Here is a 72089-nt window from a genome sequence, read left to right as displayed (position 1 = left end):
TAATGGTGCTGATGAGAGCGATCATTTGGCCAATGCTAGCCGAGACTAACAGAGTGTTTTCGGAGAGAGTGCTAAAAGACTCATGCCTGTTTCACATTGCAAGCATGAGCAGAGCATGTTTTTTGGCGTCCATGTTACCAGATTAGAGCTTTAATACTGCACGCAGAAGCAGTGCATCATCGAAGCAGCAGTGGCGCGATAGTTTTGCCGCTGAGTCTATTTTTGCTGGTGCATTGATATTGACAATGACCAAAAACACATTGAATGAGCAATTTGACCTATTAACTGCATCAATAATATCCAAAGATTTTTATATACTCAATGAACTTAAACAATTAAAACGACAACGAATATTTAGTTGGGTCCGAACTACAAAACGAAATTTAAAAAATTTTAAACTAGCTTTAAACTAGTGGGCTTTTGAAATCAATGAATGCAAATAATCGTGATAACCGCGATTATTTCTTAAGACTAATCGAACAACAAAAATTTCTAATCGTTGCATCCCTAATTTGGACCATTATTTTAGGCCTTTAACAGGAGATTTTGTAAAAGAAAATACTTAGATCTTAACTTTTAAGCATTATAATGGTGTTTATGTTCAAACAGCAACATTACAGGTTGACTAAACTTAAAAGGAAACCAATGACCCCTTTAAAGCTTGTAAAGCTTTCATTTTTACTACAATCACAGTCCGAATTAAACTATAAATTCATTTTTCAGTCTTTCATCATTAATAACACTTACTTCTCACTTTACATCTATCTATTTGCTGTCTAGCGTGTTGGTGTTAAAACTAATTCTCAATGTTTTAACTCATAGTTTTATACTGTAGATGGTTTATCTTATAGGGAAATTATACTAATTCTACAGCTTTATTTATTCAATTGTAGTACTTTGTTTGAAAAGCAAACACTGTTTTGTCGCAGGCTGTTTCTTTAATCCTTCTTTAGGTCGCGGTTCCTGTGGAACGACTGCGCGTATTCTCTATCTTCGCTGTCACTGGCAAAACCTGGAAATGGGAGCAGTGGATATTTATACCTCCCGCTTCTGCCGGCTGATACCAACTTAAAGCAATATTACAGGGGAGGACCGATGTAGTAAAGCTTATTCGTTACTTGTTTTATTTACCTATGCTATTGATAATTACTCTTTTACGTTTGTTATGGCATTTATATTATAAATGTATTCATTTTTATTTGTTCAGTTGTAAATGTTTGTTTGTAAAAATGTTCATTTGTATGTTTATCCCCTATGTCGCGTAAATTAGTAGTTAGGCTCAGCCTGCTTCGACGTGTTGTTTATATCTGAAAATATTTAACGTTAGATAATATAAAACCAGATTTTATTAACCAAATATTCTTTATTTTTTTATTTAAAATGTAAACTATTTAAATAACTATATGTTATTTATTTTTGATAATTTAATTTGATCTGTCCTATGCTCTTCTCACACCTGCAGCTTCTCCACGATGCAGGTCCAGCTTTTCCAGCCTCCGGCGCTTACACTGAGGCTCCCACAAAGGAAGTTTAGCCAGAAGAATTAATGGTAGTGTCCAACACAGCCTTGTTTCTCTCGAGGTTATTTACCCTTCATCTCCCGTCAATTGGTGTTTTTTTCCTCGCCACTGGCTTTCTCGGATCGGGACCTGCGGAGCTGCGCTTCGGTGGATTTGCTCTTCAGTGTTTGGACCTCTGAACTGAACTAACGGTTAACTGAACTTCAGCTTTGAAAACTGGACTTTACCAGAACTTCTACGTGAAGCTGCTTTGACACAATCTACATTGTAAAAAGTGCTCAATAAATAAACATGAATTGAATTATAAAGTCGTATATTTCATAAATACACACAAATGGTGAAATATCAATCTTTTGAATGATTGTTTATTTATTAAGATATTACTTTTAATATTTATTTATTACGTTAAATATTTATATTTCAATCATAGACAATGATGTACATATTGTATTACAATTAATAATTAAATACTGTAAATATATTGATTTTATTTTACGTTTACCTTTTCAATTCAATTCAGCTTTATTTGTATAGCGCTTTTACAATGTAGATTGTGTCAAAGCAGCTTCACATAAATGGTCAGAGTAACTGGAACAGTTTATCAAGTTTTTAACAAGTTTACCTTTTGTTCCACTAGATGTCGCTCAGTGGTAAGCGAATAAAGTGCTTTCAGAATAAATTTCTTTCACAAACTTTGCTGATATTTCTATCAATCGATAAAACTACAGTCTACTTATTCTATTGATATCTACAGTTATATATATATATATATATATATATATATATATATATATATATATATATATATATATATATATATATATATATATATAATTTATTTATTTTTTTGGATTAAATCTTTTCATAAATATTTAATAAACTTTTTGAGATATATAATTGTATTATTACTATTTTTTATTAGTTTTCATTATTAATAATAATAAATAATTGAATTAATCTATTTATTACTATTATTATAAAATTAAAATATTTCAATTAAAATGAAAATGTCAAGCGATGCAGGGGTGCACTACGTAGTGCTGTCGCCTAACAGCAGGAAGGTTGCTGGTTTGAGCCTCGGCTGGGTCAGTTGCTGTTTCCATGTGAAGTTTGCATGCTCTCCTGGCGTTCGCGCGGCTGGAAGGGCATCCGCTGCGTAAAAATGTGCTGGATAAGTTGGCGGTTCATTCAGCTGTGGTGACCCCAGATTAATAAAGGGACTAAGCCAAAAAGAAAATAAATGATTGAATGAAAATGTCAAATAAAAACTAACTAAAAATATAGTAACAATACAATTTTATATCTTAAAAATAAATTAAATATTTATGATATAATAATAATAATAGCTTTAAATTTGATTTGTGTTTTACTATATAAGTTTTTAATATATAAGTTTTTTCCTGCCATTTATTTTAAATTAATTAGTTAAAAATTGTATTATTTTGCTTTTTTTTTTACAAAACTTATTGTTAACTTATAAAATTACACATTAAATAATTATTTTATTTATTTACACATTGTGTGTATGTGCGTGTGTTTGCGCATGCTTTGTGTCTGCGTGTGTGTGTGAGACAGAGAGTATATTTGCATATATAAATCCAAACACATGCGCTATAGGTGAATTAAATAAGCTAAATCATCCATAGTGTGTGTGTGTGTGTGTGTGTGTGTGTGTGTGTGTGTGTGTGTGTGTGTGTGTGTGTGTGTGTGTGTGTGAATAAAAGCGTATGAGTGTTTCCCAGTGTTGAGTGGCAGCTGGAAGTCTTCCGCTGTATATTACATATGCTGGATAAGTTGGCAGTTCATTCCGCTGTGGTGAGAAAGGGACTGAGCCGATATATATATATATATATATATATACATACATATATATATATATATATATATATATATATATATATATATATATATATATATATATATATATATATATATATATATATATATATATATATACTTTGTGTGTGTGTGTGTGTGTGACTGAGATTTAGATAAGTATCTATGTACGTGTGTGTGTGAGAGAGAGACTGACCGAGAGTATGTATGTATGAATGTGTGTGTGTGTGTGTGTCCATATGTTTTACATACCATCAGAGTCTCTGACGTCAGATCTGCATTTATGAGACCCGCAGCTTCACAACACACACACGCACACACACACGCACACACACACATACAAGTGAACTATGAGATGCAGATGCCTCTTTTTAAGTGTGTAAAGGTGAAGAGGAGCAGCAGATCCTCCAGAGACATGAAGACTGATGTGAAATGAAGATCAGCCCTGTGTGGTGAAATCCTGCAATAAAGCCTCCCTCATATTCTGACACAATCACTGTCTTACATTTCAGCACACAATCACACACATTCACATCACTGCAATACAGCCGTAATTACTCTACACTTCATTAACATCAAAAAATCAATATTAATATAAACACACTTATATTTTACACTCATTCATTCATTTTACGTTGGCTTATTCCCTTTTTTCATTAGCGGTCACCACAGCGGAATGAACCGATAACTACTCCAGCATATGTTTTACACAGCTGCAACCCAGTACTGATAAACACCCATACACACTCATCGACACACACACACCCTTAATACGGACAATTTAGTTAATCAATTCCCCATACAGCGCATGTGTTTGGACTTTGGGGGGAAACCGGAGCACCCGAAGGAAACCCACGCCAACACGGGGAGAACAAGCAAACTCCACACAGAAATGGCAATCGGCCCAGCCGGGGCTCAAACCAGCGACCTTCTTGCTGTGAGGTGACCGTTCTAACCACTGAGCCACCATCCCGCCCCTATATTTGACATTTTTGCTTCATTGTATAAATCATTTCAATCCAACAGTTGGGTTAAAAAATGAAAAAATAAAATGACCCAACATTAGTTCTTGTCTATTTTTTGACCCAGAATTTATTTAGAATGTATTGTTATATTATAGGTGGCACTGTGGCTCAGTGGTTAGCACTGTTGCCTCACAGCAAGAAGGTCGCTGGTTTGAGTCCCGGCTGGATCAGTTGGCATTTCTGTGTTGAGTTCACATGTTGGCGTGGGTTTCCTCCTGCTGCTCCGGTTTCCCCCACAGTCCAAACACATGCACTATAGGTGAATTAAATAAACTAAATTGTCCTAAGTGTATGACTGTGTGTGAATGAATGTGTATGGATGTTTCCCAGTACTGGGTTGCAGCTGGAAGGGCATCCGCTGAGTAGAACATGCTGGAATAGTTGGCAGTTCATTCCGCTGTGGCAACCTCTTAAGTACAGACTAAGCCGAAGAAAAATGAATGAATGATCTAGTTTGTATTGGTATTTTCAATCGGCCTCTCATGTAACTGCTTTTCATTTCAATATTATTTTTTTTATTTTTTATTTAATTCAATTCAATTCAATTCAGCTTTATTTGTATAGCGCTTTTACAATGTAGATTGTTACAAAGCAGCTTCACATAAATGGTCATAGTAACTGGAACAGTGTGGTTCAGGTTTTAGTGTTTAAGTTCAGTTCAGTTCAGTTTAGCTCAGTTCAGTGTGATTTAATCATTACTGAGAGTCCAAACACTGAAGAGCAAATTCATAGATGCGTAGCTCTACCAATCCTGAACCATGTGAACCAGTGGCGACAGCGGAGAGGGAAAAAAAAACTTCACCTGATGGGAGTGAAGAAAAAAAACCTTGAGAGAACCGGACTCAGTCAAGTGGTGCTCGCTGCAGAGCCATTTGAGGAGAGGTGAGCTCCAGAGAGGGGGAGCTTAAGCTTGAGCTCCACCTTTTTTGCACTTCTTCTACGAGTGATGTCACTGGGGGTAGGGTTAGGGGTGGGGTTGGTGTACGCATTAAAACAGCTTACAGGAGGAGGAGCGACAGCTCATGCTCCCCCTCTCTGGAGCTCACCTCTCCTCAAATGGCTCTGCAGCGAGCACCCTCTCGACCATTTTGATTTCTCCACTGGCCAAAAGTCTTGTGCAGAGCTTCAGTCGCCGTGGTGGTTAATAGTGTTTTATTTATACATTGTGAAACATTACAAAAATATACAAAGACATAAACATGTAACATTAAGCAAATACACTGAGGAGTATTTTAAGCAAATAATAATAATAATAATAATAATAATAATAAATAAATAATAATGATAATGAAAAATAAATAAATAAATAAATAGATAAATAAATAAAAAACCACAACACTAGTGCAATCTTATATACAGAAAAAACAAATCTACAATGTGTTGACCAGAAATAGTTTCCCGTAAAAGCTGGGTCATTTCATTAGTTTTAAACTAATATTAAAGATTAATTATTATTTCCCAGTACTGGTTTGCAGCTGGAAGGGCATCCGCTGCCTAAAACAAGTGCTGGATAAGTTGGCGGTTCATTCTGCTGTGGCGACCCCAGATTAATAAAAGTACTAAGCTGAAAAAAAATGAATGAATGAATGTTAATACTATTATAAATTGTATTACTGTAGTGAAGGACGAAGCAGTGGCGCAGTAGGTAGTGCTGTTGCCTCACAGCAAGAAGGTTGCTGGTTCGATCCTTGGCTCAGTTGGCGTTTCTGTGTGGAGTTGCTGTAACTAAGCCGACAAGAAAATGAATGAATGAATTACTGTGGTGGGTTGACTTTTTATACCTTTTGTTTTGTCCCTCACATTTTTTAAATCATATTTTTAATATCAACATATTTTTAAAAAATCTAAACATTTATTGAAAATGGTAATACTATTAGAATTGTTTTATTACTGTGTTTGGTTCACTCTTTATACCTTTCATGTTTTCATCCCATTTTGAATGTCATCATATTTAACTTTTTAACTATTTAACTTTTAACATATAATACTTTTATTCATTCATTCATTTTCTTGTCGGCTTAGTCACTTTATTAATCCGGGGTCTGGACTGTGGGGGAAACCGGAGCACCCGGAGGAAACCCACGCGAAGGCAGGGAGAACATGCAAACTCCACACAGAAATGCCAACTGAGCCGAGGCTCGAACCAGCGACCCAGCAACATTCTTGCTGTGAGTAATACTTTTTGAATCATATTAAAAACTAATATTATTAACGTTTCTACTTTAGCATAATAGGAAGTTTCTATATGTTAAGATTCTTCATGAAATGGCAGATGCAGTTTTACATGTGGGTTTTCCTCCAGGTGCTCCACAGTCCAAAGGTGAATTGGATGAACTAAACTGTGTGTAGTGTATGAGTGTGTGTAAATGCAAGAGTGTATAGGTGATTCCCAGTGCTGGTTTGTGACTGCAAAGGGCATCCGCTGTGTAAAACATATGCTAGAATAGTTGCCAGTTCATTCCACTGGGGGGACCCCTGATAAATAAGCGACTACGCTAAGGGTGGCCAATCCTGTTCCTGGAGTTCTACCTTCCTGCAGATTTCAGTTGCAGCCCTTATCAAACACACCTGCCTGTAATTATCACGTGGTGTTCAGGTCCTGTTTAATTGGTTCAGGTGTGTTTGATATGGGTAGCAACTGAAATCTGCAGGAAGGTAGATCTCCAGGAACAGGGTTGGCCACTCCTGGACTAACCTGAAGGAAAATGAGTGAATGTTAATGGCGCCTTATTGTGCAGTGTTCATACATAACATAATGTCATAGAAATCAGCAAAAGAACAAGTGAATACGAGCTGGAGGAGGACGTTTTATAACTTTAATAAAGGAGATTTTACATGCTAAAACAGGTATAAACATCAGTCCGATGACAGAAGGGATGTAACGGACTGTAATAGTCTGATTGTTGTTTTCAGCAACGCTCACATTTCAACACGAAACAGACGCCAAAAAAAAACAAGTCCTGCTCGTCGCACCAGTTTCATTTACAACTGAACAGATGGAAACTTTCGATAACAAGATTTCAAAGTGAGAACAAAGACTTGATTGTAATCTGTGCTCATTTTCCGCACTGTAATCTCATTTTACATGAGAAAGAGGATAAAGCCGCTGTATTGAACTGTTATATGGCCACAAATAATTATTAGTAATTATTTATTTTAAAGAAAAAGTCATGTACAACTTGGATTGTTGTAGAGTTTGCAAATGTAAGCAAAGTTTGATCTATATACACTACCTGACTAAAGTCTTGTCGCCTATCCAAGTTTTAGGATAACTTGACTTCTAGTTGATCATTTGGTGTCAGAAGGGGCTCATATGAAAGGCAAAGGCTTCTAGATGACGCTTATTTGAGAAAATAAAATATGATCATGCCTTGATTTTGAATGATTTCATTAGGACAGTAAGGTCCGACTTTGCTTAGAAAAAAGTCTTGTCACTGAACAAAAATAATGTCCAGTATAGAATATAAAGTCCTGCTGCAGTGGAAACAGAATGAATATTGTGTCTGACTCCATCATGAGCTTGGAGGACTGCATCCATACATCTCTGACATGACTCAAATCACTGATTAATAAAGTCATCTGGAATGGCAAAGAAAGCGTTCAGCAGGACTCTCAGAGCTCATCAAGATTTTTGGATTCATCTTCAATGCCTCCTTCTTCTTACCCCAGACATGCTCAATAATGTTCATGTCTGGTGACTGGGCTGGCCAATCCTGGAGCACCTTCACCTTCTTTGCTTTCAGGAGTTTTGATGTGGAGGCTGAAGTATGAGAAGGAGCGCTATCCTGCTGGAGAATTGTCCCTCTCCTGTGGTTTGTAATGTAACGGGCAGCACAAATGTCTCGATACCTCAGGCTGTTGATGTTGCATCCACTCTGCAGATCTCTCGCACGCCCCCATACTGAATGTAACCCCAAACCATGATTTTTCCTTCACCAAACTTGACAGATTTGTGTGAGAATCTTGGGTTCATGCGAGTTCCAGTAGGTCTTCAGCAGTATTGGTGATGATTGGGATGCAGCTCAACAGATCATTCATCTGAAAAATCCCTTTGTCAGGTAGTGTATGTACGGAGTCGCCAGCAGTCGCACTTTTTTTCATTGATTGATTTATTTGACCATATCCTCACTCTTTTTATCCATTATTTTGCCACAGCTCAGCTCTTCTTATTTATGGTCTCGCAGCCCCAAAATAAAAAATGAAATAAAAAAGATCCTCATCTGAGTAAATCTTTTTTTTATTACAGTTTCATCCAGTTTCTAATGACACCATCACGTCTTTTTCAAGAAAACAGCTGCTTTAGAGCTTCAAATGTTCAACAACCCTAACAGTTTTATATGTCTTAACAGTAAAAATGAAAAAAATAAAAAAGATTTACTCAGGTAAGGATCGAACTCGGGTCATAGGGCATCATAGTGTATTGTGCTAACCGCTGGACCACAACAGCGCTACTATGTTTGTAAAGCTGGAATGATACTTAATCCTCATCATCATCCTGCAGGCTACATTTTACTCATGGGGCTGCAAAACAATAAATAAGAAGAGCGGAACTGCGGCAAAATAATGGATAAAAAGTGAGGCTATGGTCAAATAAATAAATAAATGAAAAAAAGTGCGACTGCTGGCGACTCCGTTCGCCATGCTGGAGAGGAACAGTCTGTGCAAAAGGAGCGTAGAGTGGGTGTCATCGACTACAGCTCTCATCTGATTGGCTGAAAGCAGGGGCGGACTGGGACTAAAACCAGCCCTGGCACTGTAGCCACTTTACCACACCGACACAGCCCCATCCACGGACACGCACATTCACTATTTATTTTGGTGTACAGATGGTAAAAATAATATAAGCTGTACCATATGTAATAGATATTTAAACATTTAATTATGTGACTGGAAAAAAAACAACCCATTTCTAACAAATTTATCCATACAGTCATTTTATTCATTCATTTTCTTTTTGGCTTAGTCTCTTTATTAATCAGGGGTCGCCACAGCGGAATAACCGCCAACTTATTTAACATGTTTTATGCAGCCGATGGCCTCCAAGATGCAACCCATCACTGGGAAACCCCTACACATACATTCACAAACATGAACTATGGACAATTAGGCCTATCCAATTCACCTATAGCACATTTGTTTGGACATGTGAGGGAAACCGGGAGGAAACCCACGCGAACATGCAAACTCCACACAGAAACACCAACTTTCAAGACTATTTCAGTGAATTTTCTGCATTTAGCAAACTTTTAGAGCAATTTTTTGCTTTCTCTGAATTTTTCGGCACCGGCTTTCATTTTTACCGTCTATCTCTGACAATAAGCTTGTGTTGCACTTACTGTTTGTTTGACATTCTTGCCAGATTTTGATTACGTCCGCATAACCTCTAATTTGGGTCAGCTCATCTCGAACCAGCCGGCCATTGCCGATTGGGCCAATGCTTAACATTTAATATTATTATTACTATCATCATCATCATCATCATCATAATATTCACATCTTGCAAGAGATAAAAGCTGCCTGCATGTAAAAACAATACATACAAAAAATAATAATAATTAAAAAATAGCATACCGGCTCACATTTGAAAAATGGTCCGGCCCTTCTGGCATTTGCTAGAATTGCCAGATGGCCAGTCCGCCGCTGGCTGAAAGGTATGAGTTGCCCTGCCTGTGGCAGGAAAGTCTCAAAAATGCATACACACTTATCCAGTGGGAGTCGTACGTGAAAGAGGATTTGCACATTCTCATTCAGGATGAACTCGCAAGTTTTAAACATTCAAAACTTTTTGTACACTCTTGTCACACAACCAGCGATCGCTTTCCAAAGATCGCTGGTTCTCACACAAACTCTCAGGACTACACTTCCGCATTCCCCAGGACTACACATTCATACATGCACTTCTCCCAGACACGCACGCCTGCTCATTCATCTACCCTGATTACAATCACCAGCTGCACCTTGTCAGAGACTGATACAAACCATTCATAAGCCACTCTTTCAGCCTTCCAGTTTGCCGAGTCTTGTTTGCATTTTGTGACGCGTGTCCCTGTCTTGTTTCTCCGTGTTAGACCTTAGCCTTGTTTACCCCTGTTCTCTAGTTTAGCCGCCTGCCTTATGACCAATTACCTGAATGTCGATTACGATTATGGATTTGCCTGCATATTTTTTAGATTAGATTCAACTTTATTGTCATTACACATGTGCAAGTACAATGCAACGAAATGCAGTTTAGGTCTAACCAGCAGTGCAATAGCAGCAAGTGCAGGATACAGGAATAAGTTATAAAGTGCAGTTATAGAAAAACTATGGTGATATTTACAGATGGATGTACTGTGAACATTATATACAGGTTGGATAAGCTATGAGCAGATTTACAATATATGAATATATGTGCAGGTTGCTATTAATAATCAGTAGTGTGCATATAGATAAACATGATTACAAGTGTATATGTAACAATATATGAATATATGTACAGGGATAGATAAACATGACCTGTTATACCTGTTAACACCTGATTTGACCACTGCTTGTCTGACGCTGAATAAACCTGCATATTGGATCTTACCTCCAGTTGTCTTTGTCACTCCACCCAGTCGTTACACTTATACTTTTGCAAATGGTGTTTTGTATTTGTGAAACGTATTTTATGTTAAATGTATTTTTATTTTGTGCATGTGAAATTTTTTTGTGAATATAATTAAATATTTTTCGGACGTGAATTTGATTTTATGCACGTGAATTTGGCTACGCATGTGTACATCGCGCTTTTGCGTGAATTTCTTTTGAGTCTTTTCTGACTCCATACAGTTTAGCTCATCAATTCACCTATAGCGCATGAGTTTGGACTGTGGGGAAACCGGAGCACCCGGAGGAAACCAACACCAACACGGGGAGAACTCCACACAGAAATGCCAACTGACCCAGCTGGGACTTGAACCAGCGACCTTCTTGCTGTGAGGCTGTGGCCACCGTGTTGCCAAAGCATTAGATCAATGTGTTTTAAAACTCTTTGATTATTACATTATTATATAAATACTGTAAACCTAAGACCCTCTACAGTTGATTTGCTGGATTTTAACACTTGATTGTTACAGATGAGGGTTTAGTCAGGTTTAGTTGAGGTCCGGCTGGGGGAGTGTACAGTACATTTGCCCCCCAGACTGCAGTCTTCCAAGAAAACTGGAACCAAAATAAATCTTTCCGTGATGTGCAGACATATTTCATAAATGCTGAACACGCCGACGGTCTAGATGAACCCAGAGCTGTCCTTCAAAATATGGGAGAAAGTTCATGAGAGTACTGTGCGTGTGTGTCTATGTGAGTGTTTGTGTGTGTGTGAACAGGATTATGTGGTTTACAGGGACACAATGTTGTATAATGACATGGCGATGAGTAAGTTTTTAGAATTTTATTGCAGTAAGATGGTTTACAAGGACACACCTGAACTAAAAAGCTGTGTGTGAGTGTGTGTCTGTGTGAAAAAGAGTGTGCATGTGAAAGAGTATGAGTGTGTGTGTATTTCTGTCTGAGAGAGTTTGTGCCCTATCATACACCCGGCGCAATAAGGCACAAGACGTGTTTTGCTATTTGTTTTGCGCGATTTGTTGCTATTTTCAGACCAGCGCAACTGTAATTTTCACGTTTTGCGCCACGTTGTTTAAATGGTAAATCATTTGCACTGCTTTGTGGACTCATGAGTGTGCTGGTCTATAAAGGAGGTGTGTTAAAGAGCCCATATTATGGGTTTTTGAAAATTCCCCTCCATGTAGTGTGTAACACAGCTCTAAGTGAAGCGAAGTATCCAGCTAAGGCTTAAATCTGTAAGAATACAGTGTTTAAAACGGTTGATTCATCTATAAAAGAGTCGACTCATAGTGCTTCAAACGAGTCGCCTTGATACCGACTCATTAGGTGTTTCGCCATGACGTACGAACGAAACCAAGTTATTCACGTGCACGCGCAAACCCGGGAGATTTCAAACCTGAGGCCCCGCCCTCTGACGCAGAAACCCAGACACACACCCACAAACACACACACACCCACAAACACACGCACACAAACATGCCGGTCGATTGAAGTAACACTGCAGATGGACATTATATTGAGTCTCTACCCAAAGATGAAACCTCAGCATTATAACCAAGCAGTTGGAAACTTCTGGAAGCTACATGCTACAAAGAATACTTCATCTGAGTTTGTTAAAGGAAGGATCAGTAAAGAGTAACTGATGGACGTCAGGATGGGTTTCTTCCATTTCTCAAGTGTAAGTACGTGCGGTTAAAGTTGTTGCCTCGTTTACTCTAGCTTGCAAATGTATTTAGTTGTGATTTGTTACTTGTAACCGCGTGTACTGTATCAGGTTAACTGGATATTTGATCTTATCGCGTGCAAAGTCACGTTAAAAACGCGACGCGTGCTGTTTGTTTATGGAGCTCCGTGCTAGAGTTCTGCTCCCGCGATTTATTCGGAAATTTATTCCCGCGCCGCAGAAATCTGGCGTGGGGACAGCCGCGGGAATAAATTTCCGAATAAATCGCGGGAGCGGTCGGTAACGGGTTTAATTTGGGACGGGAGCGGGCTGTCTAGCAATATCACGGATATTGCTATGCGAATTAGAAAGAGAGAGTCTGCGTGGTGCTTGTGTGTGTGTTAGTGCGCACGCGCGCGTATGAGAGAGAGAGAGAGAGAGAGAGAGAGAGAGAGAGAGAGAGAGAGAGAGAGAGAGAGAGAGAGAGAGAGAGAGAGAGAGAGAGAGAGAGAGAGAGAGAGAGAGAGAGAGAGAGAGAGAGAGAGAGCGAACGAACGAACGAACGACAGCTTGGCTGTCTGGACTGTATACTGGGTGATTTTTGGTTGTGTTCTCCGCTCTAGCGGGACCGGGCGCGGCGGGCAGAAAACGGAGCGGGTTCTCAGGCTAAAACCTGGCGGGTGCGGGCGGAAGCGGGAGCGTTGTCATCCGGAGGTGTGTGTGTGTTTTTGTGTGTGTGTGGTATGGCGAGTACACGACTGTCTCCTTCGTTCGGTTATCCGTGGCACTATCCACTCGCCATAGTGTGGCAGCTAAAATCCACGTCTACACTATCGAGCGTGTATGAACTGTGATTACTTTTTAAATTGCTGATTAGCTATTGGCCATTTCCCTCTCTGACTGAAGGCAGTCGACCAATCGCGACAGACTGTCATCGGTCCAATCAGCGCAGATTAGCTCCGTGCTAAGGAGGGGTTTGGGAACAAATGAATCACTGGACGATTCATACAGGAGTCGCTGGGATAATTAGGTAAAAATAAATGCAGATTATAAGACCATGAAAGTGTTTTTTGACCTTGCATGCATATTAGACTGTTGTTGGAGACCCTTACAACCAAGATATGACCCTATTTCATGTATAATATGGGCTCTTTAAGGTGCATTGTTGGTAGTGATGGGTCGTTCATGAACGATTCGTTCATGACTCGGGAACTACGAGTCCTCTGAGGGCGTGATTCGTTCATTCGCGCGTGCGCACATTTGTGCAGGCAGTATCGTTAATTTCAAGTCTTCATCACATTGGCAGAAGCCAATCATGCGCGTTTAGAGCCGGAAAAAGAATTGATCCGTTCACCTCTCGAGTCCTCAATCAGGTCTGAATCACTCGTTCATCACGAGCCAATCATATGTGTTAAGAGCCAGAAAAAGAATTGATCGACTCACCTCTCGAGTCCTCTATCGGGTCTGAATCACTCGTTCATCACAGGCCAATCATACTCGTTTAGAGCCGGAAAAAGAATTGATTCGTTCACCTCTTAAGTCTTTTATCGGGTCTGAATCACTCGTTCATTACAGGCCAATCATATGTGTTTAGAGCCGGAAAAAGAATTTATCCACTCACCTCTCGAGTCCTCTATCGGGTCTGAGTCATTCGTTCCTCACGAGCCAATCATACGCGTTTAGAGCCGGAAAAAGAATTGAACCATTCATCTCTCGAGTCCTCGGGTTTGAGTCATTCTGTCACGTGACGAACGAACGATCATGGCTCCTATCGGCTTAGACTGTGCATTGATTAAGATTATATGTGACTGTCAGTGTAACGTGAATTAACCACTGACATTTGAAGATATGAAGAGGTGAGCTGAGCAAAGAGACAACAATACCTTCATACACAAAAGAGCAGGTAAACATTAAATTATTATTTTCTCCTTCTTATATTCTATTTGTGACTTATTTGTCGTGCAATCAACATTTTGGGCTAGCTGTAGATGTGTTTGGAAGCAATTCGTAACATTTGAATAATATTTTGGCAAATTGAACCAGATGAACGAAATGACTCGAAAAAAAGATTCGTTCATCTTGATGAACGAGACTCAAAGATCCGAGTCAGTAAAATACTCTGAACTTCCCATAACTAATTCTTGGAGTGTTGCTATTTTGAGGAACTAAAATAGACCGCACCCTTAAAGGGCCATGAAACCCCTTGTTTCACGTTTTTTTCACACCTCTGCTTTGGAAAAAGTCAGGAAAGCAGGCGTGTCCAGCTCTGTTTAGGGGGGAGTGTTGGAGGAGGAAAAAAAAAGGCATGGTCTGTAAAGATTTGCATTAAAAAGGGAGTGTCAATTAAGATTTGAAGACAGAGGCTGTTTCTCAATTCCAAGAACGCAGAGAACGGACTTGTGTTCTTGTGGAGACCGGTCTTGCCAGGTGTCCTCGGAAGAACGAACTCAGGAAACCGCGAGGGCAGAGAACGCGTCCTGTGAGAATTGAGATGCTGCAGTCTTCCTGATGGTCACATGACCTTCACGTGTTTTAAATGGTAAATTATTTAAACAATACAGCATTCATACAACGATTTATTGTTTTTCCCCTTTTTAAAATATATACTTTGCATAAAAACATTAGAAATATACTCTGCACAATATAAATAAAACAAGATTTTAATACGAATTTCAGCAAACAAACACCCTTAATGTGTTTATTCCTTTATTAAGATGTCCATGGTAATGTTTACTTTCACCGTTTCATTTAGGGAAACTCCTGAGGTAAATAAGTTTCATCTCTGAACTTAAATAATAAATCTAGATAAAATGCAGCGCTTCCCACCTCCAGTCGCAATGACTTCTGGGACTTCCAGAGCGAGTTCGGTGCTCAAGTCTGCATCAGTGCGTCCTCGATATCAAGATCACATCCGGGAAGTTTCACGCGTCCTCCGTACTTGCGGTCTGGAGTATTGGAACTGAACTTAGGCAGCTGATGATGACGTTGCACGAGAACACGAGGACGCAAGACCGCTGAAGAACGCATATTGAGAAACAGCCAGAGACATGGACATCAGTAATCGAATTATTTACCAAATTATTAAATGGTGGACTTTTACTGCAGTTTGGCTCTTTCATTCAGGAGTTTCATTCATGCCCCTCATGACAAACGAGATATTTAATTCGAGATATTTAAATAGGAAGGGCGCCTGATTAGGGGGCCCCACGTTGTCGCGATTTTCACTCTTGGGAACAACTGTGGTCGGAACCAAAGTTCACAGGTCTGTGTTCTCTGAACACCTCTCAAGCGGTGGACTACTTTATTCTGATTGCTTGCCACCGAACCGCATCATAGTTCATACCATAAAGTTGACTTGATTTCAACTCTTCTCGAAGCCCACACAGGAGAATACGCGCCGTTCCTCGCCGCCGGTTCTCGTTAAAAATGAATGACTTCTGGCTACTTTGACGCTTTAGCCGCTTTCGGTTTGGGATCGCTCCTCAGTTTGTGATGGCTTTCCCGCGTTGTCGCTCCACCCCGCCTCCCTTCCCCACTCCTCAATTTGTGATCGCTCCCCCGCGTAGTCCAGCTGCACTCTCATAGAGGGAAAATGAAAACAAAACCTTCACTGCAGCACATTATAAAAGCAACACTGATGACCCGTATATCCAGTTCTCTCTCACGGGCTCATTGTGGTAACGTAGCCCCGCGGACGTTTCTGCGGACCGCGAAATACGTCCCGGGTGGTACGTATTCGAGCGTTTTTTGTTTTCGCGGATCCGCGAGAGGCCGCTGTGCGCACTTTTTCGCGTATTGAGAGCCTCTCGGACCCGCACGAAAAGCTGCCGGAGGCCGCTGTGGAGCGACCATCCGTCCGACAGGCCGACCAGGCCGCCCTCCTCCTCCTTCCCTAAACCCAAGCGACGGTTTGCAAAAGCAGTCCAAAAAAAAGCAAAAGCCCTCGTTTTCGACTTCGTCCGTGTTTTTGGATCCCGTCGCATTCTCGCCCATATTTTTCGCATTCTGTTTTTCATCGAACCTGATTTCTGGAATCGCTCTTCCCCGGACCCGATCGTCCCCGCGGCCATCTCCTCCTCCTCCGGGCCTCCGCTCCGCCGACGTAACGCTGCAAGCTAAGCTGACAAACTGGTAGCAGCAGGAAAGTCCTCCACTCGGAGGCGAGCTGTCGGCCGCCGAGCGCAAAGAGGAGGAGTGGCCCGCACCGCCCCGCAGCGTTTGCTCGAGAAAAACTAAACCTCCGGCCACGTAAATCGTAGTCTCCAAAAACGTCCACGGGGTTACGTTTCCAGAATGAGCTTGAGTTACAATTCTTCTTCTCCCGCTTGGCAATACAACGCGGCTTCTCTGAACACTGCCATCTGAACACTGTTACTATCATGCATATTAATGAAGTTGCACAATAAAGTGCGCTGATTGTTTTGAACTTAGTCTTACTCATGCATTAATGCAGCACACTCAGAGACATAATAAGGCACAAACAGGTACAGACGTCCAGTCTACATGCTGGAATACACGCTAAGATCTCATGGCCGTGACGCAGCTTCAAAAATTCATTTCAGACCGGAAGTACGAATTTGCTCAAAATAACACAAAAACAACCAATTTACACTTTTTAGTGAAATATAGGTGTCCTGATAGTGTTTTTAGCAGTGTGGGACACATATACGACTCAACAGCTCAAAAAATGTGTTTTGGTGTTTCATGACCCTTTAACCAACAAGTCCAGCACAGAGGGTGTTAGTTATGCACCTTAAACGCGTACACATTGCTTAGTACACACAGGAAGTACAGCAATACACAAATATCTTTAGAAATGAAAAAAAAATAAAGGATTAAAATGTTTTAAAAAAAAATTTTAATAATTTAATTTTATTAGAAAATAAAAAGAATATTTAAATTTATTATAATTTAAGGTCCCACTTTATATAGTGGCCATAACTAATATGTACTTACAGAGGAATTAATAGTTTGTTACAATGTACTTATTGTGTAAATACATGTATTTACTGTGTACTTATGCTTGATTAAATACATGTATGTAATAACATCTGTAATTAACTTTTGTAATTACATTTGTAAATACACTGTTGACCATCCCTTACACCTTAACCCACCCTTAAACCTACCCATACCACCAAACCTGTCCATAACCCAACCTCTATCCCAACTCAAAAGCACCACAAGTGTTCTCAAATACATTATAAACACAGTAAGTACATTGCATTTATTTTTTGATGTAAGTGCATAGTAGTTAAGGACACTTAATATAAAGTGGGACCAAATTTAATTTTAATTATTAATAGTGCCAAGCCAGTAGAGTGTGTAATTTACACAAGGGGACGCTAAAACGTCTGTTAAATGGCTTATTCAGTTCTGATGCTGATAAAATCAGGGAGTGATAGGGAATGCAGGGAGAACATGCAAACTCCACACAGAAACGCCAACTGAGCCGAGGCTCGAACCAGTGACCCAGCGACCTTCTTGTTGTGAGGCGACAGCACTACTTACTGCGCCACTGCATCGCCTAACTCGACTACTTTAACGCATGATTCCGACTAACTGTAAATGCATCGCTTCAATTTTAGTAAAACAAACCACAGAACACTATTTAAAAAGAAGCGTTTTTATTGCTTGAATCATTTTTCTGTGCTACTTATTAAAAGCAATTCTTAGTACTTCTAAAATTCATATTAATCCACGTTACATATAATATGCGTGTGATCAGATGCACAATAAGTCTAGTTATGATAATTAACAAACTCTATATGCATTTAATAAGTCATCCGCTTGTTAAGTGGTGACGTGTTTGTGACGTATGTAATACTGTTTCCGGGTCCAAGCCGCCACTCATTTGAGTGGAGAAATCATTCGTTTATGATCACGTTTTATTCCTATCACACATTAAAGTTAATTTTATATAAAATCATAGTGTACACAACAATCTCTGGGCTTGCTGCATCACAAATACCAAAATTTTAACAATTTATAAAAAAATAATCACTTTCTGGCCATCGGATATTAGGCATGGACATTTATACTGCGATCGTGATTGTCGAAAGCCTTAAATTGTTTTGTAAATGTTTATTATTACCATTTCATGAGTCTCCCCATTCAGTTGAATAGAGCGCTTGGACCCGGAAGCCGCTTCGCGTGACGTCACACTTAACAAGCGGATACATTCAGCATGTTACATGAAAAAACAATTCTTTCAGTCTTTTGTTAGGTGAAACAGTGAATAAAAAATATGTACGTCACTAAAGAGGAGAGTTCGGCTATACACACATTTGTTTGTGCACTATAAAAATATCATACACATTTTTATTTAATGTAATTTGTAATTTCATTGGGCAGACTAAATAGAGGATGGAAATTGTGCAATGCGGAAACAAGTTCATTCATTAATTTTCCTTCGGGTTAGTTCCTTATTTATCAGGGGTTGCCACAGTGGAATGAACCACCAACTATCCCAGCATATGTTTTACACAGCGGATGCCCTTCCAGCTACAACCCAGTACTGGGAAACATCCATACACACTCATTCACACACACACACTACGGCCAATTTAGTTGATCCAATTGATCTATAGAGCATGTGTTTGGACTGTGGGGGAACCAGAGCTCCCGGTGGAAACACACGCCAACACGGGGAGAACATGCAAACTCCACACTGAAATGCCATCTGACCCAGACTTGAACCAGCGACCTTCTTTCTGTGAGGCGACAATGGTAACCACTGAGCCACCATGTCGCCCGAGCAAAACAAATAGCTTTACAAGAAAATATGTTTTGTATTCTTTCTCATTCAAAATGAGGTTTAATTCACTGTTACTTGTCATTAATTGTGAAATTTACACACAATATCTAAGTGCTAACTGTTTCTATACAATTTTTTTTAGCATTTGCCACAATAAAAACATAATAAAACACACACCAAAACTATTCACTTGAAATTAAGCAAAATAAAATAAACTTCAACTTTCAATTTCAATTAAATTTGAATTTACTAAGGTTACTTATATATATTAAACAATATTATACTATATACACTCCCCGTCCACTTTATTAGGTAAACCTGTCCAACTGCTTGTTACCGCAAATTTCTAATCAGCCAATCACATGGCAGCAACTCAATGTTCAGTCCATGATGATATTTCCTTGGCACACTTTGGGCCAATTATTACCAATTGAGTGTCAACCCCACAGCCTACCTGAGTATTGTTGCTGACCATGTCCATCCCTTTATGACCACAGTGTTCTCATCTTCTGATGGCTACTTCCAGCAGGATAACGCACAATGTCATAAAGCGTGAATCATCACAGACTGGTTTTTCTTGAACATGACAATGAGTTCACTGTACTCAAATGGCCTCCACAGGCACCTTTAGGATGTAGTGGAACGGGAGATTTGTATTATGGATGTGCAGCCGACAAATCTGCAGCAACTGCGTGATGCTATCATGTCAATATGGAGCAAAAATCTATGAGGAATATTTCCAGTACCTTGTTGAATCCATGACACAAAAAATTAAGGCAGTTCAGAGGACAAAAGGGGATCCAACCTGGTACTAGTAAGGTGTACTTAATAAAGTGGCCAGTGAGTGTTTTATATATATATATATATATATATATATATATATATATATATATATATATATATATATATATATATATATATATGTATGTTTTTTCCCTCATTCATCTACAGTGTCTGGGCAAATCTTACAAAAATTGTCAAGAGCATAATTATATTTGAGCTCAAATTCAAAATACTAAAAAAATGGCTAAAAATTTAACATTTTACTATTGAATGAAACAAAAAGAGTTTATACTTTAACGAATAAAGCAGAAATGAGAGTATCACAGAACGTGAATCACAGTGAGGGTAAAGAAAATCTGAATGCCTTACACAAGATTTCTCTTTTCTTTTGATTTTTGGGGGGGATTAAATGCAAGCTGGAAGTTTGTGGAATTCACAAGTAAACCAAAATACATCAAGATAAAAACATTCAATGCTAAGAGCACACAGAAGTGGACAAAACTGTTGGTCTCCTTCAAGTGTGTTCAGGCCAGTTTTATTAGTTTGCCTTTTTATTGCTTCTGTTCAACCACAATTCACGAGAAAAATCTGATTTGCATTTTATTATCAGGAGTGTTACGACTAAAGTTTGTTTATTTATTTTTTATTGCGTGTTGCATGTGTCTTTTTCTTTGTCCCGCCTTCTTGTGTTGTTTTTTGTTTTTCCACAGGCTCCCATTCTAACGTGATTCGTGCTCTGATTGGCTGCTGGTAGCGGAGACCTATAAAAAGGAACTTCCGGCAGGGTTCGTGGAGCTCATTTGTGGTGCGCCGGTTGCTGGGATTGGAGCTGCTGGATTTCCCTTACCCCTCCGGCCAATGGCCAACATTTAATCTTGTACCATTTTTTTGAGAGTTTGAGCTTGTAGGGGTGGCTTACCTATTTATTGGATTACTTTTGACTGTGTTTATGTTTAGGGAGAAAGGTAAGCTTCCCGTATTTTTCTTTAATTATTTAAAGGAAATTAAGCTCTTTTACTTATAGATTCTTGTGTTTGTTATTTTGCCCTGTGGCCACCGCGAAGAGATGCTCATTTAAAATGACTATTTTTCTATAATAAATCTAATCAATTACTCTCAAATGAGTGTCTAAGTTTGATTGTCGACCGAAGGGGATCTTTTGCATTAAGTTTTTGTTTTGTTTTGGGAAATCCACCACCCCAACACATTGGTTTTTCAGTTTATTATGCCCATGTTGGTTTCCTTAAGACTTTGGGTGTAATAGTAGTCTTTAATTAATCATTACTTTTTTAAATTTCAAGTTATTTTAGTGACCACTTCACTGTTTAGTATAGTTTAGTTGGGGTTATTTCATTTCATCTTCATAAAGCACTTTTAAAACAGCAGGAGCTGACCAAAGTGCAAAATATAGTCAAATATAAAGTCCAGAGAATAAAAATAGCACTAACTGCTCAATGTAGCGCAGGCAGATGAGAAAAACAGATGAGAAAGATAGAAGATTAACACACACACACACACACACACACACACACACACACACACACACACACACACACACACACGCACTCTTGATTTCTTACAAAAATGCAATGATACACACACACACTTCATTTTTTTTCTTTCAAGAGTTCCCTCTTAGCTGATGATTAATTATAAAGCGTGTCTGGCATGCTGTCCTGGGAGAGAGCCCTGAGCTTATGAGATCCTCGAGCCTGGGGCTCCCTCCCGTTGCAGGGTGAGAGGGGAGTCTGAGCTCAGGTAGGTCTCGAGAACTCCCCTGCTTGATGATGGTAAATGCAAATTTTGAATTATCTATGGAGAGTGTGTGCTGCATTAAGTGCTTGTTAGTGATTTAGTTTAGTCAATTTGCTTATGCTACATGTTTTTGGTCTGTGGAAGGAAACCGGAGAGCCCGGGAAAACCCACACAAAGACGGGGAAAACATGCAAACACACAGAAATGCCGACCTAGCTAGGTAAAATTTGAGCCAGTGACATGGCGAAGGTTAGATACTCTGATTATTTAGGGTGATTTAGGAATCGTCTGATTGGTGGATCATGCGTTAGCTAATGAGGACCATAAGTGTGTGCTCCTCTCGAATTTTTTTTATGAATAAACTTCACTCAATAAAATGGCACCAACAATTTAGTCCACATCTGTACATTAAATCCCAGTCCAGTGTTCTGTGTTGACCTGACTTGTGTTAGCTGTTGTTGTCGTCTCTGTTGATTGATTGTTGTGTAGCGCTGCTGGCGGTTTCCTCAGATCTGCTGTGGCTTCATTGATGCCCTGTTTGAAGAAGCTGCCGTGATGTTTCAGTCGGTGCTTCCTAACACGCACAAATAGACAGAGAGACAAACGCTTCAGTGATTGAACAGCTGATTTGTGCCTGAAGTGTCAATATGCAATAAGGCATTCTGCAAGCTTATCACTTCTTGCATGCATTTGTAAGCCAGTGTTGTAAGAGTTATCATTTACAGTCCTGCAGTGTGTGTCCTCCTGTCACTGATTCCATCATGCAGTATGAACACAGCAGCAATTGAACGCCACCATACAGTGCATCCAGGAAGTACTGATAGCGCTTCACTTTTTCCACATTTTTTAATGTTGCAGCCTTATTCCAAAATGGATTAAATTCATTTATTTCCTCAACATTCTGCACACAATGCCCCATAATGACAATGTAAATTTTTTTTTAAATGGTTGAAAATCTATTAAAAATAAAAAAGCTGATAAATCAGATGTACATCAGTGTTCTCAGCCTTTGCTCAATACTTTGTTGATGCACCTTTGGCAGCGATTACAGCCTCAAGTCTGTTTGAATATGATGCCACAAGCTTGGCACACCTGTCTTTGGGATTTTTTGCCTATTCCTCTTTGCAGTACCTCTCAAGCTCCATTGGGTTGGATGGGAAGTGATGGTGTACAGCCATTTTCAAATCTCTCCAGTGATGTTCAATAGGATTTAGGTCTGTACTCTGGCTGGGCCACTCAAGGACATTCACGGAGTTGTTGTGAAGCCAGTCCATTGATATTTTGGCGGTGTGCTTTGGGTCATTGTCCTGCTGGAAGATGAAACATCGCCGCAGTCTGAGGTCAAGAGCACTCTGAAGCAGGTTTTCATTCAGGATGTCTCTGTACATTGCGGCATTCATCTTTCCCTCTATCCTGACTAGTCTTCCAGTTCCTGCTGCTGAAAAAAATCCCCACAGCATGATGCTGCCACCACCATGCTTCATCGTAGGGATGGTATTAGCCTAGTGATGAGCGCTGCCAGCTTTTCTCCAAACGTAACGCCTGGCGTTCACTCCAAAGAGTTCAATTTCAGTCTCATCAGAGCAGAGGATTTAGTTTCGTATTGTCTGAGAGTCCTTTAGATGCCTTTTGGCAAATTCCAGGCGGGGAGTGTCTTCCGTCTGGCCACTCTACAGGCCTAATAAGTGTACAGATGCTGCACAGATGGTTGTCCTTCTGTAAGGTTCTCCTCTCTCCACAGAAGAACGCTGGAGCTCAGACAGAGTGACCATCGGGTTATTAATCACCTCCCTGACTAAAGCTCTTCTCTCCCTGATCACTCAGCTTAGATGGTCGGCCAGCTCTAGGAAGACTTCTGGTGGTTCCAAACATCTTCCACTTACAGATGGAGGCCGCTGAGCTCATTGGAACTTTCAGAGCACCAGAAATGTTTCTGTCACCTTCCTAACCTTCTGTAATAATCCTGTCTCTGAGGTCTACTGACAATGCCTTTGTCTTCATGCTTGGTTTGTGCTTTGACATGCACTGTCAACCCTGGGCCCTTATATAGACAGGTGTACGCCTTTTTAAATCATGTCCAATCAACTAAATTGAGCACAGGTGAACTCCAATGAAGCTGCTGAAACATCTCAAGAATGATCAGTGGAAACAGAATGTGAGCTCAGTTTAAAGCTTCACGGCAAAGGCTGTGAACACTGATGTACATGTGATTTATCAGCTTTTTTATTTTTAATAACTTTGCAACAATTTTAAATACTCTTTTTTAAAAATATTTTTCGGTTGTTCTACATTTGTAGGTTTGGTGTCTGAGATATTAAGCGTTGTTATATATATTTTTTTGACCCTGTGACATTACTTTTCACTACATTTAGCTCAAATTGCTCCAAATCTGCACAGTTTGTTTGTGCTGGTTTGTGCATTTAAAATTAACACTGTATCTATAGTCCTTGTTTAGATATAAACAAAATATTTCGGGAGCCATGACGTCACTTTCCACCACAGTTCCTCAAAACACTCTCTCACACAGACATACATTCTCTCATACACACCTCTCTTCTCTCCTGCTCTGTGGAGTTTCACTGGACTTCACAAACACCACTGGATCTCCACCCTGAACCAGAGAAGCAAACTCTGTCTCTTTGGCTCGGAAGATTACTCTAAAAAGCAGAAGAAGAAGAAATACATTTGCCTTAATAAATCCATTAAAGTCTGTGTGAAATCAAAATGTTTATTTTGCAGCATTGGGTTGTGGCTGGAAGGGCCACACAAAAACACATGCTGGAATAGTTGGCGGTTCATTCCGTTGTGGCGACCCCTGATAAATATGGGACAAATTAATGAAATTTTGAAAAGTTAAATTACTGTTTTATCGGTTTGTATATATTTCCCAATACTGGGTTGCAGCTGGGCATCCGCTGCGTAAAACAAATGCTAGGAAAGTCAGCGGTTTATTCCGCTGCGGCGACCACTGATTAATAAAGGGACTAAGCCAAAAAGAAAATGAATAAATTAATAAATGTTTGAATATATTTTAAAGTGAAATTTATTGCTTTGATCCAAAGCTGAATATTCAGCATCAGTGTCATATGATCTGTCAGACATCATTTCAGCATCATGATTTGATGAGCAATAAATATTTATGATTATTTCAGGATTTGATGATCAATAAATTTTTATTATTATGATTATTTCATGATTGATGATCAATAAATATTTATTATTATGATAATCAATAAATATTTATTATGATTTTTTCATGATTTGATGATCAGTAAATATTTATTATTATGAATATTTCATGATTTGATGATCAGTAAATATTTATTATTATGATTATTTCATGATTTGATGATCAGTAAATATTTATTATTATGATTATTTCATGATTTGATGATCAATAAATATTTATTATTATGATTATTTCATGATTTGATGATCAATAAATATTTATTATTATGATTATTTCATGTTTGATTATCAATAAATATTTATTATTTTGATTATTTCATGATTGATGATCAATAAATATTTATTATTATGATTATTTCATGTTTGATTATCAATAAATATTTATTATGATTTTTTCATGATTTGATGATCAGTAAATATTTATTATTATGAATATTTCATGATTTGATGATCAGTAAATATTTATTATTATGATTATTTCATGATTTGATGATCAATAAATATTTATTATTATGATTATTTCATGATTTGATGATCAATAAATATTTATTATTATGATTATTTCATGTTTGATTATCAATAAATATTTATTATTTTGATTATTTCATGATTTGATGATCAATAAATATTTATTATTATGATTATTTCATGTTTGATTATCAATAAATATTTATTATTTTGATTATTTCATGATTTGATGATCAATAAAAATTTATTATGATTTTTTTCATGATTTGATGATCAGTAAATATTTATTATTATGATTTTTTCATGATTAATTGATCAATAAATATTTATTATTATGATTTTCATGATTTGATGATCAATAAATATTTATTATGATTTTTTTCATGATTAATTGATCAATAAATATTTATTATTATGATTTTCATGATTTGATTATCAATAAATATTTGTTATTATGATATTTCATGATTTGATGATCAATAAATATTTATTATTATGACATTTCATGATTTGATGATCAATAAATATTTATTATTATGATATTTCATGATTTGATGATCAATAAATATTTATTATTATTATTATTATTATTATTATTATTATTATTATTATTATTATTATTATTATTATTATTTGATGTTACAAAATTTTTGCCATTTGTGCAATATTAACATTTTTCCACATGTTTAAGAAGTTATACGAAAAAGTGTTTTGAATGGAGTTTTGACAGTTCTAAACCACCGTACTAGCGAAAAGCTAAATACTGAATGCCTTCATTTAAGCTACAGATAACCTTATGACAAACACAGTGCATAATATAAAGACAGAATGTGACAGTTGAGAACCCCTATACATGCTGGATTCCGTGACTTGCACACCTCTCACCTGCTGCGGATTGATGTGTGTGTGTGTCTCCATACATTTGACATATGGCCCATAGACATTACAATAGAAATTATGGTCCACTTTCAGTCTGTTTCTTCGACACGTCAACGCGGCCACCATCTATTATAATTTCAGTAGATACTGCCAGCCTCTGTTCAGGATTTGTTTACGAGTGTGAATGTGTGAAGTATCATAAACAAAGTTTCAAAATTCCACTGATTTCCTGAAATAAACTTCGGGATAATCCAGCGCAGCTCTTTGATAATAAGCTGAACTCTTCTTCCTCTGTATTAGATGAACACAATATGCTGCCTTCTCCTCTTCCTGTTTTTACTTTGGAGAAGAGAGAGGAGAACAGTATCACTGCTTAAACTGACTCAAATGTTTTGTGCTGTTTCGTAAAGGATTGAATAATACGCATCGGACTCAGTGTGCAAGGTTTGTTTACATGACAAATTCTTCGCATATGAATACAAAAATAACGCTGTAGTGGCACACCTTTCGTGCAAATCCTTACGTACCACCTTTTGCAGCTTCTATTCCAACAACCAGTATTTGCAAAAACGCGAGTAAGACCGAATCTTCTTTTAAAAAAGGTTTACAGAAGAAATGCAAACAAAAATACAAAGTTACAATAGACTCGATCAGCACGGTCAAAAAACTGTGTTGCTTCCAACATCCATAACTGCAATCTGACTTAAACGTATGAACTAATGACCTCATGACGTATTGCTGTCGGAAGCCAAAATACCAAAGTAAATGTTTTAAAATTGTATTAATTATTAAATTATGTACAATGAATTCTTATTATATGTAAATATACATTTTTATCATGTTTAAACCATTTTAACTAAATTATTATCACAAATGAATTATGCATAACTGGCTCTTACAAACGCATAGGAACATTTCGGACTTCAGTGCGCAGAGACCTTTAGTCTCTATTTCAGAGGTCGCCACAGCGAAATGAACCGCCAGCATATGTTTTACGCAGCGGATGCCCTTCCAGCTGCAACCCAGTACTGGGAAACACCCATACACACTCAGTCTCACACACACACTCATACACTACGGCCAATTTAGTTTATTTAAGTCACCTATAGCGCATGTGTTTGGACTGTGGGGAAAACCGGAGCACCCATGCCAACATGGGGGAGAACATGCAAACTGACCCAGCCAGGACTCGAACCAGCGACCTTCTTGCTGTGAGGTGACAGTGCTAACCCCTGTGCCACCGTGCTGCATTATTTGACAAATGATCTTTGACAAATGAAAAACAAAACCTTTTGACCCTTTGTCAACCGCTGTGTGTGTGTGTGTGTGTGTGTGTGTGCTGGAAAGACTCACTTGGCCTGCGTTTCTCCAGATTTGATCCTCATTCTGCGGATGGTGAACTGATTACTGCTGAAGAAGCTGTAGAGATACGAGTCTTTCTCCCAGTGCAGCTTCAGCATCAGCAGATCTCCAATGTCTCGGTCTGACGTCACCAGGAAGGAGACGGTGCTGTTGGTGCTCATGCTGGGCCTGCGTGCCAAACACAACACATTTAACAGCTTTCGTCCAGGACTGCATTAACCTGAAGTCACTATCAAATCAATAAAGATTAGCTCTTCTTTTTAATTGGCAGTCCGTATTTTAAACAGCGTTGTGAATTATGTTTTAAATTCATGTCCTCATAGTCTTTAATCAAGGTAACTTCCCTCCCTCTTCAACAACATCTCGACTCTGATTGGTGATTACTGGTGGGTGGGTGGGTGGGGCAAATTATTAATTACATAAGATCCACCAATAGCAAGCCACAACAATCCAATCAGTTCTCCAAGGACAAAATCAAGCCCAGTTTACATTTGCTTTTGCTTCAGAAGCAGTTTCACTCAGATATACAATATTACAATACAGAGAAGAAGACTAGTAAAACCCTTATATTTTCTGATAACATTCAAATATCTTAAGAGGTACTTTTAAAAATATAAATTTAATTTGAAATTATTATATATATACACACACACACACACACACACAAACACATTCACCGGCCACTTTATTAGGTACACCTTACCAGTACTGGGTTGGACCCCCTTTTGCCTTCAGAACTGCTAAATCCTTCGTGGCATAGATTCAATAAGGTTCTGGAAATATTCCTCAGACATTTTGCTCCATATTGACATGATAGCATCAAGCAGTTGCTGCAGATTTGTCGGCTGCACATCCATGATGCGAATATCCCATTCCACCACATCCCAAAGGAGCTCTATTGGATTGAGATCTGGTGACTGTGGAGGCCATTTGAGTACAGTGAACTTATTGTCATGTTCAAAAAAACCAACAGAAGTAGCCATCAGAAGATGGGTACACTGTGGTCATAAAGGGATGGACATGGTCAGCAACAATACTAAGGTTGGCTGTGGCGTTGACACGATGCTCAGTTGGTACTAATAAGCCCATAGTGTGCCAAGAAAATATCCCCCACACCATTACACCACCACCACCAGCCTGAACTGTTGATACAAGGCAGGATGGATCCATGCTTCCATGTTGTTGATGCCAAATTCTGTCCCGACCATCTGAATGTTGCAGTAGAAATGGAGACTCATCAGAGCAGGCAACACTTTTCCAATCTTCCATTGTCTCCTGACAGGAGTGGAAACCAGTATGGCCATTCTCCTCTGACCTTTGGCATCAACAAGGCATTTGGGCCCACAGAACTGCCGCTCAGACCAGCCGTCTGGCACCAACAACCATGCCACGTTTAAAGTCACTTAAATCCCCTTTCTTCTCTATTCTGATGCTCGATTTGAAGTAGTAGAGATCGTCTTGACCATGTCTACATGCCTTAATGCATCGAGTTGCTGCAATGTGACTGGCTGATTAGAAATTTGCGTTAACGAGCAGTTGGACAGGTGTACCTAATAAAGTGGCCGGTGAGTGTATGTAACCAAAATAGTAAAAAGAAAAGCCATTAAAATAAATAAATGAGTAAGTTGAACTCACACAATGACAGAGATGTCATTCCTCTCATCGATTGTCCCGAATAGAGACACTTTCATCGGCTGCTCCAGCAAAGTCATGTTTTTATCACTAAACATATGCATTTTAATCTGGTAATGAAACACTGCAACAGAACAAGAGAGAAACACATTATAAATAAATACGTCATGATATACAATATTAAACACACACACACAAATAAGAAAAATTAAAATGAAATAAATTAATTATTTAATTAAAAAAAAAAGACAGTGCGCTGGATACGTTTTTTTTTTCCATCCTTAAAATAGCAAAAGTGCATTCGGACACACCATTAGTGCTTTTGCACCATCTGCTTAATGCTGCGTTCACACCAGACGCGGAACGCGCGTCAATCGCAAGTGATTTACATGTTAAGTGAATGCAAATGTGCGAATAGAAATCCTGCGGCGCGATACGGGCGAATGGCGTGGCACAAATGATGCAAATTGCGCGAAAGGCGCGGTGCGAATAACGCGATACGCGAGAATGGTGCAGGGCGAATTGAGCGTTTTGCACGTTTGACGCGCTTAAAGTCTCGAGTTCGAAAATCTGAACTTTAGTGGACATTCGCGCCGCGTTCAATCAGAAGCTTGCTCTTGTGGGGGCGTGATTGTGACCTAGAACCTGTTGATGGTGTCCCGGGGCAAATCCTCGAGCCGACACCGACAACAGTTCATCAAACTCGGCTTGGCTCAGTCAGAAGCACCGTTGAAAGCCTCCGTGATCCAGGTTCAGTTTCTGGAGGAGTTTATGAGCTCACACAGCTGGATGCACCTCTGAAAGCATGCAGTGGACTCAGACACGACCCTAAACGTATCGACACTGTTTTTCAGCCTTTATAAAGTACATAAACACTGTTATTTTCTTCATAAAATCCATGTTAGCCATTTAGCAACGAAGCTACAGTCACCGGGCAGACAGAAGCCCTGCCCATCACGCGAATCCGCGTCTGTTCTGAAGTGAATTTGACACGCGAATGAAGCGAGTAAACTCAAATGTTCACGCGGCTATTTACACGCGAATAGCGTGATTTATCCAGCACTCTGCGTCTGGTGTGAACACAGCATTAGACTTTGCGCTTAGATCCTTAAAATGGAGCCCAGTATGTTTCACAGTCAAAATATCCCCCCTTACCTTTAAAGGGCATCATCTCGCGGGTTTTGAGGTACATCTTGGTGCTTCTGGTGCTGCGGATCTTCTTGACGTTGTATCCCAGTGTGTTGCAGCGGTTTTTCCTGCAGCTCAGACACAGGCCTTTATTAAAGGAGTCTCTGGAGGCGCAGCGAAACGCCCAGCTCTGATACGCCTGATTCACAAGAGAGTCGATGAACAGGTGGATGGAGCGCTCGTGAGAACATTTCACGATCTGGTCCATATCTGACACAAACCAAAACAGAGGAGATCACAGTCAGATATAGAGTGGAGGAACTATGACGTCAATTTGTATGCAAAAACCCGGAAGCGAGTTAGCATTTTAGCACTTCCGGTTCCCTCGTCCCAAAGTCAATGGGTTTTTTGAATGGGGTTTCAGTAAAATCGCTCAAATAAGGTCCGTGGCTAACACCAACTCAATATACTTTCACGTTTTGTTCTACGACATAAAACACATCAGTTACAGCACACTCATCAACTTTTAAATCGATTATGCTTCTTTAAAAAGACGGTTGCTATCAAGTTGCTAAATGAGACTACAGGCGGCGTCGGGGGCATTATACGTCATCGAGCTGATCTGGTCTGGAGCGCAGCTCGCTTGGGCGTTTGGATTTGTCTGTGATTTAAGTATTTTCAGAATAGTATTTTATAGTTTGTTGTATTATTCTAATTGAGAATTCAGATTGTGTGTAGATAATTCCTTCACATGTAAAGGCTGTCAAAAAAGATTCATTTGTTGATCATTCATTTTAATTAAACGATAATATGAAGATACTGCTCAGTTTCTTTCCTGCTCTCAGTAATGCAAACGTGTGAATAAATGTGTAAAAATACATGCATGTTAACTGTCATTTTAACGTGATCAAGTGATTTCTCGTCTTTTTTTCTTCATCAACACATTTAACTCTGTCATAACTGCAATATTTACACTCCTCCATAAAACGTACAGCAGATGTGACTGTATTGGGCTGTTTTTCACTGTACTTCGTGACACAAAAGGAATATTGAATGTTGTTCTGTGTCCATAATGATGAAACCTGCAGGCATTTGATAGACTTGTTCCTCCTCACGCCGTCGTCTGTTAAGGTAAGCGGGCTGTGTGCACGCGAGCGATACACTTATTTAAATATGTCTCATAATAATACTATATAGGCACATTTATACACATTTTTTAAACTTTTAGAACAACCGCAAAGCAAAGCAAAGCATGTATTTCCCACGTAAAAACGATCCAAAAGGCACAAAGGTCTATGTGTGTTTGCGTATTTATTAGTTTATAATATATAGCGTGGATTACAATATAATATACTGAGAGATTAACTCTTTGTCATGGACGTTATTTCTAAAAATAAGCTTGATAAGTCGTCTGTAGTAGGGTGGGGCTGACGTCACTGACGAGCGCCCCGAGGGCGCTGTAGTCCGTTTATAGCCTAATGTTAGCTTTTCAAGTCTTGCGTTTGCATTTAAGATCCAAAAGTGCTCAATGTTATATTTTCGTGTGACAATTATCCGGCTGAACAAAACGTGTAAGTGTAATGAACAGTGTTTGAACACAGAGCGTATTATTCGCAATCTTCGAAAACCCTATGGGAAAATCCTATAGGGATTTTCACGAGGGAACCAGTTTTATGCTAGCAGCCGATTAGCCTACAAAGTGACGTCATAGTTCCTCCACTCTATAGAGCTGAGAAATAAACAGATTCAGCATCCATATCGCAATGTGCGCATCCGCAATGGACCCTTTTCATAAGTCTGTTGGGACCCATTTAACGGTCATCAGCAGCTTAAATCCTTGAAAGTTTTTAATATTAAGATTTTTTTTATGTGTATATATGTACACCTTTTGGCCATTTTATTAGGTACAACTTAAAAGTACCGGGTTGGACTCCCTTTTGCCTTCAGAACTGCCTTAGATTTGTCAGCTGCACATCCATGATGCAAATCTCCTGTTACAACACATCCTAAAGGTGCTCTGAGGGTGCTTTCACACCAAGACTTTTGTCTCTTTTGCCCAGTTACACGGTTCGCTTGGCATTTGTGAAACCACTAATCGCGCTCTGATCTGCGTCAAATCAATCGCTCCGAGATCGTTTGAATGCAGTGGTCTCGGCTTGATTGAAATGAACTCTGGAGTGGATTGATTGTAGTGAGAAAGCAAACGATCCGAGCCCGGTTATATCATAGTGTTTTATGGATATGTAATAGGCATACGGCTATATGAAGAGAGAATTATCAGTAGGACGGGAGGTCATTTAACAGACATCCCAAGTCTTCGGCAAATGCACAGATCCCGGATGCCCGCAAACGAGTGATAATCTCCCGAAAAATCGCACGTCCTCGTACTTGAGGCCCAAGGTCTCTGGTACGGTTCACTTCTGATATGAATGCGATCGTACCAAATAACGGAAGTTAACCGCCAACTGTACAACTAACTATTGTTTTTAAAACGTTCATTCATGTATGCGTGTGTGTGTGTGTCACGTATTGTACCTTGGTGACTAGCGGGACTGAGCCAGGGCAAACAGAGTGATGTCTGCTTGTCTCCTCCGAAAACAGCTTCTGCAGACACCGTGTGATGTTCTTAATGTTTCTAATATTTGAGGCAAATGGACGCGAGTCGCTTTTTGTATGTCCAAAACTAAAAGATTCAGTAAAAGCAAATCGACCAGTATGTGCAGAAGTCTTTCCAGTTTGGCGCTTTGTCATCTAATGGCTAGTTTCCACTGACTGGTACAGTACGGTACGGTTCGGTACGGGTCACCTTTATCAGGCTTGCGTTTCCTCTACCAAGGGTACTCTTTTGGTGGGCGTGGTGTACGACAAAGTTTCAGTCGACGTCATGCTCGCTCAAGAAAATAAACACAGTAAAGCTGCACAGGTCGCTCGCATATCATATGAAAAGCACTTCTCACAAAACAGACGCTTTACACACATAAATACTTCTGTATAAATGTTTATTACCAACTTTTCTATGAACATGAGTGGTTATAACTGCAGATCAATGGCAGTGCGAAATAGCCTACTGTAACGTCTGTAATTATTTTAAATAAATAAATGAACACATACAGACACTTACAGTCCCCGATATGTTACCAACTACAGAAAAAGTACACACAGCATACATTTCAGCTGCGTCCCAAATCGCATACTTATGCACTATTTTACACCATTTTGTAGTATAAATAGTGTAAGTAGTGTGTTCACATTGAAAATTCTCAAAATAATAAGTGCACTTTAATTACCCGGATGATGCACTCATTCAGCCGCTAAAATGAAGTGTGTAATGATGGACACTTCACGCACTCAACGACCGCAGGTTTGCTCACGTAGCGGAAGGGGCGGAGCGATCGGACGCACATGTTGAATAACTTTATTTATTTTGGATGGTGAAAGCAAAATTCTCCTACGAGAGTGATTATAGCGCCTCCGGATGGTAAATACGGCAATACTCACGGCAGGTATTACTTGATAATTCAGTCGTTAATTTCACTGATTTGGCAACAGTCAAACGTCATCAGGGAAACGGTTTGAATTTCCGCTTAGTAAAAAAACATTAGTGTGCCATTTGGGACAACACTACATACATATACTATCCTGTTGAGTGTGTAAGTGCATAAGTACATAGTGCATGAGTGCATAGTGTATAGTGTGCCATTTGGGACGCAGCTTTCGTCTTTAATTAGGTTCAAAACAACACAAAGTATAGCCTACAGTCAGTGAAAAACTCTCATCTGTGTCTGTAATCTTCAGCAGCACATGTCATGTAGTCCTCTGTTAGAGAGTCATTCCATTATTCCCAGTTCATATTAGTCCAAAAGGTGATGATAAAAATTAAAACAAGGCAGTTTGTTTACGTTTGCTGAAGAAATAGTCTGCTCCTTGGCTTTGCCTTTTTTTCCGCGCCCCACTCTCGCGTTTGTCCTTTTCTTTCTGAATGTGTCATTCTCGCGTTTGTCAGCTTCTCACAGGATCAGGTTTCCAAAGCTTGTCAATAATCAAGCGCACACTATTATTATCAGCTCAAGAGGTTTGTTATTTCAGATATAGACGCGCAGTGAACGCAAGTAATCTCTCGCTGTGTATTTCAAACATGGCGGGTCCTTTGTTTACATTCTGGCTTGTTACCCAAGCGAATGACGTATCTCTGTAAACCAATAGCTTGCAGCTGCGCGTCTAGATCCGCCTTTTGGTACCCTTTCTTGTGTTTGGGATCCTTTCGAAAGGGTGCCGAACAAGTGGTAAAGTACGGTTTGGTTCGGTACGCCTTTTAACAGTGGAAATGACCATAAAAGCATACCAAACCGAACCGTACCACTCAGTGGAAACGGGCCATAACAACAGCCAAACAGCCCCGTGCAGAGTCTATGAAAGAGGGCATGTGCAGGACAAAATATTTGGAGAAGGGGGGGAGGGGGGTGTGGTCTGGGTTGTCGCGAACTGAAAAGCGAAAGAGGGCGTTTGGGGCGGGGGGGGTCGTCGCGGGGGCACTTCAGATTATTTAAGAAGGGCACTTTCTATCAAAGACTAAAAAGGGCATGTGCATTGCACAGGTTGAGCCCTATGTGTGCACGTGCCTGCAGCCAAATAATGGAAGTGAACTGTCAACAGTACAACAAACTATTGTTTTCATAACAGTGATAATTTCTACTTGTCTCTTCCAAAAACAGCTTCTGCAGACACTGTGTGATGTTCTGAACGTGGACGCGAATGACCGCAATATGTTGACCTCTTCTCATTTCATCGCTTTGCTTTCATGACCATCACCTAGCAACAGCCGTAAACAAAACAGCAGCTTGATGACGGAAGGATACCGGGGTTCAGATGCAAAGAAACAGTGTGAACACAAACCATCCGAGAAGGTGGCAAGGGGCGACAATTGAACTTAAAGAGCCCCTATTATACATGAAATAGGGTCATATTTTGGTTGTAAGGGTCTCCAACAACAGTCTAATATGTATGCAAGGTCAAAAAACACTTTCATGGTAAATAATCTGCATTTATTTTGACCTAATTATCTCAGCGACTCCCATATGAATCGTTCAGTGATTAATTCGTTCCCAAACCTCTCATTAGCGCGAAGCTAATCTGCGCTGATTGGACCGATGACAGTCTGTTGCGATTGGTCGACACTGACTGCCTTCAGCGAGAGACAGAATGAAATGCCCAGCAGCTAATCAACATTATAAAAGTAGTCACGATGCATACACGCTCGATAGTGTAGGCGTGGAGTTTAGCTGCCAGCGGGTGAATGTAAAAACAGATGATGGACTTGAAAATACCGACGACTAACTATTTTATTGAGCAAAAACTCCAAGAGCTGGTGAGGAGATCTCCTAGCTTGTCTCACTCTGCTCTTTTCACAGACACATACACACATACACACACACACACACACACACACACATACGTACACACATAACTCTCCTCCAGACGACAATGCGCGCGCACACACACACACATAACCCTCCTCTGGACTACAACGCATGCACGCGCACACACACACACATACACACACATAACTCTCCTCCAGACGACAATGCGCGCACACACACACACATAACCCTCCTCCGGACTACAACGCACGCACACACACACACACACACACACACATAACCCTCCTCCGGACTACAACGCACGCGCACACACACACACACATAACCCTCCTCCGGACGGCAACGCGCATGTTTGTGTGTGGGTTTCTGTGTTAGAGGGCGGGGCCTCAGGTTTCAAATCTCCCGGGTTTGCACGTGGGCGTGAATAACTCCGTTGTAACGTCAACGAAACACCTAATGACTCGTCACCTAATGACTCCTTTGAAGCACTATGATCGACTCTTTTATAGATATATCAACAGTTTTAAACACTGTACACTTACAGATTAAAGCCTTAGCTGGATATTTGACTTCATTTTTAAAAGCATTTTTAAAAACCCATAATATGGGCTCTTAAAGTACGGTCCAGGTAATTGAACCAAGTGTGAAAGCACCCTATATTTAAGACTATTTAAGGCCTAAAATTTAGTTTTTGAGATAGTTTTAAGACATTTTAAGACCCAGCGGATACCCTGCACTATTATACAGTTACAAAAATGTAAACCAAATGTTGCAAAAAAAGTTGGATTAAAATATTATTCACTAAAGCGAAACTGAAATTAGTTAAAATACAGTGAAAACTTGATGCAAAATATTATTGTACAAGCAAAAAAAAAAAATGAGCGTATAATATGACAGCGGTTTCAGTGGTAGAAATGCAGCACTGTAACCTACTGTATATGCCGCATGTGGCGATGAGCTTCATTGTGTGCTGAATGCTGCAGCCAGGCTGGAAAGTTCCTCCATTGGGGTAAATGTCCACGTGCCCCACAGGTCTCTGGATGCCGATGCTGAGGTCGGGAGAGCCTCTGGTGTTTGTGTGCAAAACGTCCACAAACGAGGCATCGTCAGGAGACAGACGCCGCAGAATGTCTGCATTCTCAAAACTGGGGCCCGCCGGATCCAGACCTGCACAAAACAACACTATTTCACTACGCTATTTCATGCTCAAGCTTTACTGTCATGCCTCTACATGTGTGGACATAACGTGGAAAGAAAAGTCATTAAATATCAACACAGAACAGCACTCAACTTAGAGCTCCTTTCAGCTTTTTTTCAAGTTCAACTTCAAGTTTGTGTGTGGACATAACGTGCAACAAAACGTCATTAAAAATCACTAAAAATACAGTTACTTTGCTTTTCTGAATGGATTTAAACAAAACTGTTCAATTTATATACAGTATTTAATAGGGATGTAACAATATTGTAAATACCGTCATACCGCAATAGTCATTTTTATCAATATTACCGTAGGCGCATGACTCAATAAAACTGTATTTCTGAGAAAAGTTTGGAGAATGAAGCGAACAGAGGGTAGCGGGAACTACAATTCCCATCAGGCTAGGCGTGGCCATCATCCTTTGCGGTCTGTTGTCACTACAGATCCAGTAATGCGGAAATGAAGTGTGTTGCTAGTAACGGGGAAGAAAAAGAGCTGGAAATGATCGAACCTAAAGCGGGTTTTAAATCAGATGTGTGGAAGCATTTCGGTTTCTTTCTAAAAAGATACGAAAAAGGAGAAAAGGTGACAGACAAAGAAAAAAACAGTATGCAGGCACTGCCAGACTGTGGTGAAATATAAGTCAGGGAATACGACTAAAACAGTCATGGGGACTGCAGAACACAGCACACTTGTTAGATTGATGCAGACATTGACTTGTACCGCAAAGAGACCTCTATCTCACTCATGGCTTGTCCACTCAAGTGTTAGGAAAGACGATGCACAACGTTACCCACTGCTGTCAACCTTGGCTAAATCATATCTCTCTGTCCCAGAAACCTCAGTCCCAAATGAGAGGCTTTTTTCTGTTGCAGGGGACATGCCCAGAGATCCCAGCTTTTACCAGATTATAGTTATATGATCATTTTCCTTAAAAAACCCATCTCTATCTAAGTGAGTGAGTGATTAAATGTTGAATGTGATGAGTTTTCAACAATACTAAACTGAAACTTTATTTTTTTATATGGTTTAATAGTTTTTTGTTATTAAAATTAAAAAAAATTTAAGTTCCTGTTTCGAAACGTACAGATAGACGGCTAATCTGTATGTCACTGATATGTTCAGTGCTAAGGTAAATAAACACTTTTGCCACTTTTTTTCGAGTCTTTTCATTAGTTTTGTTTTTCCTGTAAATTATTTAATAAATATCGTACCGTGCCATTCATACCGAGGTATTATCGTACCATGAAATTCTGATACCGTTACATCCCTAGTATTTAAGGAAAGTATAAGTAACTAAGTAAAAGTTCAAGAAACCCTCTAGTACTTCTTTTGAGATTTTACAGATGTGTGTGTGTTGAGCATCAATTAAGACAATGTTAGCACCTGTCAGCTTTAATTGTGGGGACTACTGGATAATCTTGAGCTTTTGTCAGCTAATTTGATCTTCCGGGTTTAAAATAATTTTGGGGCGGATCAAAATCGGTGATGTAGCGCTCATCTGCCTGTCCAATGATGATGTGTCGGTTTCTCGCAATCATTAAGGGTGTCACAATCCTCCAAATCCTCGATTCGTTTACATTTTCGATTCTAAAGTCACTGTTCGATTCGATTTTTGATTATGAATAATTAATTAATAACAAATTAATTATTAGTAGCCTACCGTTTAAACTACCTGACCTGCATGGTCTTTGTTTCACCCATAAACAAATCATACAGTAAATGAATAAAGGCAAGTTACACACATAATTACCACCTGTCAATCACTTTTTCTGCGGGACTCGTGAATAGGCAGTGATCTGTGTCGTTATAATGGCGTCGGTAAAAAAGTTGCACAACCAACAGGAGCCAGCCAACAGTATCTGAGGTGTTCGCTAAAATGACTAAGTACAAGTGAGTGAAAGATTGAAGCAGTCCTCTGACTGCCTGGACCTGCTCTCTCGAGCGCATGGCTGTGTGTGCATCTGTGTCTGTATGTGTGTGTGTGTGTGGTCACATGTGCGTTTTCAGCGGTAGTGAGGATGGAAGGAGGGCTGCTCAGAAATGCTACACGCCACTGTGGATGTCAAATAGTTGTCATTCTAAAATGGCATTTAAAAACAAAGATATATTAGTGTAAACAGAGCCTGGGTGTGTACTTTTCGCGAGCGGATTTGCAACGGGGGCGGGTGGAGGATCGCGATGCCAGTGTTGTCTATTGGACGAACCGTATGTAATGCGTACATAGCAGATCTTGCAAAACTGTATTTTTTTTTGTCGACAACACTAACCTTGTCAACATAACTCACTGGAAATCCAAAATGCTTCCACACTGGCAACTTCATTGAAAGAGGAGAGGGTTTAAGTTCTGTCGACGGGTCTCCTGCATCTGCAGTTCAACAAGCACTTCAACAAGCCTGTTTTTTCCTGCTTGGCAAGCCAAGCTGACGTGACATGGGGGCGTGGCAGCATCGACGATTCCATTTTTTTATTCGATAATCAAAATTGAGCCATAGCTATCATAGCTGAGTTTTCTTATTGTATGAGGAGAGCCTGGTTCTTTATTATTCTTGAGAGCACGTGCTTTCCGAAGGCAAGGCAGACCTGCCAAGCTGCGAGACCGCGTCTGCGCATGGCACGCATTATTTAGCCATTAATGAAGGGTAATATGTGTGTTTCCATGATCCACAAGGTTTGTTGTATGTTTTCTCCATGATGCTGTCCAGGCCGATACAGCGAAGCTTTTGTGTGCAGCGAGCATTTTTGTCAGGAGAGCTGAACGAAAATTGGAGAGTGGCTGACCTTGTTTTTTATCAGTTGGGTTTGTTACCATTCAGCCACATCGCCTATCCGTGCTGCTGTGTTTGCCCGTGTTTAAAATCATAGACAACAAAGATAGTGGGGTCATTCTTCATCAATGGAAATCTCAAGGCCACTGGATATTTGAAAGTGCTACATGACGATGTGTTTCCCTCTTTATGCACTGAAGCTGGCACGTTCCCTGAGTTTTTCCAGCAAGATGGTGCACCACCACATTATGAGTGTCGAGCATTCCTCGATGAACAGTTTCCTGAAAAGTGGATTGGTCATCGTGGGCCAGTTGAACGGCCCCCAAGTCTTCTGATCTGACTCCCATAGACTTTTATTTTTGGGGTCATCTGAAGGCAATTGTCTATCCGCTTGTTAAGTGGTGACGTGTTTGTGACGTATGTAATACTGTTTCCGGGTCCAAGCCGCCACTCATTTGAGTGGAGAAATCATTCGTTTATGATCACGTTTTATTCATATCACACATTAAAGTTAATTTTACATAAAGTCATAGTGTACACAACAATCTCTGGGCTTGCTGCATCACAAATACCAAAACTTTTACAATTAATAAAAAAATGTATTACTTTCAGGCCATCAGATATTAGACATGGACATATATACTGCGATCGTGATTTTCGAAAGTATTAAATCGCTTTGTAAATATTTATTATTACCATTTCATGAATCTCCCCATTCAGTTGAATAGAGCGCTTGGACCCGGAAGCCGCTTCGCGTGACGTCACACTTAACAAGCGGATGGTGTGAAGATACAAGATGTGCAGCACCTGAAACTACAGATACCGGAAGCCTGTGCTGGCATTTCTCCTGCGGTGTTGCTATCAGTGTGTGAAGAGTGGGAGAAGAGGCTTGCATTGACAATCCAACACAATGGGCAGCACATTGGACACATTTTATAAGTGGTCAGAAACTTGTAAATAACTCATGAAAGAATAAAGTTATGTTAAAACCAAGCACACCATTGTTTTACTTGTGAAATTCCCAATAAGTTTGATGTGTCAAATGACCCTCTTCAAAATGGCCACCATGGTCACCCCCATCTTGAAAAGTTTGCCCCCTCACATATATTAATGTGCCACAAACAGGACGTTAATGTCACCAACCATTCCCATTTTATTAAGGTGTATCCCACCTTGTATGCCCACCTTGTATATTACCTAAAAATAAAAAGTAATGCCTTACTTTTACAAATCTGCATGCTGTTGTTGAAAAGCACACACTTGAGCAGTAAATGGAGGATTTCTGACCTGTAATTCTGTGGACTTTGTTGTTGGTGAGGTTTCCTGCGACTCCTGCGACATGCGCACCGAGACTGTAGCCTAAAAGATGCACTTTCTCCAGCGGATAATCCAACTCCTCTCCAACACAAACACAAACACATGCGTCAATAACATGTCTTGGTCATATTTACTAACTTCTCTTTCAAGTAGGCATGAAATGCAAGATGTGATCTTGGTAATTTTTAATCAAGTGTTTTAAATCATTTGTAATAAACATTCATTCATTCACTCATTTTCCTTCGGCTTGGTGCCTGGTTTATCAGGGGTCGCCACAGTGGAATGAACCGCCAACTATTCTAATATATGGTTTATGCAGTGGATGCCTTCCAGCTGCAACCCAGTACTGGGAAACACCCATGCACGCTCACATTCACACACACTCATCACTGTGGCCAATTTGGTTAATCCAATTCACCTACAGTGCATGCGATTGGACTGTGGAGGGAAACCGGAGCACCCGGAGGAAACCCACGCCAACACGGGGAGAAGATGCAAACTCCACATAGAAACGCCAACTGACCCGGGACTCGGACCAGCAACCTAACCACTGAGCCACCGTGCCACCCTTGTAATAAACATTCATTCATTCTCTTGTCGGCTTAGTCCCTTTATTAATCTGGGGTCGCCACAGCGGAATGAACCGCCAACTTATCCAGCGTGTTTTTACGCAGCAGATGCCCTTCCAGCCGCAACCTAATCTCTAGGAAATGTAATAAACATGTCAGACATAAATTATATTTAATTAAAATGTGTCCATTTTGATTTAGCATTGACTAGAATAAAGAAACTTGAATTTCAGAGTCATTTATAGATATTTTTTGACAAATCAGTGTTACTTTGATATGTTTAGTTTACCTTACGCATGTTTTTTTATGTTTTTAACTTGCTGTATTTTCACAAATTTATTCATTCATTCATTCATTTTCTTTTCTGCTTAGTCCATTTATTAATCCGGGGTCGCAACAGCGGAATGAACCGCCAACTTATCCAGCAGGTTTTTATGCAGTGGATGCCCTTCCAGCCGCAACCCATCTCTGCGAAATTCACAAATTTATTTGATATATTTTTATTGTATTCATTTTATGATTTCAGCTTATTTCAGTTAAAGGTTTGGTATTTTTTATGATATTATATGGTCATTTTTAATATTTAGTTTTTTTGTACATTTATGTTTAGGTCTTATTATCTTATTCTATTTCAGTTTGAGTTTTAGTTCAATTTTAGTGTCTTACTTAGTTGTTTTATTTCAGCTTTTTTTTCAATTATTATAGTTTAGTTAACAATAACAATCATAGGGATGTTTGTAATTTACAATAATGTCACATTGCTAAAATTTGATTAATTATAGGCGGTTTATTAGACTGTGGTGAGCCCTGAAGCTAAAGAACAGTGAGTGAGTAATTTAATTTAACTTAACTTTTTTATTTAATTTAAAACTGTTTTGTTTTTATTTTTATTATTATTTTAAAAGTATATATACATAGGTAAAAATTAGAAGTTACCATGAAATCAGAATAGAAAACTTATTTATTTAAATTTATATATGTATATATAATTTTTTAAAATATTATTTAATTTATATTTTATATTATTAAATTATATTATCATTATTATTATTATTATATTATTATTTATATATTTTTACCTGGAAGGATTATCTCTAATTTATGTGTTTTTGCTCAACCTTAGTGTACTAAGGTTGAGGTAATATTTGGCTGTCATGACGTTATTACAAAAATACAACAGCGATAAAACGTACAATGCTAGCAATGCAAATCTCTGCCTACCTCCAGCCAGTTGACAAACTTGGCAACGTCGGCCCCCACTAGCCTGGTGTTTTCTGCTGATTTGGGGTAGTGTTTGTTGGCCCGATCCAGCCAGTCCACAACAATGACATTAGCGCTGGGTTCACGATCATACAGAGCCGTCACCAGCTTATAAACCCAGCTCTCAAACAGACCCGCAACCTAGAGACAGTATAAGAGGGATTAATATAATATAATATAATATAATATAATATAATATAATATAATATAATATAATATAATAAAATATATGATTGTCTGGAATGCTCAAATCTGATTGGTCAGATTTGCAACATTCCAAGGTTTGTTATTCTGAGATAACAACTGCTAAATAACACCTCATCTGGGAACTTCGAATCACCTTGTCCGTCAGTAAACACGTTCATATCTATATACTTTAAGTACCTTTACATTCATATGCATCTGCTTGTCTGACATGCGACTGTTTTTGTAATAATACTTGGTCAGTCGCTTTATTCTGCTATTTTTGTTTCTGTCTGCTTTGCGTTTTTGGCTGTTTGGCACCATCTAGTGTCTGAATAATGTGCAAGTTAGTGTATACTCCATCAGCTGTTTTCATCTGTCTGCTTTGTGTTTTTGATTGTTTGGCGGCATCTTGTGTCTGAATAATGCACAGGTTAGTGTATACTCCATCAGCTGTTTTCATTTCTGTCTGCTTTGTGCTTTTGACTGTTTGGCGCCATCTTGTGTCTGAATAATGCACAGGTTAGTGTATACTCCATCAGCTGTTTTCATTTCTGACTGCTTTGTGTTGTTGACTGTTTGGCGCCATCTTGTGTCTGAATAATGCACAGGTTAGTGTATACTCCATCAGCTGTTTTCATTTCTGTTTGCTTTTTGTTTTTGACTATTTGGCGCCATCTTGTGACTGAATATTGCGTTGGGCAGCTGTTTTTGTTTTTGTCAGCTTTGCGTTTTTGACTGTTTGGCGCCATCTTGTGTCTGAATAATGTGCAGGTTAGTGTATACTCCATCAGCTGTTTTCATTTCTGTTTGCTTTTTGTTTTTGACTATTTGGCGCCATCTTGTGACTGAATATTGCGTTGGGCAGCTGTTTTTGTTTCTGTCAGCTTTGCGTTTTTGACTGTTTGGCGCCATCTTGTGTCTGAATAATGTGCAGGTTAGTGTATACTCCATCAGCTGTTTTTGTTTCTGTCAGCTTTGCGTTTTTGACTGTTTGGCCCCATCTTGTGTCTGAATAATGTGCAGGTTAGTGTATACTCCATCAGCTGTTTTCACTCCTGTCTGCTTTGTGTTTTTGACTGATTGGCGCCATCTTGTGTCTGAATATTGCGCAGGTTAGTGTATACTCCATCAGCTGTTTTCATTCCTGTCTGCTTTGTGTTTTTGACTACTTGGCGCCATCTTTTGACTGAATATTGCGTTGGGCAGCTGTTTTCGTTTCTGTCAGCTTTGCGTTTTTGACTGTTTGGCGCCATCTTGTGTCTGAATAATGTGCAGGTTAGTGTATACTCCATCAGCTGTTTTCATTCCTATTTGCTTTGTGTTTTTGGCAGATTGGCGCCATCTTGTGTCTGAATATTGCGCAGGTTAGTGTATACTCCATCAGCTGTTTTCATTCCTGTCTGCTTTGTGTTTTTGACTACTTGGCGCCATCTTTTGACTGAATATTGCGTTGGGCAGCTGTTTTCGTTTCTGTCAGCTTTGCGTTTTTGACTGTTTGGCGCCATCTTGTGTCTGAATAATGTGCAGGTTAGTGTATACTCCATCAGCTGTTTTCATTCCTATTTGCTTTGTGTTTTTGGCTGATTGGCGCCATCTTGTGTCTGAATAATGCACAGGTTAGTGTATACTCCATCAGCTGTTTTTGTTTCTGCTTTGCGTTCAAATAAAGAATTAATAAAATATTGTGGCTCAGAGCAGAATTTTTAAGTCTAATTTTTATGATTTGTGGCGAGTAGCCATGTAATAAGTGGGATAAAGTACATCCAAAATGGTTATTTTCGCAGAATAAACCCTTCAGTTATATCCAACCGTCTTTCACATCAGGCTGCCGATAAACCGCTCAGACATTATTCTGTGATAACAACCTCCTGGATGTACTTTATCACTTGCATATCATCTAATATAATTGCAAATAAATATTTATAATTGAAAGTTTTAGAGTGCCCTTAAAAATAGTCATGTTGTTGTATTAGTGGTTAGTTAACACAGCGGTAAGTGCATAAATATAGCTGATTTATTTTCAAACATTCACATGTTAATCTGGCATACAAGATTTACAATTCTGTTAATATTACAAGTCAACATCAGTTAATTCATCTAAAGTCAATGTAATTAACGTGTGTTTAACTTGATTAACTTCTAATATAGTGCCTAAAAACTAATGTCTAACAACTAAAATCTAAATATGTAATTGTTTTATTAAATAGAGTAAATAACTAATTAATACAGCTTTTTAATTAACTTATAACATGTAACTATAATAGCATTACCTATTGTGCACTATAATCCTTTAGCAATTTATTTTGGTTGAAACATGTTTATTATGAGCATGTACTATATATACTGTAAAGCAATACACCAAGTAATTTTTGGGCTATTATACCAGTTTTTTGCAGCTTATAGGTCAATATTGTGATAATACCGTTATAAAAGCTTTGGTAACTAACCACAACAAGTAAATCTGCAACCAGCAGAAGCCTAGTAAGATTAAAGTACAACATGGAATGCATATAGGGAAGCGAAGCGGAGTGAAAGGTGAAAATATAGTAAAAAATATGTAAATAAATAAACATTGCACCAACGTTATGCTTCATTCATAATTAATAAATGCATTTTCTGACTAAATGACTAAACTTACCGACCATCCGTGGATAATAAGGAAGGTTTGTGAATCATTTTTGAAGTTACAGTCTGAAATGGAGTCCTGTTGTCCCGGGACAAGATAGCAAAGATCCTCGTCTGGAAATTCAACACTTCTGATGGAGAACTTAGACTCAATGTCACTGTAATCTGTAAAATTACCTAAAAAGTAATAAGTAAACACTTTGTAATATCATTCACATCAGAACTATTTACTTAGCATATGCATTTAACTATTTAATTTGCTGTATGTGCATGTTAAAGTTCTCATCTGAACACAATCTAGTTGCTAAGATTTATGATTTCCAAGCCATTGTTCTTTGTAATACATGACTTTTATAAAATCTTGCTAATCCAGAATCAGTCCACATGCAATGTCCAGTACAAGTAAATCCTATTAAATAGTACCACACTGATCCTGGACCTGCGAGTTGACAATTTAAACGCAAACATGTATCTATTGCGTTGTTTATATACGTTTACATATTTCTACAGCTGAAAGCAATGCACTTATTGCAAAAGTAAGCTGTCAAATATTTCAATAAAAATATATAACATACATTTAAATCAATAAACTAAGTTTGTCAAGCTAATTTTGCTGTATTATCCACGAATGAGGAGCTTTAACGTTAGTTTTTGTGTTTAAAACGTAGGAATGTAATTCTGAGGGCTAATATAAAGACCCAAAAGCTTCTTACACTCAGTATATGTGTGTGATAGACTTCTACAGGTCATATAGAGCATTAATTTCTGCTGGATTGTACATTAAATGTTAAACATGAACCAGAAACACGTCGAATAGTAGATAGACTTACTTGCAAACGCTTCTTCAGTGGAGTTGAAAATTGGTTCGCTCGCAATTAGAGAAAATCCCATTAGCAGCAGCCAGAAATTTTCCTGTCCCATAGTAAGTTACACAATAAATCAATAATTTTAATAGAGCAAAGCAGTGTTAAGCAATGATGTTAAGCGAATGATTTCAACGGAAGCTCCGCGTGTTATTTATCATTGTGAACCTGCAGCTGTTCACGGCTTTTATACCGAACAATGAGTGTTTTTTTCACGCCCTTCAGCAATTGGTTGAAAGTGAGCGAGAGGCGTGGTTATCAACTCAAAGCGCGGCGCTATCAGCAAATCAAATGAGCGAGATTTACATTCGGCCAACTGTCAATCACAAGCGTAACGTAAACAAATGCATATGCATGAATGAGGCTTTTTGTGTGTTGGCCTGGCTTTGCACAGATTTACACATTGTGATGCTAAACACTTACATTTAAAGAGAGTGACGCAAAAAGCTTATGGTCACAGCAGCCTAAATCCACTCAGTTAAACCTGTTTTTAAAGCATATTAAGATTTTTCTTTGCATGATAAATATTTTTAAAAGATGGTTTAAATGTTTATATAATTAAAAACAATTTTTAATGAATTATGGTTGAATTATAAAGACATTTTATTATATATATATATATATATATATATATATATATATATATATATATATATATATATATATATATATATATATATGTGTATACATACACACACACACACACACACTCACTTTATTAGTAGGGCCACACGGAATCTGCGGACGTTTTTTGCTATTTCTGGGGAGAATTTTGGTAAAAATCTGCGGATTTCTGCGGAATTATTTTGGGGGTATCTAGTGGAGTGTCATAACTAAAACCTTAATATATAAAATAAAAAGTAATAAATTACTGAATAAAAACTGAACAAATTCAGATTTACACATTTACTCAAGTAAATAAACAGAATTAATGATGGGCTAAAAATTTGCAGAAATCTGCGGAAAATCTGTGGAATTCTGTGCGCGCAGGTTCCGTGTGGGCCTATTTATTAGGTACACCTACTAGTACCAGGTTGGACCCCCTTTTGCCTTCAGAACTGTCTTAATCCTTCGTGGCATAGCTTCAACATGGTACTGGAAATATTCCTCAGAGACTTTGCTCCATATTGACATGACAGCATCACGCAGTCGCTGCAGATTTGTCAGCTGCATATCCATGATGCGATTCTCCCATTCCCAAAGGTGCTGTATTGGATTAAGATCTGGTGACTGTGGAGGCCATTTGAGTACAGTGAACTCATTGTCATGTTCAAGAAACCAGTCTGACATGATTCACGCTTTATGACATGGCGCATTATCCTGCTGGAAGTAGCCATCAGAAGATGAGTACACATAAAGGGATGGACATGGTCAGCAACAATACTCAGGTAGACTGTGGCGTTATATATAATGTGAAAAAAAGTTTTATTATAATATTAAGCCTATCAAAATCTAAACACACACAAGCAGCAGTAAGGACTTTAGTAATTTTTTTGGTTGTTTTGAATGACAGTCAGTGCCAGCTTTTATTCGTTATTCACTATAATTATTAATAATAATTAGTCCTTTTTGTAGATAAGTCTGAAGAACAGGAGGCTCATTGTTATTTTAGAGGAACAATAGAGATATTAGTCAAACTCAGCTTTATTGTCAATTCAGCCACATGTACAGGACATATAAAGAATTAGGTGCTAGGTGCCTATAACATATAATGTTAATATAAAAAGTAGAATTTTAAGAAAAATTAAATTTACATTATATACAATTGTACATAAAATGCAGTCTAAAAATATACAAAAGGAATAAAAATTTGTAAACAATACATTTACATTTACATTTAGTCATTTAGCAGACGTTTTTATCCAAAGCGACTTACAAATGAGGACAAGGAAGCAATTTACATAACTAAGAGCAACAATGAATAAGTGCTATAGGCAAGTTTCAGGTCTGTAAAGTCTAAGAAGGGAAGTATTAGTAGTATTAGTGTTTTTTTTTTTTTGGTACAGTTAGTGTGATATTCAGAGAGGCAATTGCAGATTAGGAAGTGAAGTGGAGACTAAATAGTTGAGTTTTTAGTCGTTTCTTGAAGACAGCGAGTGACTCTGCCGTTCTGATGCAGTTAGGGAGTTCATTCCACCAACTGGGCAGATTGAGCGTGAGCGTTCGCGAAAGTGATTTCTTCCCTCTTTGGGATGGAACCCCGAGGCGACGTTCATTCACAGAACGCAAGTTTCTGGAGGGCACATACATCTGCAGAAGTGAGAGCAGATAAGAAGGAGCAATGCCAGAAGTCACTTTGTAGGCAAACATCAGAGCTTTGAATTTGATGCAAGCATTTGCCCTTAATGTCAATAAAATGACATTAAGGGCAAATGAGTGCAAACCAGAGTTGTGCAGATAAAGAACAGTATATAGTGCAAAAAGGCTTGTAAACATGATAGAGCGAGCGCCTTGTGACTGTCTCTGCATTTCAGGCTGGCAGTGCGTCTGGCTGTTGCTTTATATCTGCAGTCTCAGATGTCGAAATGTCTTCTGTCCTCCTTCAGGTTATGCAACGGTCAACAGGAATTTGAAGAATTCATGTTTGTCATTGGCACCCTTATAAGTGTCCTTTAGATATTACTGCATTAGTTGGGTTTAGAATGATTATCAGCCTGTTTGGTCACATAATATTCATATATATATATATGTAATCATTTAAAACCTGAGATACAGCTATTGGAAAATCTGGGAACGGAGTGTTGAAAAAACTTACATTTCGAGAAAACTCAAATTTGAAGTTGTCAAAATGAAGTTCTCAGCAGTGTGTATTACTAATCAAAAATTAACTTTCGATATATTTAGGGCAGGCAGCACAGTGGCGCAGTGGGTAGCACAATCGCCTCACACCAAGAAGGTCGCTGGTTCGAGCCCTGACTGGGTCAGTTGGCATTTCTGTGTGGAGTTTGCATGTGTTTCCTCCAGGTTCTCTTGTTTCCCCACAAGTCAAAAACATGTGGTATTGGTGAATTGGGTAAGCTAAATTGTGAATGTGTGTGAATGGGATGTTTCCAAGTGATGGGTTGCAGCTGGAAGGGCATCCGCTGCGTAAAACATATGCTGGATAAGTTGGCGGTTCATTCCACTGAGGTTACCCCTCATAAATAAAGAGACTAAGCCGAAAAGAAAATGAATGAATGAATGAATGTATAGGTAACACTTTACACTAAGGTTCATTAGGTAATGCATTTACTAACATGAGCTAATCATGAACATCACATGTACAGCATTTATTAATCATAATTAAACATTTACTAATGCATTATTAACATCCAAGTCCATGCTTGTTAACATTAGTTAATGCACCATGAGTTAACGTGAACTAACAATGAACTACTGTATTTTCATTAACTAACATGAACAAATACTACTAAATGTAATGTTCATTGTTTGTTCATGTTAGTAAATGCATTAATTAACATTAACAAATGAACCTTATTGTAAAGTGTGAACAATTAATATTTAGGGTAAGAAATTAACTAAATGTCTTCATTAAACATTTCCTTATCTACCTATTATTTGGCATAAAGTAAGAATCAAGTAGGTTCATACAATGTATTGTTGGTTATTCCAACAAATATAGCTTTAAGATATAAGACTGGATTTGTGGTACAGGATATTACAGTTTATAAGTTCACTATGTAACACACTTGAAGAAGACAACAAGCGTGTGATGAACTTGGGTTCTTTTATTCAGCCAGCGTATCTGATACAGATATCGCTAGAGCTTCGTACACAACAACAGTGCTACATTTTCACATTGTTATGATCCTGTCTTCTCTTTCATTTACATTTACATTTACATTTAGTCATTTAGCAGACGCTTTTATCCAAAGCGACTTACAAATGAGGACAAGGAAGCAATTTACACAACTAAGAGCAACAATGAATAAGTGCTGTAGGCAAGTTTCAGGTCTGTAAAGTCTAAGAAGGGAAGTATTAGTAGTATTAGTTTTTTTTTTTTTTTTGGTACAGTTAGTGTGATATTCAGAGAGGCAATTGCAGATTAGGAAGTGAAGTGGAGACTAAATAGTTGAGTTTTTAGTCGTTTCTTGAAGACAGCGAGTGACTCTGCCGTTCTGATGCAGTTAGGGAGTTCATTCCACCAACTGGGCAGATTGAGCGTGAGCGTTCGCGAAAAGTGATTTCTTCCCTCTTTGGGATGAAACCACGAGGCGACGTTCATTCACAGAACGCAAGTTTCTGGAGGGCACATAGATCTGCAGAAGTGAGATCAGATAAGAAGGAGCAAAGCCAGAAGTCACTTTGTAGGCAAACATCAGAGCTTTGAATTTGATGCGAGCAGCAACTGGCAGCCAGTGCAAACGGATGAGCAGCGGAGTGACATGTGCTCGTTTAGGTTCATTGAAGACCACTCGTGCTGCTGCGTTCTGGAGCAGTTGAAGAGGCTTGATAGAGTTAGCTGGAAGCCCAGCTAGTAGAGAGTTGCAGTAATCCAGTTTGGAGAGAACAAGAGCTTGAACAAGGAGTTGAGCTGCATGTTCAGAAAAGAAGGGTCTTTCTTACTGTAATGAAGTTTACGGCCCTTTGGCCGCCGGGAAAAAGGAGGCGGAGAACCGAGGCAGGTTTAAAATATTTATTAATAATAATGACGGCAGCTCCTCACGGAGACTGCCATTTAAACCAAAACAAACGGACGGCAGCTCCTCGCGGAGACTGCCGTCAAACTGAAAGCAAAAGTAAAATAACATGCCCGGGCCCGGTCCTCTCTCGGCTTCCTCTGCCATCGGTCCTCCTTTTATGGTCCAGAGCTCCTTCCGTGGGATCCGAGGCAGGTGCGCACCGCACGTGTATCCACTTACGCGGTGGCCTCACCCCGTTCCCACGGCTCTCGGCCACGCCCCCTCGCCACACTTACCTTTCGGTGGCCTCGCAATGTGACGTCACCGTTAATTAGTTGATTTATGGGTGGAGAATGTATATATTTGAATTTTTTGTGAAGAACGGCACTTCCTCTGGTGGACCGTTATTCCACAGAGAGGTCATTTTGCTCCAACTCTTTAGTGTTGCCGTCTTATGTGTTGTTGTGTATTTTGTTGAGAGAATTTCATCTGATTTCTTATTTATTTCAAATCCCTAGACAGTTTGTTATACTTTATTATTCCCTTTAATAAATGTTTTTTTCCTTATATACCTTTTTGTGTATCTGAGCCTTTTTATGGTACGGTCGGGGGCGAGCTGGCCATAACAACATTAAAAAAAGCTAACCCTCCTTCTCTTCCTTTTTCTCAGGTCTGCCCCTGCGGGGATTCTCCACAGAGCTACTGCCACCTGCCAGACACTCATCGCAACGGTGTAAGTCAGGCATGTCCAAACCTGGTCCTGGAGGGCTGGTGTCCTGCAAAGTTTAGTTCCAACCCCAATCAGACACACCTGGGCTAGCTAATCAAGCTCTGACTAGGCTTTCTAGAAACATCCTTGCAGGTGTGTTGAGGCAAGTTGGAGCTAAAATCTGCAGGACATCGGCCCTACAGGACCAAGTTTGGACATGCTTGGTGTAAGTATACAAATACTATACACCAGTGGTGGCCAACCTTGTTCCTGGAGAGCCACCTTCCTGCAGATTTCAGTTGCTACCCATATCAAACACACCTGAACCAATTAATTAGGACCTGAACACCACGTGATAATTACAGGCAGGTGTGTTTGATATGGGTTGCAACTGAAATCTGCAGGAAGGTGGCTCTCCAGGATCAGGGTTGGCCACCCCTGCTATACATGCACTGGCCAAATAATTAAACATATTAAACAGTTATTAAAGACATTATTTGGGTGGGGGGGCTAGCTTTTAATACACAATTTACAAGTATATTCTAGTTTTCCCCTCAACTATAGCAAAACTACAGTATAATGGAGCATTCATTAACAAATATGTTGTAAATGCTACAATAAATGCACATGCATAATATAGTAAAGTACATGTACAGTCGAAGTCAGAATTATTTGCCCCCCTGAATTATATTTTCCCCCAATTTCTGTTTAACAGAGAGAAGATTTCTTCAGCACATTTCTAAACATAATAGTTTTAATAACTCATTTCTAATAACTGATTCATTTTATCTTTGTCTTGATGACAGTAGGGCGACGCAGTGGCGCAGTAGTCTTGCTGTGGCCTCACAGATCACTGTTTTGAGCCCCGGCTGGGTCAGTTGGCTTTTTTGTGTGGAGTTTGCATGTTCTCCCTGTGTTCGCGTGTGTTTCCTCCGGGTTCTTTGGTTTCCCCCACAGTCCAAACACATGCGCTATAGGTGAACTGGGAAGGCTGTCCGTAGTGTATGTGTGGGAATGAGTGTGTTTGGATGCTTTCCAGAGATGGGTTGCAGCTGGAAGGCCATCCGCTGCGTAAAGCATATGCTAGATAAGTTGGCGGTTTATAAATAATAAATGAATGATATATCTCATATATATTTGACTAGATATTTTTCAAGACACTTTCTCTACAGCTTAAAGTGACATTTAAAGGCTTAACTAGGGTAATTAGGCAAGTAATTGAAAATCAATGGTTTGTTCTGACTGTTGAAAAAAGGTATAGCTTAAAGGGGCTGATAATTTTGTCCCTAAAATGTTTTAGAAAAATTAAAACTGCTTTTATTCTTGCCGAAATAAAACAAATAAGACATTCTCCAGAAGAAAAAATATTATCAGACATACTGTAAAAATTTCCTTGCTCTGTTAAACATCATTTAGGAAATATTTTAAACTGTATATATGTATATACATTCAGCTGTATATATATATATATATATATATATATATATATATATATATATATATATATATATATATATATATATATATATATATATATATAGCTGAAGTCAGAATTATTAGCCCCCTTTTGATTGATTTATTTATTTTTTATTTCCCAAATGGTTTCCCAGATTTATTTTATCTTTGCCATGATGGCAGCACATAATATTTGACAAATATTTTACTAGATACTAGTATTTAGTTTAAAGTGACATTTAAAGGTTAATTAGGCAAGTCATTGGACAACAGTGTTTTGTTCTGCAGCCAATCATAAAAATTTTTTTTATTGAAATACATTTAATAAAAAAATCAAGCCCAGGACTCAAACATAATTTAAAGAAACATCGTGTATGTCTGCAAACGAGTTTCTGTCAGACCTCAAAGCGTTCAACATCACACATCCACTTTTTAAAATTAACTATAGCCTACTAATATGAGCGGTTCATGTGCTGCACCGCCCCCTGTCGACAAGTTAATGCACTTTTCTCACTCCACTACAATCGTATCTGGATGCAGCCTTTATGATGCAAACTGAGACTGCATATCTCAGTGATGTAGACACAGTACACTCAATGGAGCTAGAGACGTCACTGTGAGGGGTAGGGGTGTGGTTAGGTGAGTCTATTAAAAGGCATTTGATCATGCACCTCCGATCTGCTCCGATCATGCACCTCCGATCTTGCATTTTTGTCCAAATTAAGGACGCGAGTGCATGGCATTTTTTAAATGTAACACTACTTATCAAGATGAATAACTCAAAATGAATGGTGTTGTTTATCATTAACAGATTCAAGACAAAAATGTAGAGAAAATGTAGTATATGGAAAATACCTTTTTTTTCATAAACACATGCCTTTTTAGAAAAAAATCGACGTCAGTGAAAGTGAATGAATATGAATATTTGATATTTGTGATCTCTTTGGAAAAATACATTTTGTTCAATTTTGTTCCTCTGCAGAACTGTTTTATTGGGATGCACAAGAGTTAAAAAAGTAAAGAAACCCCTTGGTTTTAATGCGAAGGCAACTGGTTTGCTTTTATTTAATTTTATTTATTAAAAAATAAAAATAAAAAAGTAACCAATGTTATTTTACAGTATTTTAATGACGATTTTTTTAAAATCCCTGTAACTGAGAGATGAGTGCAATTGAATCAGAGTGTGGGTGTTTACAAATCTCACCACTGGAGAGCAGCAGCCGCGCACGCACGCACGCAAGCACACACACAGAGGCGCAAAAAGGGGGTATGCACTATATGCGGCGTATACTTGGGCCACACATAACTATTTATTTATGCCAAACTATTTTTGAATCTATAAGTTTCAAATAATCAAAACAAATATTTTTTTGTTAATGTTTATTTAGCATTTTATACGAGTATAATACCTTTTGTATTTTATTAAATAAACATAATACCCCCCTCCGCCTCCATTGACCATTTGATTGATCTGTTGCAGCTGGATAAAAAATAAAAATAATATTTGGATTAAAAAATTCCCCTATACAAATTGTATAATGATTAACATTTCTTAACCCTGTTAAAACTCACGCATGAATAAATAGTCAGAATATTCACTTTTTTGAAACTGAAATGTTAATTAATCCTTCTATCAAGATCCATTATTATACCATATACATGGTTTTATAAATTTAGGATGTATCATATTGATACATCAGGCCTTTTGGTAACTTTTTAAAACTTGGTAACTTTTTTTAGGTACAAAAAAGTTTGCCCATAACATTTTGAAGAAACTAAACATTTCAGGCAGTTTGTCTCTGTTTGTTTTTTACACTAAACATTTTACAGTCTTTTTTATTTCACTCTGTGAGAGGTGTAATAGCAGTTTCAGTCAATTGGTCATGCAAAAACAGACCTTACACCTCTCACAGTATGCATGTGAGTGTCACAATCTCCAGCGATCATAACTCCTCAGATCGCTGGATCTCACTCACAATAACTTCCGCTATTTCTGGACTACATATTCATTCATGCACTCCGGTCACACTCACACATGCTTCCTCATCTAGACTGATTACTCGCACCACCTGAGGATTGTCAGAGACTGATTGCAAACACTATTTAAGCAGCACACTCACTCACTCCCATTGCCGAGTCGTGTTAACTGTAATAGTAACACTACAACGCGTTTTCCTTGTCTTGTTTCTCTGTGTTTTGACCTTAGCCCAGCTCATGGGTCACCAACCCTGTTCCTAGAGAACTACCTTCCTGCAGAATTCAGTCCCAACCCTGATCAAACACACCTGAACCAATTAATAGTACCTAAAGCAGCACTTGATAATTACAAACAGGTGTTTTTGGTCAGGGTTGCAACTGAAATCTGCAGAATGGTGTCTCGAGGAACAGGGCTGGCCTTCTGACCTCCTTGCCTCCCTGTTACAAGATCTTAATTCTTTGTGACTTATCATGCTTAGTGTAATTATACTTTTACTACTTCATACTATTTCAGTTATGTCCAGAACTATGAAATGTATTTGTTTGAAGCACGTTGACGAGGAAAAAATTCCCTCAATTTATTAATGGAAACATTTTGGGGGCAAAACGTCAACCTGCATACCCCATCCAGATTAACAATAGGTACAAGAATATCAAAAACGGATTTTTAAAAATTTTTAGATTCATTATTTGAGAAGAAGATAAATAATATTAGATGGATGACAATAAGAAACAAAACAAAATAAAGCTTTACAATATAAGCTTTTCAAAGTGTTAATTCAAACCTGTTTTTTTCCCAAAGTTGTGAATATTTCTACTTTTAAATGTTCTGAATAATATGCAAATTACTTCTTATTTCTACTTTCATTTTTTGCTTCATTAATGTACACACAGCACCACATATTGACAGAAAAACTGATTTAACGAAAGAAAAAAAAACCGAAAAACTAAAATATTACAGGGTACTACTTTTCAGAGCCTTTGCTGTGACACTTATATATTAAACTGAGGTGCTGTTCTTTTCTTCTGATCATCCTTGAGATGGTTCTACACCTTCATTTGAGTCCAGCTGTATTTGATTATACTGATTGCACTTGGTTAGGAAATTCACACACCTGCCTATATAAGACCGCACAGCTCACAATGCATGTCAGAACAGATGACAATCATGAGGTCAGAGGAACTGCCTGAAGAGCTCAGAGAGACAATTGTGGCAAGGCACAGATCTGGCTGAAGTTACAATTTTATTTTTGCTGCACTTTAGAGCAAGTCAGAATTGAACTATTAGCCCGCTTTTGAATTTTATTTTATTTTTTAAATATTTCACAAATTATGTTTAACAGAGCAAAGGAATTTTCACAGTATGATATTTTTTTCTTCTGGAGAAAGTCTTTGTTTTATTTTGGCTAGAATAAAAGTAGTTATTAATTTTTTAAACATTATTTCAAGAACAAAATTATTAACCCCTTTAAGGAAATTTACAGAACAAACCACTGTTATACAATAACTTGCCTACATCCCCTAACCTGCCTAGTTACGCTAATTAACCTAGTTAAGCCTTTAAATGTCACTTTAAGCTGTATAGAAGTGTCTTGAAAAATATCTAGTCAAATATTATTTACTGTCATCATGGCAAAGATAAAATATATCAGTTATTAGAGATGAGTTATTAAAACTATTATGATTAACAATGTGTTGAAAAAATATTTTCTGTTAAACAGAAACTGGGGGAAAAAATAAACAGGGGGCTAATAATTCTGACTTTAACTGTGTGTATGTCTGTGTGTGTGTGTGTGTGTGTGTGTGTGTGTGTATATATATATATATATATATATATATATATATATATATATATATATCTTTTTTTAAGGAGCTGAGCCTCCCTAAAATGAAAATCTTAAATTTTCCCCTGGCCCAGCCAGAGCCCTAATTTAAACCCAATTGAGCATCGCTGGAGAGACTTAAAAATGTCTGTCCACCAACATTTACCATTTAACCTGACAGAACTGGATAGGATCTGCAAGGAGGAATGGCAGATGATTCCCAAAACAAGGAGTTAAAAACTTGCTGCATCTTTCCCCAAAAGACTTATGGCTGTGTTAGATCCAAAGGGTGCTTCTGCTGAACGCTGAGAAAAGGGTCCGAATACTGAGGACCATGTGAGATTTCATTTTTTATTTTAAATAAACCTGCAAAAATGTCAAGAATTCTGTGTTTTTTCAGTCAATATGGGTTGCTGTGTGTACAATGAGGGGGGAAAAAAACCTCGCCTCACAGCAAGAAGGTCGCTGGGTTGCTGGTTCGAACCTCGGCTCAGATGGCGTGTCTGTGAGGAGTTTGCATGTTCTCCCTGCGTTCACTTGGGTTTCCTCCTGGTGCTCCGGTTTCCCCCACAGTCCAAAGACATGTGGTACAGGTGAATTGGGTAGGCTAAATTGTCCTAAAGTGTGTGTGTGGATGTTTACCAGAGATGGGTTGCGGCTGGAAGGGCATCTGCTGTGTAAAAACCTGCTGGATGAGTTGGCAGTTCATTCCGCTGTGGCGACCCCAGATTAAAAAATGGACTAAGCCGACAAGAAAATGAATGAATGAATGATTTTAGCAAACGGCTGCGATAAGAGTGAAACGTTTAAGAGGGTCTGAATACTTTCCGTATATAAAATAAAAGCTAATGAAAATATATATTTTTAGATTCATACTAATATATGACCATCTCTGGAGTTTAACCAATTTTAAAATAAAATGTGACCCACAAAGAACAGTTGAGAAACCAAACTAAATGAACCTGAGTCTTCATTTGAGGTTGATTAATCCCAGCAGCTTGTGAAAGACATGCGGGTCTCATGCAGTATGTGAGTATGAGCGTATGTGTGATGTGTTTGGCGTCAGATCTCATGTCTTTACACATCAGCTTTACTGTAATATGAACTCAGAGCTCTTTCTGAATGACTGACTCACATCACAGCCGCTTACAAAACACCTTACAAGGCTTTCTCTGGACTAGACAAACACTTCTAGCCACCATTTCACAACATCCAGAGCAGAAGCAAGAACAGATGAGATTTCAGATACAGTGATTTCATTTACATTTTATTAGTCATGTCTAGGCCCACATGCGGAAAAATGCAGATTTTCCTACAGTCTGAGCACATAATTTAATATATTTATTTAAAATCATTCGCCCTCTTGTGAAATGTTTACTCTTTTTCAAACACTTCAAGAAAATGTTTACAGTATTTCCTAAAATTGTTTTTTAAGGTCATTATTATAAGCCCCAATTGGAATGAATTGTATTAAAATTATTAAATTGTGCATGCATATTTCTTTGACTTAGTCCCAGAAGTCACCACAGTGGAATGAACTGCCAACAACTCTGGCAAATGTTTTACGCAGCCGATGCTCTTCCAGCCACAATAAATTATTACTAAGTAAAAATAAAAAGATTATTTTACAATAAAATTTAACAGGAGGGCGATTCATTTTGACTTCAACTGCCAATGTGTGTAAATAAATATTTATTCAGTTTGTTTTTATTATTTTCCGCCATATTAAGAGTACTAAAAAATCATACTCGAGTAAAAGTATCATTAATTGCCTAAAAAGTGGGAGTAGAAGTATCTGTTGTAAATATTACTCAAAGTAGGAGTAAAAAGTCCTTTCAAAAGTACTCATGAGTAGTGAGTATTACGCTGTATAATGCTGATGCATTTACATGTGTTACATTTTGTCCCTTTTCTAGGGGTACGGAGACAAAAGTAACAAAAAATAATAATAAATAAAATAAAAATAATTAATTAGGATTAAAAAAATATCAAATTTTAATTGGATCTGATTAATAATAAATTAATATTTAATAATGTGTGCAGAGAATCTCCTTTTCTCTATCCCAGCATACTTTCACTTCAGATATAATAATAAAAAAAAAAACTCTGAAAAGAGATTTCAAAAGAAAAATATTTTCTTTTATTCACTGTTTAACAAAGTTCAATATATATTTACATTTCCAGAAAGGGTAAACAAAAACAAAGAGATACTTAAATGAAAATTCTCCTAACCAAAATATTTATGAGAGGGTAAGGCCAAAATAACAAATAAAAACAAAAACTTCCCAAATTGACAAAAAGTTCTAGATTTCCTTGCAACCCGCTCTCCGCGGTTTTTCTCAAGGTTTTTTAATTCTTCACTTTCGCAAATTGGTGAATTTTTTCCTCACCGCTGACGCCACTGGCGGGATCTGTAAAGCTGCGTATCGATGGATTTGCTCTTCAGTGTTTGGACTCTCGGTAGTGCTTACTAACGAGACTGAACTGAACTAAACTGAACTCAACTTGAACTCTGAAAACTGAACTACACTGTTTCAGTGTACTATGATCTTCTATGTGAAGCTGCTTTGACACAATTAACACTGTAAAAGCGCTAAGGAAATAAAGGTGAATTGAATTGAATAAATAACCCATGACTTGAGGTGGTTCATTATGATGTGATTTACCTTCTATGTGTGATTTGATTGGACAGAAATCACAGGACTGATTTAAATCCCCAGAGACACGAAAAAATAAGGTAGTGACTGCAGGTTGAAGGAAAGTAGTGGAGTAAAAGTACTCTATAATTTACTCAAGGGGAAAGTAAAAGTACACATTTATAAAACTACTCAGTAAATTACAATTTCTAAGAAAAACTACTCAATTACATTAAGCATTTGTATTTAGTTTTTTTTTTTTACACCGCTGATAACTGGATATATGCAAACCTTTAGATCATTTATGTACAATACAGTTTGTAAAGTAGCTAATACTTACTGTCCTTTAGTAGATATATTATATGAAAGACTTACTGTATTTTTTTTACCAAACAAGTGTTTCTAACTGGATTTGCATTGTAAACAATAAATTAACCCTTTTATATCATGTTTTTATTTCAAGTTTGCAGCTGCTATACCCTGTAGATCATTCATTTTCTTGTCGGCTTAGTCCCTTTATTAATCTGGGGTCGCCACAGCGGAATGAACCGCCAACTTATCCAGCAAGTTTTTACGCAGCAGATGCCCTTCCAGCCGCAACCCATTTCTGGAACACACACGCACACGCACACACACACGCGCACACACACACGCGCACACACACACGCGCACACACACACGCGCACACACACACGCGCACACACACACGCACACACACACTCACACGCACACACACACACGCACACACACACGCACACACACACGCGCACACACACGCACACACACACGCGCACACACACACACGCGCACACACGCACACGCACACACACACACGCACACACACACACGCACACACACACACACATGCACACGCACACACACACACACAATTTAGCTTACCCAATTCACCTGTACCACATGTCTTTGGACTGTGGGGGAAACCAAAGCACCTGGAGGAAACCCACGCGAAGGCAGGGAGAACATGCAAACTCCACACAGAAACGCCAACTGAGCCAAGGTTCGAACCAGCGACCTTCTTGCTGTGAGACGACAGCACTACCTACTACGTCACTGCCTCGCCCACTCTGTAAATGATTACACATAAATTTACAGATTTAAAAAACAAATTAGCAAAGAAATAAAAATACAAAAAATTAAAAAAATTAAAAAATAATTAAATTAATAAATGAACAAACAAATAAAATAAATGATATATGGCCTCGCTCATGTCTCTTTACATCTTGCTCTGCAGAAGCTGTCTGGAGCTCCCAGGAAAAACTCTCCACCCGGCCTGGATTAGCTAATCGGGAGGACCGGGAGATTTCCCGGTGGGCTGGTCCGTTTTTGGCCACGAGGGCCGTTGTTACTAATGTTGATGTAAATATCATTCCGGCCACCCAAGCATAACAGCACCATTGTGGTCCACTGGTCAGCACGTTGTGTTACGACGCTGTCTTACAGTGTTCTAACCTCACCTGAGTAATTCTCTTTTTTGTTTTTCATTTTTATTGTTAAGACATATAAAACTGTAAGGTTGTTGAACATTTGAAGATAGTGTAATTAGAAACTGAATTGGAAATTATCTTATTTTAATATAGTCGTGAACTGAGATGGGCTGGTCTAAGGCTTGAAACTCCAGGGCTGAAAAGGAGTCCCACTCCGGCCCTGCTCTTCACCCCTGAACTTTAAGCCTGAATGAATGAAGGATCTGAAGCTCCTCTGAGGACGCTGGAAGCTCATGAGCTCACAGATATAATAAGATGCTGCTGTGTGTAAAGCTTTTAACACGGTTTCTTTTGCTCAACTAAAATAAAATGAGCGCACACTGCAGAAATGTATACAATTAAAGTCACAATTATTAGAATTGTTATCTTTTTCAAATATTTCCCACAGAAGAAAGAATTTTTCGAAGTATTTCCTATAATATTTTTTCTTCTGGGGAAAGTCTTTCGGTCTGTTTCTAAAGTCTATTTCGGCTAAAATGAAAGCAGTTTTTAATTTTTTAAAACCATTTTAAGGTCAAAATTATTAGCTCCCTTCCGATAGTCTACAGAACAAACCACTGTTATACAATAACTTGCCTAATTACCCTAACTTGCCTAATCAACCTAAGCCTTTAAATGTCACTTTAAGCTGAATACTCTAAATATACTCAATATGCTCAAAATAATCCAGTTTTTAAGTTCAGGTTCATTTATTTATAAAGCACATTTAAAAGCAGTCACAAGACTGACCGAAGTGCTGTACATAAGACGAGGTAAAAATAAAAAGACGTAGAAATAAGGCAAGAGAAACGTCTGTAAAAATGTAGCAGTAGAAAATGACTATTAAAATAATCTTAAAAAGCCAAGCTAAAAAGGTACGTTTTAAGAAGTGATTTAAAAATAGATAATGATGGAGCCATTCTAATCTCAAGGGGCAAGGTGTTCCACAACCGAGGACCCGCCACAGAGAAAGCTCTGTCCCCTCTACGTTTCAGTCTGGACTGAGAAACTGAAAGAAGATTCTGATCACTTGACCTAAGACAGGCATGTCCAAGCTTGGTCCTGGAGGGCCGGTGTTCTGCAAAGTTTAGTTCCAACCCCAATCAGACACACCTGGGCTAGCTAATCAAGCCAACCCAGTCTCATTCTAGAAACGTAATCCCGCGGAGGTTTCTGGTGACCGCGAATTATGTGGCTAGCTGGAGGTAACTGCAACCAGTTGGTCTGGTTAGCTCGTCATGTACGTCTGCTGACTTGAGATGCATAGAAGAGCTGATGACAACGACGACTGGGTTTGAGTCTGGGGTAGAGCAGTATCACATATCAGGTAAGACAAATACAGAATCCAAAAAATAAAGTGAACGAGTTTATAACAGGGTGAGAATGTGGTGAAATCCGAAAACGAAAAATCAGATGAAGGCTTTTCTTATTCTGGACGGCTTTTTTTTTGTAAATTGTTGGTTGGGTTTAGGGAAGTAAGTGGGCGGGCGGGTCAATCAGTAAAACTGCTTGGGTTTGTGGAAGGAGAAGGAGGGTGGGTCTGCCGATTGGCTGGTCGCCCAGTTAATGATTCAGCCAGTCGGACGGACGGTCGTTCGTCTACTACAATAAGAACTTTCCCAATGATTATTTGATGTGTTTGTTGCGGAGTTAATTCAAGCCTTTCTGCAATGATGAGTCACACACAATGTCATTACATAGTTCAAATATACACAGCACACACACACAGCGCATGCGCGTTTAACTTTGCACTGTTTTTGCATGGAAAATGTGACCGGACACACATTAATATCCACTGCTGTATGCATATCTGTTATGTTGATGTACAAAAAAAAACCTTTTAATGACCACAAACATTGAAGCGTCTTCTTTTATATATTTGTACTGACTTGTGGCTGTGGTGAAGTAAAGCCGGAAAAATCGCTGTAATTCATTTCAAACTAGCACTGTTTTAAAAAGGTTTTAAAACTCCTTCTTGATCACATTTAATCACATTGATGATCACAGAGCGCTGAACAGATCTTTTAATCCCAGCTGCTTTGTCCACGTCCTGTGTTGTTGATATGATTACATGGGTTACTACTTAGACATGTTAAAACGCAGCTGTCAATCAATTCGGTGGGCGGGAAAACCGCACTCCTACGTCAAGTTGCGGTCAGCTTCAAAATGGAAGGGATTTGGATCCTATTTCAATGTCAGGAAATTAAAAAAATTGTAATTATTATCTTATTGTCTTTATATCAACCCAATATGACTGTGGACACACTATACCCACACACAGTTCTTTCCAAACAGCTTACAAAAGATGATTTTCATCACAGGTTTCCTTTAATTTTGACATAATTTCCGAAAAACATAATATATTTGATAATAATTTGTTCTTAATTTAAGATTTTTTTTAGATATTTAGGCTAGAAACAACACAACCCTACTAAAAAAACCCAGCTTAAACCAGCCTAGGCTGGTTGGCTGGTTTAAGCTGGTCGAACAGGCTGGTTTTAGAGGGGTTTTGGCCATTTCCAGGCTGGTTTCCAGCCATTTCCAGCCTGGTCTTAGCTGGTCAGGCTGGGAGATGACCAGCTAACACCAGCTTGACCAGACAAGCCAGGCTGGGAGCCCAGCCCAAACCAGCTATGTCCAGCTTAAACCAGGCTGGTCAAGCTGGTTTTAGTTGGATTTAGCTGGTCATTTTCCAGCCTGACCAGCTAAGACCAGGCTGGAAATGGCTGGAAACCAGCCTGGAAATGACCAAAACCCCTCTAAAACCAGCCTGGTCAACCAGCTAAAACCAGCCAACCAGCCTAGGTTGGTTTAAGCTGGATCTTTCAGCAGGGAAAGAAAGGCATTTCTGTAGTGAAAGATTTGTTTTTATCAAGGGTTTTAGTTTCAGCGCTTGCATACTGTATAAAAGTCCTGAGTGTGTGACTATGAATGTATCTGAATGCATTATAAGAGTATTTGCTGTTGATTCTCAGGACCTCGGCTCTGCTCTTGACTCACTCTATTAAATATGTCTATTCCCAAGGCGCCCACTGTCTTTTTTGAGTGTTTTGACCATAAAAGGCCACGAGGAGAGTAGATGCGCTTCCTGTGGGAGGATCTTTTTTCATTTGACTGAAACAAACACACACTCCTTCTTTCTCTCCGCTGCACTTCTCGAAATGTCTGAAATGTGTTTATTTAAATCCAGAAATCCTCAAGGAGGTGTGTTGATATATGGCCAGCCATCTGGAGACGAGTTACTCTTGTATCAAATGCATGAAGAATATTTAATGTATTAATGCACAAACATAAAAGCACAGAAATAAACAGAGAATAGGAAATAAAAGGTGAAACTCATTTTTTTTTCAGAAGTATTCTCAAGTGTTACTTTAAATTTGAGTGTGCGCGCGTGTGTGTGTGTGTGTTTGTGTGTGTGTTTGTGCGAAAAGATAACAAATACAGTAAAGAAATTTAGAACAATATATATATATATATATATATATATATATATATATATATATATATATATATATATATATATACAGTTGAGGTCAGAATTAATAGCCCCCCGTTTTTATTTATTTTAATTTTTTTTATTTCCCAAATTATGTTTACCAGAGCAAGGAAATTTTCACATTCATTAATTTTCTTATCGGTTTAGTCCCTTTATTAATCCGGGGTCACCACAGTGCAATGAACCGCCAACTTATCCAGCACATTTTACGCAGCAGATGTCCTTCCAACCGCAACCAATCTCTGGGAAACATCCACACAAACTCATTCACACTCATACACTACGGATAATTTAGCTGAGCCAATTCACCTGTACCGCATGTCTTTGGACTGTGGGGAAAACCGGAGAACCCGGAGGAAACCCACGCGAACGCAGGGAGAACATTCAAACTCCACACAGAAACACCAACTGACCCAGTCAATGTTAAACCAGCGACCTTCTTGCTATGAGGCAACAGCACTACCTACTGCGCCACTGCATTGCCTGAAATTTTCACAGTATGTCTGATAATATTTTATCTTCTGGAGAAAGTCTTATTTGTTTTATTTCAGCTAGAATAAAGGCAGTTTTTATTATTTTAAACATCATTTTAAGGTCAATATTATTAGCCCCTTAGGGCAAATGATTTTTTCTATAGTCCACAGAACAAACCATCATTATACAATAACTTGCCTAATTACCCTAACCTGCCTAATTAAACTAATTAACCTAGTTACGGCTTTAAATGTCACTTTAAGCTGTATAAAAGTGTCTTGAATAATATCTAGTCAAATATTATTTATTGTCAACATGGCAAAGATAAAATGATTAGAAATGTGTCATTAAAGCTATTATGTTTAGAAATGTGTTGAAAAAAATCTTCTCTCTGTTAAACAGAAATTGGGGAAAAATAAACAGGGGGATAAAATAATAATTCTGACTTCAGCTGTATCAACAGATATATATATATATATATATATATATATATATATATATATATATATATATATATATATATATATATATATATATATTCTGCAATTATTAATCTGAATAAATAACAGAAATGAATCCTAAATGTAACTAAAAACAAATCTAAAGACACAATTTAAGAAACCTTTTGCATGAATATTAATTTCATTTGAATGAAATTTCATAGACAATTCTATAAAATACAAAAAAAGATGTTTTATAGAATTATCTGTTTTGTTGTCTTAGACCCGACTGATGGGCGAGAACTAGGTTTATAAAAGGTGCTTTCACACCTGTGAATCGATTCAGTTGTTCCGAAACAGAGATTATAACTGTTACATTGTTGCTCTTTGCTCTTGGTGCGGTTCGCTTTCACACTGCAAAGTTTCTAAACGGACCAAAAGAGCTAAAACAAGTCATGTGTGAGTAAACTCTCCTCACATTGGTCAGAGTGTCAGGGTTTATTTTGCAGCGTCCCACTCAGCTGTCAGGAGAGGTGGTGGTTTAATGGTGAGTGACAGGGTGTGCGCGCGCGATGTGTCTGAGGAGAGATGTGGTGGGGAGGGGTGAGAAGGGTGCGCGACGATGCCTATTTGAGGACCGGGAAAGAGACGCGAGATTACCGGGAGATCATCACTCGTTTGCGGGCATCCGGAGACTCGCGAAACTTCCCGCCCTACTCATAATTCTCTCTTCATATAGCCGTAAGCCTATTACATATCCATAAAACACTGTGATATAACCGCGCTCGGATCGGATCGCTTTCTCACTGTAATTGAACCGCTCTAGGGTTCGTTTCAATCGAGCCGAGACCATCTCACTCAAGCGATCTCGGAGCGATTACTTTGGCGCGGAACAGAGCGCGATTGCCCTGTTCACATATGCCAAACGAACCGCGCTAACTGGGCAAACGAGACACGTTCCGAAACAAAAGTGTAGGTGTGAAAGCACCCTAAGTCTTACCTCCCTGAACCTTTTTTCTTTACACAAGGAGCCATGCTTAGTCTAAATAAGATCAGCATCTTATTTAAACTTTGTTTTGTTGGCTTGCAACACTCATGCGTGCCGACCATCCACATAGAAGACTATTACCCTGGTTTTCACAATGCTATTTTTCTGGCATGTTTGCAGCCAGGACTTACACCGAGAACAGAGCAGCGCATCAGTGTCAAGCAAAAGCGGTGTGTGAGGTGCACCGGTATGTTTTTTTTTCTGCGCACGTGCTAAGTTTGCCCAGTAAATGGGTCTAGCGACGCCCCTGCCTCTTGTACAATGTCTTCTTGGGCCCTTTTATACACCCGGCGCAATGGGGTGCAATTGTTGCTAGCAATTGTTTAGTTAGGAGGCTCATCTCTCATTCTCGCTCTGCAAATGCTCTGTTTAACTGTTTTCTCTCCAGTGAAGCGCTCAGTTTTTCCACTTACAAAGTCCGCCATGTAAATAGCAAATGCACCATGGCACCATGCGATTGACTCTTAAAGGGAATAGGAGATGAGACTCTGATTGGTTTATTCTTAAAACACACCTATAACTCATAAAGAGAATATGCTCAACCCTGTTAAACCATGCGCCACGCTGCAAAGCTGATTTTTCCTTCCTTAAAATAGCAAAAGTGCTTTGGACTTTGAGCCTAGATCGTCAAAATAGAGCCCCCTATCTTTTTGGAGAAGCCCATGTCATTTCTGATACTTGCAGGTTGAATAAAACTTTAAGTCAGAATTTGCCAGGGGTATGAATAATTTAGGGTTTGACTGAATATACAGCCCCAAATCAGAAATTGTTGGGACTGTATGGAGAACGCAAATAAAAAAGAAAGTAGTGTTTTCTTAATTTACTTTGACTTGTGTTTCATTGCAGACAATATAAACACAAAATATTACATGTGTTGTCTGGTCAACTTCATTTCATTTGTAAATATAGATACTTTCCTGGCATTCAGACCTAAAACACATTCCAAAACAGTTGTGACAGGAGCAGTTTAGGCCAGTAATCTGGTAAATTGGTGAAATAATGATGTGATGTGAAGCAGGTGATGTCAACAGGTGATTGTAATTATGATTATTTTGATACAAAAGCACCTTCTAAAAAAGGTCTAGTCCCTTAGGAGCAAAGATTTGCTGAAGATCGCCAGTTTGCCAACAAATATGTGAGAAAATTATTGAAAAGTTTAAAAACAATGTTCCTCACAGAAAGAGAGGAAGACATTTGGATATTTCACCTTCAGCAGCACAGAACACCAATAAAAGATTCAAGGAATCTGGAGGAATTTCAGTGTGTAAAGGACAAGGCACATTACTATTTAAAAAAGCCTGATGTTAATGTGACTAAAGTTTTTCTCTTTAAGGTAAGTCAGGATGATCACATTTGTTTCTGTTTTGCTTAATAGCAGAATAATGAGATATTTATTGGGAAAATGGTTAGAACTTTTCTTGAAAGTCAAGTTTACAATAAGATTATTCTGCCTCTGAAAAAGCTCAGATGATGGTGTCAAGGTTTTGGAAGTTTCTGATTGGCTAATTGACAACATTTGAGTTATTGTGAGGCACAACTGTAGACTAGTATTTAAGGAAATCCTCAAACACACTGCTTCCTTCTGTGACAACATGGGAAAATCAACAAGGCAGAATCAACAAAAAAGCCAGACTACAATTTGCTAAATGACACTGGGAAAAGACTCATGTTTGGAGACCTGTCCTGTGGTGTGATGAAACTAAGATTGAACTGTTTGGCCATAATGACCAGTGTTACATTTGGAGGACAAAGGGGAAATCTTACAAGCCTAGAAACACCATCCCAACTGTGAAGTATGGGGGCGGCAGCATCATGTTGTGGGGCTGTTTTGCTGCAGGAAGGACTGGTCCACTTTACAGCATAGATGGCATCATGAAGAAAGAACATTATGGAGAAATACTGAAGCAACATCTCAAGACATCAGCCAGGAAATTAAAGCTTGGCCACAAATGGGTCTTCCAAACAGACCATGACCCTTAGCATACTGCCCAATTAGTTTAAATGTACTTTAAGGACAACAGAGTGAATGTTTTGGAGTGGCCATCACAAAGCCCTGATCTCAATCCTATAGAAAATGTGTGGGCAGAGTTGAAAAAGCTAGAGCGAGCAAGACAGCCTACAAATCTGACTCCGTTACACCAATTCTGTCAGGAGGAATGGACCAAAAGTCAAACTATTGTGAGAAGCTTGTAGAAGGATACCCAAAACATTTGACCAATGTTATACAGTTTACCAGCAAAGCTTAAAAAAAAACAAGGAAATGTGTCAACTTTTGACTGTCTAGAAATGTATAAAAAAATTCTCAAAAAACGAATTATTCTGGTATTTAGTAAATGTAAATCATTTAGGTAATCCTAACGGACCTAAAATAATAAACGTTTAGTATGATTTACCATCAGACATTTTTTAAAATTGATTGTGTCTGTAAACTTCTGGTTTCAGTTATATGTACTGTCAACATGGCAAAGATAAAATAAATCAGTTATTAGAAATGAGTTATTAAAACTATTATGATTAGAAATGTGTTGAGAAAATCTTTCTGTTAAGCAGAAATTGGGGGAATAGCATACAGACCGCCAATAATTATGACTTCAACTGTATGTATATATGACTATATATATGCTTACTCATGAATGTAATGAATCACTCGTTCAGATGATGTCTGTTAGATCTCTCACTCACCCCTGCTGGATTACCGCAGTTGTTGTGTTTGGTGTTGTAGCAGGCTTTTAAAAATGTTATCGTTTCATTACTGACTTATTTTAAGACTAAACAGCTGTTCTGCTGGTCCAGCTGGAGAAAGATCTTCATCATCATCGTCATCACCGTCAGCTGTCTGAGCTCAATATCTTACACTGCTCAATGGAAATACAAGACTACATTTCTGCAAATCTACAATATGCTACTTAGAGTATTTTTGTTGTTTGTTTAAAGGGCACATGGTTTACCTCTTTGTTATGATATAATATTAATATTATGGTTGTTCTGAGTGAGCCAGTTTAGGTTCAGTTCAACACACAGTTCAGATGTTTTTATTATAATGTGTTAAAAAGTGTCATGTTGGGGGCGTTTGTACACAGTTTGCTGTTTTAGGGGCGTGTTGCTTCACAGTTTCGGCTTCCCGCCCAACGTAACAAGGGGGCGGAGCCAAGAGCTCCTACGCTCTGTGTTTGCAACAGACAGGCTGACAGACAGAGAGAGAAGCTAAGCTAAGCTAGGATCAGCATTCAGCCGTACATGTACAACTTGGAACACAGACCAAACAGAGAGTACAAAATCATTTGTGTCTTTGTATAGTTTGTATAGTCTCGGTGTACAAGTGCCGAGCTTGTACACCGAGACTGATAACCACACACACTGAATTAACTTTGACTGAGGCACCGAATGCGCCGCGACACGACACACCAGACACTCTCAGTGACGCGGCAGAAACAAACACAACTTCTGTCGCGTGCACCCCGACAGAAACCCATGCCCAGAACTCCAAAATGCACGGCGCCACGCAAAAGGTACAAGCAATAATTCCAATTACAGCGATAATGTGGAGAATATTGATCTTGTGTTGAGCCCAATGAGCTTTTCATCTGAAAATAGAGCAAGGGTGTTCCTTTAGTGATATCGCTTTGACACACGCTGAAAATGGCGGATGTGAAACAAGAAACTGAGGATAGGATCCAGGGCTTGACATTAACTTTTCTGACCACCAGCCAATGTGGCTAGTAGTTCTCCAACATTACTAGCCACTCGCCATTTTCACTAGCCACAATTTTATTGTTGGGATAATATATTTTATACACATAAATATGACTTTGACATGCTAAAATTATTTGATTTAGAGTTTGCGTTATCTCTACATGCCTCCTCACTCAGTGGCGTAGTGCAAAATGCGGAGGCCCCCCTGCAGGGATCACCCAGGGGGCCCCCAGTTGAAGGAGGGGGTGGGGGGGGGGGGGGGGGGGTGGGGGGGTTGAGGGGATCACTGATCGCACGGGCATTCCTGACAAAAATATTGTTTGTGTGTACAGAAATTTACTATTCACCTTTGTTGGCGCAGCCATTTTCGTGTATGGTAACCGGTATATAATCTTAATTACACGGAGGTAAAATAACTCACGTCTCTCCTCAGTTTTCTGCTGAACCGGAATACATTTATTTGCATATGTCCAAATATGGGAAGCAGGTAACACATGACATGACAGTCTGAGGGCACATCCAATAGTAACGCTAACACCCCCACTTGCACTCATACTGTACAGTATACAAACTGTATATGGTAACACAAATGTTCGATTTACATACCAAACAAAAAACCTTTGAATTTTTCCAGCTTAAACTTTGTCACTGGTTTAGTCATGACATCGGCTACCATGTCTTCTGTGGGACAGTACTCAACAGTCACTTTTCCATCGCTCAGTGCCGATCGAATGAAATGATACCGTACATCCACATGTTTGCATCTTTGACGGCACACTGGATTCTTTGATAGTGCAATGGCACCTTGATTGTCCTCAAAAATCTGTACAGGCATATACATGCAGTCATTTTCCATACTGTCCAATAACTGTACAAGGTACATGCTTTCTTGTGTGGTTACAGTCAGTGCCATATACTCTGCCTCGCATGTCGATAGAGCTACTGTGGACTGTTTCTTTGACTTCCATGAGATCAAAGGACCATTTGCAGAAAGGCTGAAACAGTACCCTGTTGTGCTTCTTCTGTCATTTAGATCTGAGGCAAAATCAGCATCACAATATGCCACAAGTTTAAGTTTTTCATCACTTTTCTTGTAACATAGCTCCTGATCAATTGTACCCCTCAAGTACCTCATAACATGTTTAACCGTAGACCAGAGCTGTTCGTTTGGTTTGGACAAATACTGTGATAGTTTACTAAGAACCCAACTTAGATCAGGTCTAGTACATGTCATTAGGTAGATCAAACTACCTACTGCCTCACGATACCTTTTAGGATCAATAGGATCACTATCACTGTCGTAATCCAATTTCAGCTCACATGGTGTTGATCTGGGTTTACAGTCTAACATATTGAATCTCTCCAGTATTCGCAATATGTATCTTTTCTGGTTTACCCTTACAGTTCCCTTACTTTGATCGAAATCAATTCCCAGAAAATGTTTGAGCTTTCCCAGATCTTTCATTTTGAATTTTGATGTCAG

The 72089-nt window shown here is 38.7% G+C and overlaps 1 protein-coding gene across 1 annotated transcript; it reads right to left on the bottom strand.

The window, feature by feature from the left end:
- Nucleotides 1-20417: 20417 nt before the first annotated feature.
- On the bottom strand, nt 20418-46911 carry LOC101884800 (lipoprotein lipase). Its single transcript, XM_005174409.6, has 10 exons — nt 46717-46911; nt 45900-46063; nt 43037-43216; nt 41217-41325; nt 36897-37130; nt 30613-30855; nt 29461-29581; nt 27817-27993; nt 24477-24584; nt 20418-22501 (listed from the first exon to the last, which is right to left on the bottom strand). The coding sequence occupies exons 1-10, from the start codon at nt 46805-46807 to the stop codon at nt 22336-22338; spliced, it is 1593 nt and encodes a 530-aa protein (XP_005174466.1). The 5' UTR covers nt 46808-46911; the 3' UTR covers nt 20418-22335.
- Between the last annotated feature and the right edge of the window lie 25178 nt (nt 46912-72089).

This window comes from Danio rerio, chromosome 2, assembly GCF_049306965.1.
Source record: "Danio rerio strain Tuebingen ecotype United States chromosome 2, GRCz12tu, whole genome shotgun sequence".
NCBI classification, from domain to species: domain Eukaryota; kingdom Metazoa; phylum Chordata; class Actinopteri; order Cypriniformes; family Danionidae; genus Danio; species Danio rerio.
The sequence above is the reverse complement of the archived record's forward strand: the minus strand, read 5'-3'. Positions and strand labels throughout refer to the sequence as shown.

Bases quoted from the DNA above. Each gene is read 5' to 3' on its own strand.
- LOC101884800 (XM_005174409.6), bottom strand. From the start codon at position 46,807: ATGGGACAGGAAAATTTCTGGCTGCTGCTAATGGGATTTTCTCTAATT. The intron at 30,856-36,896 runs GTAGGTTACAGT...GGTTTGTGTCAG, and splicing joins CGCCACATGCGGCATATACA to ATATGGACCAGATCGTGAAA. The intron at 24,585-27,816 runs GTGAGTCTTTCC...TCTGCTTTTTAG, and splicing joins TCTGGAGAAACGCAGGCCAA to AGTAATCTTCCGAGCCAAAG.